Source organism: Castor canadensis, chromosome 1, assembly GCF_047511655.1.
Source record: "Castor canadensis chromosome 1, mCasCan1.hap1v2, whole genome shotgun sequence".
Taxonomy (NCBI): Eukaryota; Metazoa; Chordata; class Mammalia; order Rodentia; family Castoridae; genus Castor; species Castor canadensis.
Window position 1 is genome coordinate 51,139,413 of NC_133386.1, and position 72,089 is coordinate 51,211,501.

The 72,089-nt window shown below is 41.6% G+C and overlaps 1 protein-coding gene across 5 annotated transcripts; it reads left to right on the forward strand.

Moving 5' to 3' along the window:
• Positions 1–1,567: 1,567 nt before the first annotated feature.
• Positions 1,568–40,393, forward strand: Traf3ip2 (TRAF3 interacting protein 2). Of its 5 annotated transcripts, XM_074076616.1 has the most exons (11): positions 1,568–1,798; positions 3,934–4,077; positions 5,600–5,686; positions 13,997–14,825; positions 23,061–23,253; positions 26,593–26,771; positions 28,793–28,881; positions 32,418–32,486; positions 33,597–33,713; positions 37,165–37,239; positions 39,927–40,393. In XM_074076616.1, the coding sequence occupies exons 4-11, from the start codon at positions 14,006–14,008 to the stop codon at positions 40,071–40,073; spliced, it is 1,689 nt and encodes a 562-aa protein (XP_073932717.1). In that variant the 5' UTR covers positions 1,568–1,798; positions 3,934–4,077; positions 5,600–5,686; positions 13,997–14,005; the 3' UTR covers positions 40,074–40,393. The 5 variants fall into 5 exon arrangements, with proteins under 5 accessions (XP_073932717.1, XP_073932709.1, XP_073932699.1 ...); XM_074076608.1 differs by lacking the exon at positions 3,934–4,077; XM_074076598.1 differs by lacking the exons at positions 3,934–4,077; positions 5,600–5,686 and having other exon boundaries at positions 1,573–1,798.
• Positions 40,394–72,089: the final 31,696 nt, after the last annotated feature.

Here is a 72,089-nt window from a genome sequence, read left to right on the forward strand (position 1 = left end):
CTCATCTAACACCAAAAGCTTTTTCAAATTAACGTGTTGCCAACCACCTCCCAAAGAATGCTATTTCCCTTACCCCCCCCCAAAAAGATTATTCTAATAATAATTTTGAAGCAGAAAGTTCAAGACCAAGGTAATAAATACTTTTTTTTTAAACTTTTTTTTGAATGAAGAATTATCATGTTTGTGGAAAAATGTGAACAACCACTGTGCATAGGATAAATACTTCTGTTCTCACTTGTTTCCCCTAATCCCATTCCCCATAAGTGACCGTCACTAAACATTTTGGCATGCATCCTTCCAGACCTTTCTGACTTGATCACTTAAATAACAGCTGTCCAGTGGTTACTTACAATGCTCTGGCAGTGTGCTAGGTGCCAGGGACCAGTGGCAAATACACAGAACTCATTTGCATATACAATAACACGTGAGTGTGTTATTGTATATATGGGTAAAAGTAGGATACTGTTTTTCACTAAATATTATCTCAGAGTCGTTTTTCATGTTAGTTTGTAGAAATAATAATGTAAATGTTTATGGGTTTTTTTTTTTTTGGCAGTGCTAGGATTTGAACTCAGGGCTTATGTTTGCAAGACAGGCACTCTACCACTTGAGCCATAACTCCAGGCCTTTTTGGTTTTGTTATTTTTCAAATAGGGTCTCACGTTTATGTCCAGGTTGGCCCGGACAGTCTGGGATTACAGAAGTGTACCTTGTCCTAAATATTTATGATAAAAATACAGCTACATTGTATTCTGTTGTAAAGATACACCAAAATCTGTATTTCCTGTATTGTGGTTCTGAATAATATAAAACAAGCTCTTTGCTTATAGAATGTGGAAAAACCAGCTTCAAGTGTAGTACTTGAACAGAACTTGGCGGTCTGGATGGGGACACTCTAGGGCCTGTCCCCTGTGTGAGGATGGAGAGCCAACTGCATGGGCTGGTTTGGCCTTGCTCCTGCATTTCTTCAACAGGCAAACAAGTCCAGCACAGGAGCCTGGCCGGTGGCATAGCTGAGTTCACACCTTGTCCCCCTGACTCCAGAGCTCCTGCAGGCAGGATCCCGTCATCCTCTGCTGCCCTCAAAGTCCCCCGAATGTGGATTATGCATACACATTGCTGTGGCCTCGCCCTGCCTCCAACATCCACTCTGTGCAATAAATTCTGTAGGCTACTAACTAAACAATAGGGAGGGGAGGGAGGGGGAGAAAATGAATTTAGGTAATGAAATGGGAAACCAGAGGACTCTGTGTGTGTGTCTGTGTGTGTCTGTGTGTGTACATGTGCACAGGTGCAGGGAAGGGGCGGCAAACACTGGTGTTTTAAGCAGTTAGGGGAGATGAAGAAGCTCTTGCCTCATGTTCCTCCGATTATTTGCCCCTGTCTCCTCTTGTGAAGCTGCTAATGAATAAGCAGTGTCAGCTCCCTGAGACACCTTCCCGGGCTCTCGGTAACCCAGGGCTGGGGCAATTCCTTGCAGTGTCTTAGCTGAGTGGCGAACCCAGAAATGCAGCCTAATTGGTCCTGGCTCTTTCTAGTGAATGAAGGAGGTTTCTGTTTTAAGAAATAAGTGACTTCTCAGCTGTTGATTCACTGCCCACAGGGAGAGCGCAGGCTTCCTCGCCTCGGTGGAGATTTGCATACAACTTCCACTTCCTGCTTCAGAGCCTGTTCTACAACTTACCTGGGCCTGGAGAGGGCAAAGGAGGCCGAGAGCGACCCAAGGTGGAGAAAGGAGAACAGAGATTTCGACCACCTCCCTCAGGCCATCTGTCTGTCCGTAGAGGATCTCACTAAGGTAAGTGATCGTGGTGCCTGCCTCATCTGATTTCCTAACCATTGACCTATCTTCCAACATACTATTTTTCCCATGGCTGAAATGTTCTGCCCCTACTTTCCTCCATCCTCGTTCCCCATGTTTAACTTGTGTGTCTGGAGACCAGCTAGGGCTGAGAAAATGACAAAGTTTGCAGCAAGAATGTGTTGCTGGTTTAGTGTTTCACACAGGCGAGCACAGTTAACTCTTTGAGGAGAGCTGGCACACACACACACCGGTGTGTCTCTGAGCTGGATGGGCACCATTTGTTTGAGTATTTAGTGTCCCTACCGGTTTTGATCAAGAATCCCGGCCTCTTTTCTCCATCCAGAGCCCGGGATGGTGAGGATTACGGAATTGGCTTCCAGCCCCAGAACACGTCAGTGGCAGAGTGGGAAAGAATTCTCAATTTTCTCTTCTAGTTTCACAAAGGGAAAGAAAATCAACAGTGAATTCTTGAGCCTGGAAGTCCCCCTCAGCTCTTGGTGTGAACCTCACAGCCCCTTACCACAGCCCTCCACTTCTCCCAGCTGGATGGAGCCTTGGGGACACAAGGGGAGAAACACACTTGATCTTAGAAGCCGATCAAGTTTCTTGGACTTCCAGGTTCAAGGTGGTCTCTTAGAATAGGAAGTTTTTTTTTTTTTTTTTTAAGAAGTAGGAAGAAAGGGCTAGAGGAATGACTCAATAGGCAGGTGCTCTCACCTGCCTTGCAAGCATGAGGCCCTGAGTTCAAACTCCAGTAACACACACACACACACACACACACACACACAAGATAAAAAGAAAGAAAAGAAAAAGAAAAATAAGAGGAAAGAGACCAAGTAAATAATTTAAAAAGAGGACAGGAAACTTGGTTCCAAGTTCGCACTCCCCTTTGTGTGGTTCCATCTCTTAGGCAATTCACTTTGGCTACCCTAGGCCCGGATTTCTTCATCAATAAAGTGTGTGTGCTAGCCATGGTTATTTCTAAATTCCTTTCTAACAAAACAAGGCTAGGGTAGCCCCAGAGGGGCAGCTGTAATCTTCCAAGACTTGTTTTGTTTACTGATTGTTACACATACAAATTTTACCTCCGCTACTGGATGGTTAGCCCCCCTTGAGGAGAGAGACTTTTCCAGCCCCCAGGATACTCTCCAATGCCTGGTAGGCACTCAGGCTCCTTCCCCGTAAAGCTTCTTGATTTCTGTTTCCCTCATCTGTTCTCCAGGCCAAAGGTAAAGCAGCCAGAGCAAGAGGTTGGGGAAGGCTGGGCAGCCGCAGTTCTGCGGGAGAGCTGCCTAGAATTGAGGCATCATTTTTGGCTCTTCTCACCAGATAGGAAGAAACAGGGGATTTCTTGAATTAGTTCATATCCATTTGGGTTACCCAGGAAGCATCACCCAATGAGTCTGCTCACAGAGTCAAGGCAGGCCAGAGAATTGGCAGGCAAGGCCGGCTCCAGAAGCCAGTGGCTGACTTAGCTGGAGCTGGAAAGCTGTCTGTCCTGGCAGAAGCAGTCAGTGTGTGGGGCCTTTAATGGGAGGGGAAAGGAAACAGTGAAACACATCCTGCTAGGATGGTGCTACCATGTAAGGGTGCTGGCTCTGATTAGACTCATTAGATGGCAGTTGCACTGAGCCCTTAACCTTTTCCAAACCGCTGCTTAAAAAAAAATTGTTATTGTTTCTTTTGGGCAATGACTTGTTGGTCTAGTGCCAACAGGCACAGGCTGGCTGGGATGGGCTGACTCAGGGCTTTTGATACTGCTAAAGTTTCTGTGGGATATCAAGGCCCTCTTACAGTCTTGTGGTGTTTCTAGATGTTTCTCTGTATGTCTCTGGAATGAGAGAACAAGAAATTTCAACATGGTTCACCTATGTTTGTTCTCGATTGTATTTTCAAATCACGAATGCATCATTATCTGAATCAGGCAACTGTTGTTCAGTTGCCAGCCTCGCTTTGATCCAGAAAGGCCCCAGCGCAGCCATTCTTAATCTGGTGCTGCTGCTCCAAATCACTCCACAACGAGCAGTAGGAGATGGATGATGTGTGGGGTGGGCTAACGGAGTGAGGTCTGGCTAATGTGACAAGATGGTGGAGAAAAAGCTTCCTAACTCATGGATTCTCATTTTCAGAGGGTGCAAAGACAGAAAGTGTTAAAGCCTGCTTCTCCCAGGATTAGGGAGTGAGTGACTTTCAAATGCTTTGAAAATTACAAGAGGAGGAGAAAGTCGTATTTGCAGCCATCCTTTAACAAGCATTCAGCAAGATAGATTATGGTAAGGTAGTTTGTCTAAATTAAATCAATGTTTTACACATTGCAGAGTAGGAATCTCAGATAGTTCCTGAATTCAAGTCATTTTTCTGCCACAGGCAGTTTTAGATTTGCCTTTAAAAGCATTCATATTTGAATTGCAGGCAACTGCTACAGCCAAAAAGGACCCTGATGAGGCACATTAAACTTTAAATTCCTTTCAGATCCAACCAAATGACCCCTAATGTTTAATCACATTTCCTTATCAAAACAATCCAGCAGGCCTTCCGTGAGAAAGCATCTAAGGACTGGAATCAACCGCTGCCCCTCTGGGCCTCTCTTGTTTCTCCCCAATGCATTGTCTCCAAGATATTTTTAGTTCGTGAAACCCAGGCTATCCTTTCCCGCTCACTCAGACATTCCTTGTCTCGTGTCCAGCAGGCCTCCTAGAGCCCACAAGTGCTGGGGCTGACTGCTCCCCTCACTCTACGCATGTGTGTGACTCAGAGGTGGGCGCAGACCTTCCTGGAGACCCTAGGAAGGGTGGCCTTTATCCATGTGGTGGTCCTTAGAGCTGTGCCAGTTTGGCCTGGTTCCCTGATGAAGCAGCTACAATCTAGTTATCTGGGAGGGATGGAACTAACTGGAGCTCCCCCGCGTGCATACCCTTCTCTAACACCCCCAGACAGAGGCTGCCAAGACCCTGGCAGCCCCCCTCAGCTCTAGAGAAACTTGACTGTCCTCCATGCATTGTTCTGTGCCCGGGGGCCTGTGCTTTTCCCTCTTCTTCCAGAGTCAACAGGTCCCTGTCCCATCCCAGGACTCTCCTCCCACTCTGAGCTATCTGCACCTTTCCTGCTACTGGCTCAGCCTGTACCTCTCGCCTCTTCCCTCTCTTCGTTCTTTCCCTCTCCTTCCAGTTGACCACTCTCATACCTGTAATCCCCACAAATTACAAGTTAAATAGGTCTCTTTCCTATACCAATAATAGGCAGATAAATTTTCTCCAGGGCTAACCGATTTCCTTCCTTCTCTCTCTTTCCGTATTCATGTCCTTTTTCCATCCCTTCCTCTCCCTCACTCTGAGGCCTGGACTCAGTCAGGGATTACAAATGTGGCCTTAGAAAAACCATCTTATCTGGGAAAATGAGACCACAAATGTCCTGGGCCTCTTTGAGGCTGTTCTCTAAGAGTTTATTAGCAGCTTCAATGTGGGAGAGTCAGTCACTCAGAGGATCCCAGCGACAGCGTCACCAAGCCCCACGTGAGCCTTCCTTTGCAGGGTTATATCTAGGTCCAGGAAATGTCCCATGTCTCCAGGACACACACTAGTCCTCTGGCAGACCCAGTGGAAGAACTTCTGTCAGAGAAATTCTGCAAGTAAAGGTGGAAGCATTTGTTCACTGGGAGTTTAAACCTGAGCCAAACAATTCGCTTCGATCAACCTCCCACTGAGCAAACCAACATTAGGAAAGTTTGCATGGATCTGGGCAATGAAAAAAGAACACTCATGACTTTACAAATTTTTTTAAATCCATGTTTTTTAGATACATAAAAAATTACTATATGAGGACTGAAATAAATCTATAATTGGAAGTATCTGATTCAAATTGGATCTGAGGATCCTCCAAACTGTAAGTTTATGTATTAATTTCTTCACCCTGAAATATTCACGTGCCTGTCCCTAGAACTCTTCAATCCTATTGGCAACCAAAAAATGCTATGAAAGAAAGAGAAAGAAGAAAGAAAGAAAAAAGAAAAAAGGGGGAGGGAAAGAAGGAAGGGAGGGAGGGAGTGTGGGAGGGAGGGAAAAAAGAAGAAAGGAAGAGGAAAAAAATATCCAAGCAGCTGGTGCACACCCAGCCTTGATTACTTAGGAGCTGCTAACTCGGCTTATTAATTACTCAGGCTGCTCGCTTCCTGCCCTTCCTCTGTTCCTTGCTATGCTATTTGTCTTTTTCCAGGGACATAACACCTTCATTAAGTCCCATCCGTCCTTGCCTCAGAGGCATCCCCTGGAAGGTATCCCCTCTCTAGCTGCATTGCCATTTATCATCACCCTTTGTTTGTGCTCTGTCAACCAGTTTTCAATTTATTTTGAATTCAGCTTATGATTAAAATTTAATGAGATCCAATCAAGTGCTTTTCTCCAATCAAGATGCCTCTGCCGTCTCATCCGTAGATCTATTGTAATGGCATGGAGCAAGGCCACAAGGCTTCCAGCCTGGCGATACTTCACAGAACACAGGTGGCATGTGTCCATGCCCCTTACTGTCAAGGTGAATGAGTCTGAGCATATTTATTCCAGAAACTTCTAGGGGTTCTGTGGCTCTCTCACTCCTTTCTCCTATACCAGTCAGTGTAAGCAGTTCAATACACAGGCTCTGGGGCTGAAGTGCTTGGATTTGAATCCCAGCTCTGCTACTTACTGACTGTGTGACCTTTGAGAAAGTTCCTTAGCCACCCTGTGCCTCAGTTTCCCCATCTATAAAATGGGGAAAATAATAGTATCTGTCAACTAGGGTCACTGTGAGGGCTAAATCAGTAATATGTATACATTTGGAATTGTATTTCTCACACAGGAACTATTTAATAATTACTAATAAATATTGCTAACAAAGGATTAAGTTTCTTAAGTAGATCCATTTCATTAGGTTTGTATCTTGATATGTCAGCATAATCTTTATCAGCTGATGGTAAGCTATAGTCCTCAGGCCAAAGGTATCCCATGAGCTCTTTTTATTATTGTTGTTGTTGTACTAGAGTACATTATGACATTTACCAAAGTTCTTACAATATATCATAGCTGAATTCACCCCCTCCATCAGTCTCTTTTATCCCCCTTCCTCCTTCCTGGAACAGTTTCCACAGGTCTCTTTCCATTTTCATACATGAGTACATACATTTCTACCATATTCACCCATGAGTTCTTTTTGCTAAGAATAATTTTTATCTTTTAAAGGGTTGGGGCTTTTTGTTTTGTTTTGTTTTTTAAGGCAGAATGTGAGACAGCAACAGCACGTGGCCCATAATGCGTAAATATTTCCTATTTGGGCCTTTGTAGGAAAGTTTGCCAACCCCTAATCTCTAATGTCTTTGTGGAAAGAGTTTGGAGACCTACAGCCTACATTTGCATTCACCAATCACTTGTTTATGACTTTGGACAAACTACTTTATGTGTACCACTCAGCCTTTGGAAAATAGGAATGGCAAAATGGTACCTCTCATCCTATCTCTGGCCCAGGCTTGTTTAAAAGACTAAATAAGATGATGCAAATCAAAAGTGCCAGAGATGACTCCCTATACACATTTTGGTTAAACAGATGCAGTCTCCATACATTAGGTTCGTATGAGAATGTTAGCACCTGGCATAAGACCAGGGGACGAAGTCTAGAAAAAAAGCGTTCCAAAGCCAAATTGCTCATTGCAGGAAAAATGCTAATATCCGTTGTTTTTAGAGCTTGATATGGGACAAACTCTACAAGCCCTTTATATTTTTTTCCAGCCTCATAATGCCCCTATGGAAGAAGTGTTGCTAGTGCCTCAATTTTTGCAGATGAGAAAAATGATGCTCAGAGAAGTGAAGTAATTTAGTCAAGTTCATGCTTCTATGCCCGCAGCACAGAAAGAACTGAAATCTGGGGTGTCTGAATCCAGAGCGTATGCATTTAAGTACTATGAATATTCTCCCACCCTAGAAATAGGTGTTGGCTCAGAGTAAGATCATCTGGGGGGCAGAGCCACAGTTAACTGTGGGGATGGCGTCTGTTAACCAGTGTTCTAAGAGAGTCTTGCTTTCCACAACAGCCAGAGTAGGGTCTGATGGACCTGTAAAAGGAAGATAGGTATGATAGGGAGGAGGGACAGGGGAGGAAGATTTTGATAAACCATGAGAACAGAAAGGTGATGTTTGAAGACTTGCAGATTCTGCTTTGAGACACTAATAATTTAATGCAGAATGTGCTAGAACAGGAGAAAGATGCCGGGAATAGACCTGGGCAGAATTGGAGGCAGTTCAAGGAGGTTGACTGAGCTGTGTACAGAAATAGGTGTGTTGGGGGGGGAAGGGATGGGAATTTCCGTGAATGGGATGCCAGGGGTCCATTGTCACAGGATTGTCAAGGCTGCTGACATCTGGGTAAGATCTTATCTGCAAAGCCAGGCTGCTGGGGTGGGGTAGGGTGGAAGGAGCTAGGAGAAAGGTTTTAGGCCTGAAGAGGAAAAAAGGAAACTAAAGGTAAGGCTTGGGGAGAGATAGAGAAACTGACACAAAGATGAGAAGAAAGAAGTAGGAGATGGGAAAGGCATCAGAATCCAAGAGCTGGAGCCATAGCTCGCAGAGCAAAGAGTGAAGGGAACGCAGGAAAGAAGAGCTACCTCTGACTTTGGGGTCAGATGGGAAGGAGTGTGAGCGTGAACTGGACTCTGCACAACTGTGGCAGTTGGTTCAGTGTCCCTGCAACAAGCCTCTCTTGGTAGTTCCTGCCCAGCGGTGCTACCCTGGGCAAACATCCTCACCCTCTGTCCAGTAGTGTTTTGTGTCCTAAGGTCATGTTCACTCTCTCCTGGAGCCTCGTGCTCTTCAGTCACATTGGCTCTCAATGTATAAGCATCCAAAGTAATGATGGAGCTGTTCCTTTCCATTTCTAACAGCTAGACCTGTCCTAGGTATAAAACACAACAGGTATAAACTGTTCTGGAAAGGAAATCTTCCTCCTGCTCCCTTCACACTCAACCTGTTTCTTCCCAGAGATGGATTTCTTTCATCATACAAAGGGCCCCACGCTGTTCTGAACTTTATTATTATTATTTTTTAACTTAACAATAAATCTTGAGCTACTTCTACTACAGTTCATACAGCACTTCCTTGTTCTTATTTAAAAAGAGAGAGAATCCGTAGCTGGGCTCTGGTGGCTCATGCCTATAATCCTAGCTACTCAAGAGGCAGAGATCAGGAGAATCAGGGTTCAGCCTGGGCAAATAGTTGGCAAGATCCTATTTTGAAAAAAAAAACAATCCATCACAAAAAAGGGCTGGCAGAATGACTCAAGTATAGACCCTGAATTCAAGCCCCAGTACCAAATACACACAAAAAAAGAGAGACAGTCTTTATAATTCAGATACACGACAGTTTTAAAATTCAGAACTTTTTGGTCACATGGGTCATTTCTAGTCTTTGCTAGGCTACATCGCCTATCTTCATAGCCTATTCATTTCACACAATGTGCACCTGTGTCTATAGAGGAAGTTTTTAGCAGTAATTCAAGGGGCATATGTTTTTAAAATTCCAGTAATTATTGCTGAACTATAGAGATTTCACTCCCCTTGGGAAAGCAGGAATAAAGCCGATTGCCTAAGAGACTTCAACAAAAATCTATGGCCCTCCCTCCTGCTAAATGTGTGGCCTGGGCATCTGCACTGGGAACCTCAGAAGGGGACTCAGCTAGAAATGCTCTCCAGGGCCAAGGGCAATTGTCCTCTCTGCCTGACAGGCCTCTGCTTCTCACTGGCTTCCTGAGGCTGACTTGAGCCTAAGACTGTGCAGGTGCTGCGGGCACTGGGGCTCCCAGGTCCTGGCTGGTGTCTCTTCTGTCCACTCGGGGGTCAAGTGCTTTCTCCCAAGGCCTGGTGTAACCACACTAGGTTACAATCACATGGACAGCATATAGAGTTGGCCTGAAGGAAACAGAAAAAAAAAAATGGAGACGGTGAGCAAGTGGTGAGATGCTGAGTGATTTTTTTAAAGTATATTATTTTTAAAATATTTTATTAAAGACAAAACAGAAACTGAATCTCTGACAAAACCCACTAGTCTACACGTGGCTCTCTGGCATGCATTTCTGTATAAGTGTTCTCTGTGACTGCCGGGGAGGGTTGGCAGGGTTGACCATGCTCTGCCAGTTCTGGCAGGGGCCAGGGCTGTGTGGGACCCGTGTCCGCAGATGCACAAACAGACCAGCTTTTCCTGGCATGGACCCTTTATTCAGCAAGTGAGGGTTGGGGGTCAACCCTGTCCATAGGTGGGATCTTCTAGGTATGGCCAGGCCTAGACACCTGGTGGGCATTTAATAAATATTTGTGAGAGTGAGAAAGAGAGGAAGGGGGAGGGGTCACTCATATGGCATTGTTTTAAGAACCCTGAGGACTTGGCCCATCAGATACTCCCTGTTGGCGATCATGGAGCCTGACAGCTACACAGATCTGTTTCAGCTTTAATCTAGACACCAATCATTTGCTCATTCAGCAAATCTTTACCAAATACTTACTAGTGGCAAGAGAGTTTTAAGTACTGAGAACATAACTGCAAAAAGAATAGTCAACAACCATGTCCTCATGAAGTTCATATTCTGGAAAGAAGGAAGAGGCAGCAAACAAGGAATCTGTTAGATACTTGTATTTATAATACACATTTGGAGCCTAGCACCGTTGGCTTATGCTGTACTCCTAGCTACTCAGGAGGCAGAGATCAGGAGGACTGAGGTTTGAAGCCAACCCAGGGCAAATAGTTCATGAGACCCTCTCTCAAAAAAACCCATCACAAAAAGGGCTGGTGGACTGGCTCAAGGTGTAGGCCCTGAGCTCAAACTCCAGTATGGCAAAAAAAATAATAATATACTTTTGGGTAGTATATAAAATGGTGATAATTGCCAGAGAAGAAGGAGAAGCAGGGAAGGGGATGGGAGTGAGGAGAGAGTGTAAAAATTTTAGAGAGGGTACCAAGAGAAGCCTCACTGAGAAAGTGACAGCTGAGGAAAGACCTGAAAGAGAAGGGACGCATGCGTGCAGCTGTGTGGGGGAAGAATATTCTAAGAAGCTGAAGGAAAAAGTGCAAAGGCCCCGGAGTAGGGCCTGTCTTTCCCATGTTTGTTTTCTCTCTTGAGCTGTATCACAAACAACTTGGAGACAGCAATAATGTTGTATTTGTCTTTAGAAGTCACTATGATCACTTTTTACTGCATAGCCTCACTGTATAGCCTTTTGTATCATTTGTAGACATTTAAAAAGTAAAGCAATTTTAATTGAGCTTAGGACTCACAAGTGGGATACACTGCATGGAGCTGGACACATAGTAGGTTTCAGGAATTATTTGCTGTTTGCATAAATTCTTTTGGCAGTTCTGGTGTTTGAACTTGGCCTTTCACTTGCTAGGCAGGTTATCTACCACTTGAGCAATGCCCCCAGTCCTTTTCACTTTGGTTATTTTTGAAATAGGGTCCTGCTTTATGCTTGGTCCTGCCTGAGCTGTGATCCTCCTATTTATACTTCTCTCATAGCTGGGATGACAGGCATGCACCACAGCACCCAGTTTGTATTTGTTGAGATACGGTTTCAGGAATATTTTTGCCCAGGCTGACCACTAACCACAATCCTCCTCATCTCTGCCTCCCAAGTAACTAGGATTATAGGCTAGAGCCACCATGCCTGGCCTGACAGTGATATATTTAAAACACCAGGGCCCAGTTTGCTTTTGCAGTGATTATTAATCCTACAGTTTCACCAAGAAGATATTTACTGCCATGCCAGATTTATGTACTGTCATCTGTTCCTTTTCAGAACAGTTTTATGTACTCATAGAATGGACCTCATATTTCCAGTCATGTGAGAGGATCACACTTTTACCTTGCTTATTAGCTTTCCCAAAGTCCCTAGAAGGCCCCTCAGCTAGGAGAGTCAAGGTTGCAACTCATTTTTCAGTGGGAAGTATTGTGCAGGTATTCCCATTTGGAAACCCGGGGAGAACAGAAATGGCTGTATCTGAAGTGCCTGCAGTTGGAGCAATGGAAATGACTCACATGACAGGGACAAATTGATAGAATTTAGTCTTCTTGTCAGTTGGCTTCCATCCGCCCCTCCTTGCACTCTCATTCAGCTGTGGGCTTACAGATGCGTGCCGGGAACACACAATGCTCAGCCACCCTGAGAAAACACTTTTGTTTCCTGGCCAGCTAAAGAGCAATTTCATAGCTGTGGACAAATTGTAAGGAAGAAAGAAAACAATGGTGAGCATTTTTAAATAAGAAAAAGTCAAAATCTTTATATTTTTTGGTAGGTTTTTACTCACTTTTGAGTTCCAACCAATTTAGATGGTGAGGTCTCTTTTCTGCAGAGCCAAAGGGCAAGGGCCACACACAGCCTGGAAAGGAGACAGACAGGAAGGGAAAGACAGAAGGGAGAGGGAGGACCAGCCAGGAATTAGAAGCCGGGAAACGGGGCAAGGGTTGTTGGTCAGCAAATGGGTAAGTGTGATACCGAGTGGGATGAGAGAAGTGCCAAAGAACACTCACTTGCAGGGAGTGGCCAGGTAGCTTTCTATAGGCAGTGATTCCTTTTGTTCTGTTTGTGGCCCAGGCTGCTCTGGAACTTCTGAGTTCAAGTGAACCTTCCACCTTAGCCTCCCAAGTACCTGGGACTACAGCTCCACCATGCCTGGTTTTCTATAGGCAGTTAACAACATGGCTCAGGGGTTAGAGGTGTAGGTCAGTGGTAGAGTGTCCATCTTCTATGTGCAAGGCCTTGGATTCCATCTCTAGCACTGCAGGAAAAAGAAAAAAGATACATCTGGTAGCAAACAGCTGGCCCCACCTCTGCGGAGGGGGCATTTTAAAATGCATGCTGTCCTGTTCCTATTGGGTTGGGTACAGGGCATAAGAGAAAGTGAGTTCATGTTCTTCAAAAGCTGACTTAGAACAATAATTTATGTCCTCTGTGACTTCAGGCACAGTAAGCCCTCAGTAAACATTTGTGATTGAAATGCTGCATAGATCCAAAGCAGAATTAAAAATCCACACACATTCCTTTTTCTCTCCAGTATTTGAAATGTGCTATGTACAAAGGCCTTGCCTAGTCTAAACCTCGGGGGATTTTTTTTTTTTTTTTGCATTCTTGCTCTTTTGTGACACCTGCTCTGTAGCCTTCTGTAAATCTCCAACCCTAGCCCACCCGGCAGCCTTTCCCAGGCCTGCCCACCACATCCCTTAGAGCCAGGCTTCGCTTAGACCAATTAATGGTAAGTGGAGGGAAGTTTTCTTTCTCATTCTCTTAGGTTGATTAAGAGTTCTATTGTTACAGATAAAAGCAATATGGCGTAGAGTGTGGGCTCTGCTCTGTGGGGCCGAGGGCCACTTTAGCAAGCCTTTGGTTGTGGTTATGGCTACCTTCATTACAAGCTCAGTGCCCAGAGGGAATTAAGTCCTCCAAATGACCTAAAGTTGTTAAACGAAAAATGTCATTATGACCTCTTTTCAATGTGTTTAAACTTGTGCTTTCTTTTTCTGAAAAAAATTTTATTGATTTTTAATTAAGCAATAGTCAAACGGAGGAAAAATTTTCAAGTTCAAAAGGTAAAACTCTCCCTCCTCTTTCTCTCCCCCAGCCTGGTTCACCCTCAAAGGAAGCCAGTGTATCAGTGTCTGTGTATCTGCAGGCGTTTCACACGTAGACAGGCAGATAGGCACATGCAAGCATATGCGTACACATCCCCTCTCCTTAACACAAAACAGCGCATGGTGTACCTAGTGGTCTGCACCCTGCCTTTTCTTCTTGACACCTTAACAATGTGTCTTAGAGATCATTCTGTACAGTGACTGAGATTTATTTCATCGCGAATTCCAAAGCAGCCGACATTGTGATAATTTCTCTCTCCTTAATACTTGGCAGTTGCTTTTCATCCATGTTTTCCCCTTGCTGGTGAATGACTTCTACCACAGGGTGACTTCGAGTCACATTCTTTGAACTGCCTTCCACATAAAATATCTTAATAAGCACTAGTGCCTTTGCCTGGAGGATAAGTAAACAACTTTATGTGATTGGGGCCCTGCAAGCGAAGTGGTGTCACACCACTGTTAATTTAAACCACATCCTGAATGAGGTCCCTTAAGGTCAAAGTGAGGACTCCAAGCATTGATCTGTCTTCTGAGGCCATGGCATGTTTTCTCTTGTTCCAGCACACTAGAATGAACCGAAGCATTCCTGTGGAGGTTGATGAATCAGAACCATACCCAAGTCAGTTGCTGAAATCTATTACAGAATATTCCCTGGAAGAGGAATCAGAACCACCTGCTCCAAATACAAGGAACATGGCACCCAACAGCTTGTCTGCACCCCAAGCCCTTTCCTATACCTCAGGAGACTTTTCTCAGGTCCACCCTTCCCTGAAACTTGCAAATCACCAGTGGCCTGTGTCCCAGCAGGTCACCTGCCTGCGTGCCAAAGTTCTGGAGGAAAGTGAAGACAGTTTCTTCAGGAGGCACCCAGACCAGGGCAAAGATCTACCCTCGGGCTCCTCTGCAGCCAGCAGGCCTGAGTCTGAGTCTGTGGTTGGAGCCCTTCCTCCAGAGCATCAGTTCTCATTTATGGATGAACGTAATCGGTGGCTGGGATCTCAGCTTTCAGCAGCTTCACCTGACACTGGCCAAGACTCAGACAAATCAGATCAAAGTTTACCTGCCTTAGCAGACTCCTCGGACAGTGGCCAACAGATGGTGCCCCAGCCCCAACCCCACAGGAACCGAGCAGATCTGCCGACAACAGACACTGGGTACGATTCCCAGCCCCAAGATGTCCTGGGCATCAGGCAGTTGGAAAGACCCCTGCCCCTCACCTCTGTGTGTTACCCCCCGGACCTCCCCAGACCTCTGAGGTCTAGGGAGTTCCCTCAGTTTGAATTTCAGAGGTACCCAGTGTGTGCACAGGTGCTGCCACCCAACCCTTCCCCACAGGCTCCGTGGAACTATCAGTACCATTATCCTGGAGGGCCCGATCACCAGGTGCCATGTAAGTGAACTTTGCCACCTCTGGACAATCTGGGCTGGGTGACTGAGGAAGCAAGGGCTTACATCAGTGCCCTGCAGCATGAGATCAGCAGTCAGGTCAGAAGACAGGGAGGATGTTGGTTTTTACAGGGCTTTTCCATGTGTGGTTGGATTTGCAAGGGACCTTAAGAAAATGCTTTTCCTTTGTCCAAAGCCTGTCTCACTTGGAACCTCTTTCTCTAGGAAACTTCTCTGTCAGTCTGGGTTATTTTACCTAAAACCTGCCAAGATGCAGGGAGATGACCCAAATGATTTTTAGAAAACTTATTTGTTATTCTAATTCTTGGGCTCTGGCTTCTTCCTTATCTTCGTGCTTCTTCCCTATCTTAGACTTGGCAACAAAAGTGGGTGGGGATGTGGACTCCACTGCCTGCTCTAAGTGCCCAGTCCCAGGACGGGTGTGGTGGTGAATTCCCATAAGTATGACTCACTGAGAACCGAACCTTGCTGAGCCCAGAGTTGGGTTTGTTTCTCAGTGATTTCCAGGTTCAAAGTGAGTAATTTGTGAGTGTAATACCATCAAGTACTTTTAACATTTTACTATCTGCACTAGCTTTCTGTCTTAACAGTAATATTTGGTCACATCCTCCCAGTTGGAATATGCCCACAAATTCAAAAAAGAAAAGTATTTGTATTTCCATCACCCAAATATAATTCTTTATTAGGGTTTTGATATATATACTTCTAGTGTTTTTTCTGTTGCATATATACATTTAATATAAAATTAAAGTAATTTTCAGTGACATTAAATGTACTTCTTCCAGCATCATTTCAAAATGCTGCATTTATATTTCATTATATAGATTTACTAAATTGTATAAACCTACTCTGTATTGTCGGGCATTTAAATAATGTCCAGTTTTCTGATTCAATAAGCAATGCTATAGCAAACACCATGTCCATAAGTTTTTATCTGCATCTCTGATTAACTCCTTAGATAAGTGTGCAGAAAGGTGAATACTAAGTCAAAGGCTTCGTGACACTAAGTCTCAAGCAGTTGCCATTATGTAATGAACAGGAGAAAGCCTCATCATGATAGCATTGACTCAGTACAATAAAGAGGATCCCAGGAAAGTCTTCCACTGGAAAGTATTTTTCCTGTTGAAGACTGAAGTGGCACCATCAGCAATCCAGTCTTTGGAAGTAATCATTGTCTTTTTAAAGGCAGACAGGCCCAACTGGGAATACTTCCATTCCTCATACCTCAAGACCTGCTTCCTTTCAGCAGTTCACCTTCCCCTTGTTCTCTGTATTATTTCCTTTATGACAGGGCTGGAAGGGGGATGTTTAGGATCCTAGGAGCAGAGAGAGGTGATGAAAGGCAGACAGGAGAGAACTTGGCAGGAGATGGGAATAATTCTCAGAAGATACATGCACAGTCAACATGCATATGAAACCAAGCTCAACATCACTAGTTTAAGAAATGCAAAAACTTTAAATAACTTTTCCATAATTAAGGGTGCAAAAATAAAAAATTTCAGACAACACCTGGTGTTGGTGGCATTATAGGACACTGAATACTCGTACACTCTTGGTAGTAGTGTATGTTGGTATAATTCTGGAAGGCAGTTTGAAAACTTTATCAAGACTTTATCAAAACTTTACATGTGCTCCCTTTGGCCAGCCATCTTACTTGTAGCAATCTAATCTATAGAAGCATTAGCAAACATAAAAATACACAAATAAGGATATTTATTAAAACATTGTGGTATTAAAGCAAAAATGAAAACAATTGCAGTGCCTATCAATAAGGGGCCAAGTAAGTATAGATGGTCCCTGACTTAAGATTTTTTGACTGAAGGATGGTGTGAAATCAATAGGCATTCAGTAGAAACAGAAGTGACCACAGCTCATCGACGGAATCACAAGGGTAAACAAGCTATCTCTCCAGTGTACTGTGTTGGGAAGATGGTGGTGTTGTGCAGGCTTGATGAGTTGCATTTTTTACTTGGGATTTTCAATTTATAATAGGAATATTGGGACATAGCCCCCATCATAAGTTGAGAAATACCTATAATTTATGATTTAGTTATGCAATGGTGTACTTGGCCCCTGTTGCATAGCATAAAATAGTGTACACATTCTGATGTAAAAAGGATTAACTTGAAAAGCAAGATGCAGTGTTGATCCCATGCATGTTTACTTTTTGAAAACTATGTTTATATATACATTTAAAAGTCCAGAAGGATCGCACCAACTGTTAACAGTGATGAGAGCTGGGAGAGCGCAGGGAATTAAAAGGAGACAAGGATATTTTCCTTCTAACTTTATATATGTTTGTTAAATTTTTATAGCAAACATTACTTCTATAATTAAAAAAATAAGAAAAAGCTGAGAAGAGGAAAGTAAGAGTGCATAAAAGGTGAGCTTGCCCTTGTTCACCCTGAAAATAGGTTGACTTTGGCTCCCAAGGGCATTTAATCACAGGAAAGATGTCAGGGTGGCCCAACACTTATGGTTTTTCTGTAGGGAACTGCACAGAATATTAATGAGGCACCTAGCAGCAAGGACTCCCAGGAAGGTTTGCTGTAAGGAATAAATGAGGTAATACGTTAAAGGCACTAGAAAAGTGGCTGGCTGCTAGTAAGACCTCAATACTAGCAGTTTTTAGTTATTGTTATTTTTAAATGGATCCTGCAGCCCAGCCCTTCAGATTGTGCTTCTGCTTCCAGCTCCCTCTCACTGGCACAGATTTTAAGCATTCAGGGCAGGTATATAAATGCTGAGTTTCATGTCAGGGCTATAACTGCACTTAATTGCCAACAAAACCACTTCAAAAGAGCTATTCACCTGAGGGATGCTTGTGCAGTTGGAAACCATGGCTACGTGGTTCTACTCGGCTTTAGAAGAGCATTACTTCCTTGCCTGTTAATGAATATATAAATAAATAATGATCACCATGCAAATGGCATATCTTTAGCTTTTTGTAAGTTAAAGCAAAATTGGTTACTGGTCACCCTTTTCATGCTAAAAAAAAAAAAAAGTTTTCAAAGCAGATGAAATAAAAAACAGAATAGCCTACATTTTCTCCTCTCCCCCACTCCTGGGAAGAAGTCAGCCTCTTCTTCCTCAGAACCTTGCCACTGAAGGTCACCAGAATGGAGTCCATAGCTGTGTAATCAAATAAAGTCCATGATGCAGATATTCTGGGGGCAGGGGACAGGAATTAAGTCTAAGTCTAGTAAGCAGTTATTTTATTATAAAATTCTTGCTTTCTCTACCAAGGAGACAGAATAAAATAAAGCTGTGGGTACATGCCTACAATTGCTCTCATGACCCCCCTTCCCCAAAAAATCAAGTGATTATTTGTGTGCCAGAATGCATGTACAATTAAAGTAAGGAGAAAATAAACCAGATGGAAGAAATGATAATGAAAGGAGTTGCCTTACTAGAGCCACAGCTGCTTACAGCTGTGAAAGTTCCTGTAACAGTTTATGTTGGCCATTTTGTTTCCTGGCATTTTATTATGATGTTTTTTGACAACTTGAAAATCAAATTTTATTTTCTCTCACATAAGCTTTTTTTAATACCATTCTTAATAAGGAAGAAAAATGTTGAATGTTTTCACTGATAGATGGAAAAACCTCGTTTAGGATTTGGTTTGCAAATTCCCAGTGGTAAAAGCCTAGTAATATGAAGACTGTGTACTCAGGCCAAGAGGATCACAAGATTGACAAATAACATGCAGTACTGGGTGCCCACATGTGATGATTGTGCAAGATTTCCATCTTTGTGGGATGATCAAGACCGCCCCACAACTGAGGAGTTACCATGTTAAGGAATCATCTGTCTATCACATCACCCACCTTCCATCTCCTACAGAGTAAACTCTCTTGCTGGAATTTTAGGCACTGGGAACAAATCTGTAGGAAACTGTTTTTGAGCACTGATTCTCAAGTAGGTCGTGGCTGCTGACTTGTGAGCTTCCCTTTCTCACACACTAACTAGTGTAGGTTTGTGTTTTAAAACAGACACCCACAGACACACAGATTTTTCTCTCTTCCTCTCTCCATTTATTATGAGCTGTTCAAGAGAACTGTATCCTATTTATCTTTGTTCATCAAGTGCCTAGGAGTACAGGGACTATAAATATTTGTTGAATGAATAAAAAGAAATCTGTTCCTTACTTCCTGGGGAAAGGAGTGACCTCTAACCATGACAGAGTCTTTGTGATGTCAAGTCTTGGAAAGGCCATCTTTAATTGTCTGGTAGGGAAGAAAAGGAAGGAGAAAAATGAACTTGGAAACAGAACCTGTCCATTCATTTATAAATTTATTCAACCAATATATGTGAGATCATCGGCTAGGCACTGCATATATACTGGTGACTACAACACACACAGCCCTTGTCTTTGAGGAGTTTACAATCTACTGGGAGATAGAAAAGAAGTAGATATCTACACACAAAATTATTTATGCTATAAAGGAAATATTGGATATTGGAACAAATATTAATAGGCAGGCTGGCCAGAGAATGTCTCTTTGAAGAGATGAGCTGAAAACTAAGGATGAGAAGGTCAAGGAAGCAAGGAGCTTGGTGTCGATGAGGTACCAAAAGCAAGGCAGTGGGGCTGGAGGATGGTGGCAGGGACAGAATTGTATGCTAGAGGATGGAAGATGCAAGGGCCACAGTGAACAATTTGTATTCTACTTTGAGTTCAACTACTTTAGGAAAAATTGAACTCTATAACCTGAATGAGGAACCTAGACAGAACTCGGCAGGTAGCAAGCAATCTATAAATGTTAACCATTATTATAACATCCAACTAAACTACCAAAGGCTTGGCCATGATAATGCCACAGAAGAATTAAAACTTGTGCAATGAAAAAGATACTCATTTACCCAATAAAATATTTTTTATTTAGCAACTTTTCCACACAACTAGCCAAATTTCCAGATAAAACTAGTCAAGTTTCTTATAAAGGAAAACTTATTTTTCATTGACTCTGATATCCAATATTTCTTTGTTTAAAACAATAAGAGGGCAGCACAGAGAACTATGTGGTCAGTACCCTAATTTTAAAAATCAATGAGGTGAATCATTTTCATCTGTGCACATAAATTGGTGTAACTTTTTACCACAGGTAGCCATTTCAGAAATGAAAGTTACAGCTAATCAAACACTTAGCACACATGCCTTAGTGATTTTAATGACACGATTTGTTGCTATGAGACAAAAACATGTTGTGCGGGAAATAATCTGTTAGAAATCATATGACCTTGATTCAAAAGCTTTTGATTAACAGCACTAACATCCGCTTTCTGGAAAAGAAACAAACCCTATGATTAGACCTTGGTAGTCCTTTTAAAGCAAATAAAATGTTATTAGCCACTCATTAATGGATATGGAAAGCAAAAATGGCTCCAAACATTAAAAACTCCACTTGAGTTTATTTTCAGCCCCTACCTTGGAAAAGCTTTCAAGGCCACTGGCAGTTTCTCCTCTTTGACATTGTCCTTCTTGGAGGGAGACACTGATGAAAGAAAGAAAGAGAGAGGGAAGGGGAGGGAAAGAAAGAAAGAAAGAAAGAGAGAAAGAGAGCAAGAGAAAGAAAGAAAGAAAGAAAAAGAAAGAAAGAAAGAAAGAAAAAAAAGAAAGAAAGAAAGAAAGAAAGAAAGAAAGAAAGAAAGAAAGAAAGAAAGAAAGAAAGAAAGAAAGAAAGGAAGGAAGGGACAAGGACAGCAGATGAGAAGAAGGCAGTCTAGGACACCTGAGACCTAGCAAGCAGACCATGCAATCTGAAATGGCTTCTTTTCTGTGTTTAGGCTAGCTCTGTAATCATTCAGGCTGTTCTTTTGTTAAACATCGCCTGTGTGGCCATACCATGCTTGGTGACATCATGGCAAACAGCTATAGTCCCAGCTTTCAAAGAACTTACATTCTAGTAGGCAAGGCAGGCAACAATCTGACAAGTCACACTTTTACAAATTCCTGGTAAGGTGATGAGGAAATAAAACAGGGATGGAGAAGGTAACTGGGTGATATCTGAGCTGAGCCCTGAATGACAGGAATTAGGCTGTGGTGAGCTAATGCAAAAACATTCTGGGCAGAACAAGTGGCAACCTTGGGTCCCAGAGGTGGAGACCAGCTTGGGGTATTCAAGATGCAGCTGGGGCTTGGTGAGCTACTGAGTGGGTCATAGAGATGAGATCCAAAAGAGCAGAGTGATCGATCATAAGTGCAGTAGCTCTCCAGAGGGCTGGAGCTACAGCATGGCCCACTCACAGAAGTTTAAACTAAAAGCAGGGCTGGTCTCTGGCTGGTGACCTAATCGCAGTGGCATGTTTTATCCTTTCCTAGCTGGACCTACCCTGTTTTCCTGATACTCCCGCTGACAATCTGGACACCTTGGAATATATTCAGCCTGTCCTAAGAAGGCTGTAAAAGCAAAGCTTGTGTGGTAGATACTGTCTTGGACCCTTGTGGTCTCATGGTCCTGTCTCCCCGATCTTAGAGCTGCCCTCCAAGTCCTGGTCTCCTTAATCACCCAGGGGCTGGCATAGGCCCAGGCAGATACCTTTCTCCTCCTCCCCTTCTGTAAACTTCTATTAATTGCTGTGACCAGGCCTCAGTTAATAGCATGGCATGGATCATGGGTTAGAGCCGAGAGACAACTCATATTGGAGGGGCACAGTCACTTTTGCCAGAGAAAGTATGACAGGAAGGACCTAGCTGATGTCAGGGTCAAATAAGAGAAGAGACAAACTCCAGGAAGTCTGATCATACATGAGAAACTGGCTTGGGAACATGCCAGGGTCACCCAACCAAGTTTCCTGAGTCCAGACAGTGGGGACCTGAGGCAGTCACACTGGTGAACATGTGTATTATTTGTCCTCTGTTCTATACTTGAGGCCATCATTCCCCTGAATTTTCCCTTAAAAGTGTCAATGGCTCTTGACTGCTTATCAAACTAAGAATAAATTCTCAGCCACATTCTTACCCTCCCCATTCTGGTTCCGACCTACCTCACCTGTTGTTTTCTTGCTTACTTGCCAGTTTTATTTCAAGGCGTATCCCTGCGTGTATCCTACTACATGGCAGGCAAATCCGATCATTACTTTTACAATCAGAAAGAGAATTAAGACCTTTTTTTTAAAAAAAAAAAAAAAAAAAGAAGGTTCTTCTTGTCCTCATTAGTTACGCCCCCTGGATCACCATACTTCTTATGTGGACAGAGGTGGCAGTGCTTGGATCACAAGGAGGTGCCTGTGGTTCTTTTTGGCTCTCTCCAGTCCACATGTACCTTTTAGATCGCCAACAATTTCACCCCTTTGGACCTTGGCAAGTCCCTCTGGGCCTGGGCAAGACCCTTCAGCCTTCCTCTCAGCCTTACTGGGTTCCCTGCATGCTTCCCCTGCACCTCTTTTCATTTCTCTTACCCGGATAGCCAAGCTGCCCTTTTTCCCTTGTGACATGGCATCTCCTGGGCCTGGCAGGGGCCAACTTTCTCCCAGGTTACATATGCATATCAGTTCCTGCCAGCCTTGGCTTTGCTTCTATCCCTGTCCTCTTCAAATTGCTGTGGCATCAAGCGCACATGGACTTTAGCAAGAAAAATCAGGGAAGTTGGAGGATGTTGACAACTGGTTGGCTACTTCCTAGAGGGGTAAGCCAAGATTTCTTATTCATTTACTTCTTCATAAGAGGGACTGGTGTATGTGCGTGCGTGCATGCATGTCTCCACTTGGGGGTGGAAATGAGAGAAAAGTGAGTTGATATCTATCTCTTAGCCTTGTGTTCAGCACACTTGAGGTATTATGGCAGGAATGGTAGCATGAGAGAGGTTGTTCATGGTGTAAATTATCCTAAGTATCTTGTTAAAATAGGAGCCTGTGTAGAATTTTTTAAAAGTTCTTTCAGCTTTCTAACTAGAATATCAAATTTGTGATTTCACGAATGATTTTATTCAAAAAAAAAAAGTTAATCAATTTCATGAAAACTATCAAGAAGTAGTACAGAAGTATGACAAATATCATGGAGGTATTAACTGATATCTGAACCACTCAGTTGGCCTCAAGACAAAGCTTTCATGGGCTGGCAGAGTGGCTCAAGTGGTAGAACGCTTGCCTAGGCCCTGAGTTCAAATTCCATACCACCAAAAAAAAAAAAAAAGACAGTTTTCACTGAGCTTACTCTCCTTTCACATGAAGGAGCTAGAATCGATTGTCCATGTTTTCTGGTTGTCTTCACCTACAGATGGCCATGACTACCCTCGAGCAGCCTACCAGCAGGTGATCTGGCCATCTCTGCCTGGGCAGCCCCTACCTGGTGCAACTGTGAGAGGCCCACACCCTGTGCAGAAGGTCGTTCTGAATTATCCCAGCGTCCAGGACCAAGAAGAGAGGCATGCACAAAGAGACTGCTTCTTTCCAAGACTCCCACAGTATCCGTAAGTATGACAGGGACAACCTTCACACACTTCTGAGAAAGAATTATGCCAATGCAACCAAGATGTATCAAAATTCTCGTAGGTCTGCTACCCAGGTTAGTGACAGTCACGTAGTGGAATATCCAATATAAACTTTCCAGGTCAGAATGAAATGGAAGCTAGCTGACAAGGGTCTCTTCACCAGACATACAAAGCCACTATTAACTAGTCAAAATTCTCTTTAAGGAAAAGATCTTAAGATGCTCTCCAAATTAAACTTCCTTCTTTTACTTTCAGATAACCTGAACTTTTAGTCCATGAAATGAATTTTTATTTTTGCTATGACCAAATTCCACTTTTAGCAAGTTGTTTATATTCCTAATTTTTCTACCTGATTAATCCTATCTCACAAGTTTTAAATTCAATTAATTCTCATAAAAATTAAATAACTTTTTTTTTCTTTTGTAACAAAAACATTTATACATGGTGATCACTATTACTGAGTCTCTCCTATACTTCTTCCAGAAAAATAATTCTGGTTTTTCATGACTTCAGTTGTTTAACCTTATGTCTGTTTTCCATGGCTACAACAAAGTAAGTGAAGCTGGGTGCCACATAAAGGAAAGATGTTTCTTTAGCCCACATTTGGAGGCTTGAAAGTCTAAGATCAAGGGACCCCCATCTATTCCACCTCTGGTGAGCCCCCTTGGCTGTGTTACATCGTGGTGGGAGTATATGAGGGATAAGGAGAGATCCCATGGTGAGACAGGAAGCCAGAGAAAATGAGGAAGGGCTAGGCTTGCTCTGATTGACTGATTGAGTGAGTGATTGTGGAACAGGGTCTTGCTAGTGGCTCAGGCTAGTCTCAAACTCACAGCCTTCCTGATTCAGCCTCCTGAGTAGGTGGGATTTGCCCAGTTTTTTAGACTTACTTTTTTATAACAACTCTCTCACCAGAATTACCAGGGTCCCATAAGAACTATATTAATCTCTTCCAAGGGCAGCACCCTCAAAGACCTAATTACTTCTTACTACATGCCACCTCAGAGGTTCCACAGGACCTCCCAACACCAGCCTACCGAGGACCAACCTCCCAACAAATAACCTTTGAGGAACATGCTCAAACAATAACCAAGCTACAACACCCTTTATTATTTTCCCTACTGCTCTCGTCTGACTCTTCAAATTTTTCTTTTCTCATAATTTATATATCTAAAACGCATAGGACACATGTAAATGGAACTTTCTAATTAATGAAAAAATTGGAAAGAAATTGGATGAAATGTTTGCTCTTGCTGAAGTATAACTTTCATATGCCACTCAAAATAAAATTATATTTTCCTCTTATAGAACAGAATGAGAAATGAAGATCCTACAATTAAAGAGGATTTTTCAGAAATACAGAAATTGGTGATTAGCTCAAAAGTTTTTTATTGAAAGAAAAAAAAAGCCCATCCTATTAACAATGGCAAACAAGGCACATTCTGGCTTTCCCCATTAGAGCAAGTCCACAGCACTCATATTTTCTTTCCAGACAGAGACTTCATTTTTTTCTAAAACAAAAACACATAGAGTCTAAGTAGTGGAATTAAGTAATGTGATTTTATATCAGGAAAATCACTTTTGCAGAAGAAATATCTAAAACTCCAAGGAAACAAACAAAATGTAAGCATCTTTATGAAATAAATTTGGTTCTGAATAGGGGAAGCAATCATAATTTTTAAAATGAGCTTTTATTTTGAAATGATTTTAGATTTACAGGCCAGTTACAAAGGTAGTTCAGAGTAATTGGTTTTATACCATCAATTTAAGCCTTCTGTGGTCTCCTTGGTTTATTTTGTCATTTTAGGATAATGAAAAATGAGTCCAGGTGAAAAAGCTAACTCTCCTCTTACTGATAATATGAAAAAGAACATTAATAAGGAAAGTTTACTCTATCATCAATCTCTATGATACTGTTTTTAAATGGAAAATTTTGAATATTATCAAAATTTCTTAATCAAAGAACTATCATCTTTTATAACAACTAAGCAATTTTGGGTATAAAAGGATTTAATGCAAAGATTCAGAAACTGGATCTCCATTAGATGAAAGCATATTTTATAGGAGTCATTTTCTCTTTATTAATAAAAATTTTAAATAAAAATAATGTCCTCAAGCATTCAAATTTTAGAAATATAGTATAGTTGAGATTTTGTATAATTTTTAAAAATCCTGTAACATAGGACTCTAAGGATTTTTTAATTGCTCAGGTAAAAATACGAGAGCACTAACAATATTCTACACAAATTGGGCATATACACTTAGATTTGTAATCAAAACATTAAAAATTTTTATAATACAAAGCCATTTCAAGCATACAAGTGACAAACATCCATGTTGTAGCTATTTTAAGCAGAAAGGGGATTTAAAGTAGAGAATTTGGTGCTTACAGAACCTTACATGGAGGAGTGAGCTTTCGGCTGGACTTTGGGGAATGATCCCAGAACAACCCCATAGGATGCGACCCCAGAAGATCTTGTCTCCTCTGGCAATCTCAGAAAGCTGACACCACTGCTACCCAAAGATGCAGCCGGCGGGTCTATTCTGTGCCTGCTAGATCTGTTGACAAAAGATGGATCCCATACCTGCCCTTGACATTTGGGAATTTGGTCCTGGGATACTGAGATGCTTCTGAGGAAAACTCATGACCACTTACTAACAGAAATCACAAAAGTGGCAGAAGCACGGTCTCCCTCTGCCTTCCACATCTCACATGAAGGCATCTGATTAGTCACCCAAGCAGAACGCTCATGAGAATGCCGGCAAAAAGATACTAAAACAGATGCCATGTCACAGTGAAGCAGAAACTTCTTTAATGGTTCTCCAAAATCAGACCTTTCTTTCATATATTAACAATATAAGTACTTTTAAACCTACATGGCCTTTTTTTCTTTTTCCAGTTCTGGGGATTGGACCCACTGCTCTACCACTTGAACTATATACCCCATCAATCCTACAACCCCATTTTTTTTTTCAAGCTTCTGGTGCATAATTAAATGTTATCTATCGTAAGCTAAAAGTCATGTCTTTTTAGTCCAAATGACTTTAACATCAGTTTATGTCACCCATCATACTACTTTGTTTTTGAGAAATCAAATCCTGCTTCCCTCTTTTGACCCCTAGCACAGCTCTTACACGTGGCAGCCAGCTGAACTGCCTATTGACAGAAACTCCATGAGCTCTGCTCTTCTATGTCTCACGTAAGAAATGGCGGCAGAGGAGAAAGAGTGCATCGTTCTCTTCCCACAGGTCTTAAAGGCTTTCTGCCTCCTTTCAGGTTTGCCTTTGTAAAGAAAATGGAAATGTGTTCCCTTCCAGGGACCAGCTGTATCACCTGCCACCTAGTGGAGCTGGAGCTCCTGAGGAGTCCTTGGAATGTCCTGCAGAGCTGAGACCACACGGTCCCCAGGCTCCATCCCCAGTTGCTGTGCCTAGACCCCCAAGTAACCCTCCAGCCAGAGGAACTCTGAAAACAAGCAATTTGCCAGAAGAATTACGTAAGTTGTTTGCAATGTGGTTTACTTCTCTCAGGTCTGTAGGTTGAGAGAACTTCTTGGTCATTCATCCATGATCTAAGCTATTTTTAATATCCACAGAGAAATGAAACTTACTTTTTGCTTAAAAAATAATCCACATTTGTATGAATGTTTTTAGCGATTCTGACACCATGAGTAATACTCACAAACTGCTTACCACTAGATTTTCTTCAACAACTAATAACCCCTGTGGTTTTTCCTCTTCTAAATGATGCTCTTGAGTGGACTTGTGCCTGGGTAAATTGATTGGGTGTCCACATGGCATTGGACAGAAACCTGGTGTCTCACTTAAATTAAGCAGCACCCATCAACAACGAGGTCATTTCCTGTAGGAAGGAGCAATCTTATTTGAAAAAAAGTGGTCTGACATTCTCCATACTGCTTCACAACCAAATGCAAACTAAACCTTTTATTTAAAGAAACATTCGACCAAGTGTCAGGCGATGATTCTTCTTCCACATTTTGCTGCCAGAACCAGAAATGTTGAACTATCACTACAATATTCTCAGAGCTCTAACATCAGGTGGGATAGTTCCAGAAATCTTAAGAAAACAGCCACTGCTTGTGAAATTGTCATCTATTGCTTGCTAGAGAAGCTCAGGTAATTCTAATATGTTCTTTCCAAATCTGAGACTCTGAACTTGAGGGTTTTTTACATTTGCTAATTCCTTTTTGGGAATCTGTGCTCTTCAGCCATTGACAACTCTGGAAGATTTCTATGCCAATGGCTCATCATTGTTTTCATTCAAAAATTTTATTTCTGAACATCTTAAAGTCTTACACACTTTAATTCTGAGTATTTCTGGGGGAAGAGATGCTGCCTGCTATAATCCCATAGAACTACAGTGAGTTCCCATGTCCATCTGTAGATAATATCTATTTCCTAATCTAGACAGTGAGTCCTAAAATTACTTTCATAGGAACTGGGTGAATAGTAGGTAGTGAGAAGAAAATGAACTAAGTGCCACCAATAAATGCCTGGCTCCTTAAATAAGTTAACATGACCCCTATACACACTTCCACCTGAGAGGTGTGTTTCAATTAAAACAAGAAGTATGGATGAAACACACACAGACTCATATTTTCTCTTTAGCTCCTCTTTCTTTTCTACTCTTTGCCCTCAGGGATTCTTGAGATTTAACTGGTTCATTTCAGACTAAAAGCCAACGCGGAGGTTATTCATCTCTTATATTGAAATGCTAGTCAGATAATTTCCCCAAGACTTTAGTCTGAGAACACACTAGTACTCATCCTGGCTTGGGTCAGTTTGTCTGCTGCTCTAAGCTGGCCTAGGAATGAAAGAAGGAGTCTGTGATGTTGGACTGCCCTGAGGCTGTGTCTTTCCTTCAAGCTGCTGAGGTTTTACTAACATTTCTGAGCTGTCTGTTCCAACTTCCTGGCCTTTCTCCAAAAATGTGTCGTTAAGGGAGGCAGGGAGGAGACATATTTTCTCACTCCCCCACCACCACCGCTTGCTCTTGTCCAGCAACAGTTCAGGGCAGCAGAGAATATCACGAGATCAAAAGAGGACACTGTTGGGTGGCCTCTTAGCAAGCCTTAGCTTCTTGGCCTGCTGAGAGAGTATTTTTCTGGGGCATAGTGCCAAGTGTCTCTAAGAAACCAGGCAGTGGCTTGAGCTTAAAGACCTGCAGGCTCTGGGTGGTGGATTTTTGTTACTGCCTCATGTGAGCTTTCAGAAGACCTCTGAGCTTGTCTCAGCCTGCCATTGCTCTCCTCTGTCCTTTGGATTTTCCTTTACCCTGGGCACTAGGCACCCTCTTGGACAGGCCCCTGCCCTCGAGGAGCTATGCCCTGAGGACAGCAATCCACACCACTGCAGGCAGAAGCCCTTAGACTACCCTCATCCCAGGGTTCCCCTTATTATTCTAGAAGGACAAAAGACACTGCATACAATTTGGAAGTTTTTCATAGAGTACAATCATTTGACTAGTTTCTAATTAATGTGAAAATTTTTCTCTTAGGAAAAGTCTTTATCACTTATTCTATGGACACAGCCATGGAGGTGGTGAAATTCGTGAACTTTTTGTTGGTAAATGGCTTCCAAACTGCAGTAAGTATTTTACCTAGAAAACTGTGTACAATAAGGAAAACGAAGAAGAAAAAGTATAAATACTTGTGTTTTAAACAATGTTATTTATGTTATTTTGAAATAAATGATTACTGATTTATTTTCTAGATTTTACACTATCCAAAATCTACAGCCTTTTTCCTCATATGCTTTCTGAGTGCTCCTGAGTACTTCCAAATAGCAAGGATTGTACTAATGTCCCCTATGTATGCAGCTGGCCCTGTATGCTTTGTCCCTTCTTGCCAATCATGCACACTTTGGTTGTGCTTCCTGTGGTGCAGGCTTCACCAGTCACACATTTACTTAACAAGGTCATTTTGTTCTTCACTGGGTTGAGGTCTGAAGTAGAATCCTAGCAACCTGGTTCCCTACTACACACGCCTGCCCTTCCTGACCCAACACACCAGCAAAGTTTCTGGACAGGGAAAACATGATTGGGTTTTCAACTAGCCTAGCCCAGTTCTAGGGGAGCAGACCTAACCCAATTCTGCCTGCCCACTGTGATTTTGGCCAGACAAAGCTCAGGCTCTTCTTCCCCATCCCATCATCTGAAGCAGTGCAGCTTAAAGCCATACACATTTTTCCTTAGGATAAATAATGGAGAACTGGCTTTCCTCACACATCGAATCACTTCTTTTCCCTCCCAGGGGCCTCTCGTAGGTATTTAGTGACAATGCATTCTAGAGAGAGATAAAAAATTAGTGTTGGAGGAATGGTAGTGTTGAAGGAGAAAGGGGATACTTAGAAATTAAAGGATAAAGAGGCTCCTTAGCACTGTTGAACAATTTTTATTTGATGTCTTCTTTATTCTGTAATATGGTTTTTTAAAACTTAGGAGGACTTTAAAGTTAAAAAAAAAATGCCCAAACTTTATACAATCCAACTTTACATCTTTGTAGACACCAATATTTCACTTTCTCATTCTTGGAATAAGAAAGTACTGTGGCAACAGTGACATGAAAATCAAATTACAAGACATAAGGTCAACACTTCAGAAGAGATCTTACTTTCCATCTTTTCCAAATACACATGTACTGATTGCCTTGTAGAACAGCCAGGCTTTTTGACCTCAACAAACAAACAACAGCAAAAAAGTCCTAAACACAGTCTGTTTAGGGAGAATTTCAATTTATTCTAGACCCTCGTCCTACAAAGACTTACGGTAGAATCAGAGCCCGGTCCTGGAAAGCTAGGTCACTATTCACACATTAAATTCCCTATAGTGGAACGAAAAGCTTTCATTTAGGGAGGGTTTGGTGAAAGACAATTTCAAAGTTTTGGGTAGGTTTTAGGGACCCCAGAGGGAATAGTGCAATACCCTGGCACTAGCAAAAGCAGGGAGTAGTTGCTAACATCTAAAGAGGCAAGGGAGTAACAGTGCCTGGAACCTGAAGAGGGTAGCTGTGTGAGTTTGCTAGGGCTTCCATGAATGACAGAAATTCATTTTCTCATAGTTCTGGAGGCTGGAAGTCCAAGATCAGCAGGGTTTTGTTCTGAGGCTTCTCTTCTTGGCTTGTAGATGGCCACCCGCTCTCTGGGTGTACTCACGTCGTCCCTCCTCTGGGTGCACACATGTTTGTGTCCTTATCTCCCTTTTCTTCCATGGACACCTGTCTTGTTGGAGGAGGCTCACCAGCATGACCTCATTTCACCTCAGTCACCTCCATAAAGGCCCTATTTCCAAATACACTCAACATACCAACCTTAAGGGACACAATTTAGCTTATAATAGTGGCTGTGTGGAGAAATTGTCATGGCAATTGCTGTGGACTTTGGGAGCCCTGGAGAGGCAAATGGAAGATACCTAGCACATTGTGACTCCCAGAATGCTCGTCTCAATAGCAGGGAATAATGTGGGTGCTGGGATAATAATAATTGCCATTTACTGAGTGCTCACTTCATGCCTGGCACAGTGATAGGCCTTTTCTATGTTACTCATTTTAATCTTCACAACCACAGGAAGTAGGTTTATGAACCACATATGACAAATGAAGATCATAAGATTTGGGATTTCAGTGACATTTCTAAAGTGGTGCAGATGGAAAGTGGCAGAGCTAAAAGTTGAACCCCAGCTGCCCATCTCTTCTCAACCTGACATACCATTGCTTCTCTCTCCCATAATGGAGATGGTTTACTGATACACTCTCAGAGAGCTCAAAGTTTTCTCCAGATGATCTAATGTAGTCATTATATTTATTTATTTATTTACTTTTATATTTTTTAAAGTACTAGAGTTTGAAGTCAGGGCTTCAAGCTTTCTAGGCAGGCACTCTACCACTTGAGCCATGTCCCCAGCCATGTTTTGTTTGTTTGGGTTTGGTTTGGTTTGGTTTGGTTTTGGGAGACTGGAGTTTGAACTCAGGGCTTCATGCTTGGAAAGCAGGTGCTCTATCACTTGAGCAATACCTCCAATTCATTTTGCGCTGGTTATTTTGGGTATGGGGTCCCACAAACTATTTGCCCATGCTAGCTTTGAACCTCATTTCTCCTAATCTCAGCCTCCCAAGTGTCTAGGATTACAGCCATGAGCCACTGGCACCCACGTGTTTTAGTTTTTTGGGACAGGGGTTTTCTATGTAGCCAGGCAGAGTATTTCAGGAAAAGAGAGGTAAAGAGGGAACATAGATGGCACAGGGAGCTTGGTGGCTGGTACTTCACTTGATCATTCCAAAACAGCACAGTGACATTTAGGACAATTACTCTGGGAGAAGTGGGGCTGAGTCAAATAACCCGTCCAAGGACACTCTTCCCAAGTCACCTCTTCCAGTCAGGAGCACTGTATGCACCCACAGACACACACACACAAGGCACTGCAGCACAAGTCTGAGCCCTCTTATTTGGTCTTCCATAAAATAGAAAATAACTGATTTTTCTTTTCTTTGAACACCTCTTCAAAGACTTGAAGACTGATTAACTATCAGTCTCAACAGGGCCCTCGTTCTACTTCTTGCCTTTTACCTTAAACTTCTCCCTGCCATCTCAGTAATTGTTTTGTGACCATTCCTTGGATGTCCTTCAAGTGTCATACAATTCTTTTGAAAATGTGTAGATCAAAACTGGACATAATTCTGTAATAATGACCTGACTAATGCAAGTTAAGCACCATAGGTGTAGCTCGGTACTTGCACACCACACACCCACTAAAGTTCCAGAATTATGTTTGCCTTTCATATTTCCAAATTATATATATAATGGATGTGCATTACTGGCTTACGTCCAACTTAGTGGTACAGTGCATCTCCCTCACATTAAAAAAAATTATTATGTAGCCACAGATACACTGCAATGTGAACCACTAAATCCTACTTATGGATATTAAATACTTAAACGCCTACAAATGTTGAAGTAGGGCATATTTTATGAAAATTATATTTTGTTTTTCAGACTTACGTACTTCTCCTTGCAAAAATCATTATTAAGTTTTTGAGTTATAAAAGCATATGGTCTTGTGTTTTCTTGGGCTTTTCATCCAGAGAAAGCTTCTCGTAAGAGCCAGCTCCCACATTCTTTTCTTGTAGATTGACATATTTGAGGATCGAATCCGAGGCATTGATATCATTAAGTGGATGGAGCGCTACCTTCGGGATGTAAGTATGTCACGTGGTTCTGAGAACTCAGGTTTGTAGGTAAGAAAAAGACAACCAGCTTGAAGTTATTTTGTGAAAGAGGCACTGGCATATCCACCCAAGTCTGAAGCTGAGAAAGTCAGACAAAGCCTCCCTTGTTGAAAGCTGTGCAGAGTTTTGGAAAGGAAGGATGGGGTCACCCTCCTGGACATGCACAGGCAGGAAATAATGGTCAAAGCAGACACAGGTGGTTGATAACAATCAGAGCAAACAATTTCTAGACCAGAATAGGAAAGGAGGAAATGAAGGCGGGGAGTGAGGAGGGAGCGTCAGAATTCACTTGAATCTGAGGCCACCCCGAGTGTCTTGTAGGACTGGGCTGAAGAGGTTTCTAGGCAGCCTGACAGGCTGCATAGTGTGCCACCCCCGGCGCCCCTCACAGCCCTGTGATTTGTTTTCCACTGACAGAATCTATACCAGCCACTGGGACACTTTGTGCTTTAACAAGATAGAAATTGATTGCTGCCAGCGTGTCCGTGTCAGGGCGTTCTTTGGGTAGCAGCCGGTGGAGGAAAGGAGTCTGAGCAAGCTGGGGGTATTTTGGCTTTTCCTTTTGTCTGCAGCCTGATGTTTGCTTTGTATGGAAGGGTCTGTTCCTACTGACTGCGATGCACCGGAAAGCAGGGCAGGGCAGGAGTGCAGTAACTGACAGCTACATCCAGCTGTAGGGAGGGGGAATGCTTTTTATCCCTGGGCTTGCAGAGATAAAATGAATCACTCAGTGATTCATTAGACTCCGGCTTTCATTAGATGTTTAGAGAGATGGGTTGTGGAAAATGGTGGGCAAAAGCACATCTTCTCAGGAGTGCTCCTATCTGAGCCATTTGCTCTGTGTGTTTGAGGGGTGATGGGCAGGGAGGCAGTGGGGAGGTGGGAAGTAGAGATGAGAATGTGCCCAAGTGGGGGCCAGTGCCTTTTGCTTTCTACAGAGAATGGGAGGGAGACTGGCCCTCCATTGCCAGCAGGTCAGGGAACGCTTACAGGCCTGCTGGCCAGTTTCCAGCCAGCCTTCAGCAAGTAGACCACACTTCCCACTTCTATAAGCACGCCTTTTCTCCCTCTCATTAACAGAAGACAGTGATGATAATCGTAGCAATCAGTCCCAAATACAAACAGGATGTGGAAGGCGCTGAGTCACAGCTGGACGAGGATGAGCATGGCTTACATACCAAGTACATTCATCGAATGGTGAGTGGTGAGGGACCTCACCACCCCTCTGGGCCAGGCATTCTCTCCAGAGAAGCTGGTGCTTCACTAGGGACCAAATGAAGACAGCATGATGCTGGGTGAAGAATTCCAGGCCTCCCATGTCAGTCTTGGCTCTGTCCTTTGAGACCATTGGCAAGTCACCACACTTCTGGTAGGACTCAGTGTTCCTGTCAGTAATAAGGGGAGATTCATCTGTGATCTCTGAGAGCCCACATTCTGAAAAGCAGTTCTCTGATGGGTTGGCTATTTACCAGCAAATGTGAAGGAGGCTGGGCTCCTGCAGCTGTGTCATCTTCTGTCTGCCTTTTCAAACAGGCAGAGGAGGGCAGTGGGAAGGGTGCATGTTCTTGCATCAGACAGGCTTGGTTCAGATTTGCCTCCTCACGTAGAGGCTGTGTGATCATGGCTTAACTGCTTCGACCTTGTGTCTCATGTCCCTAGTCCTAAAATGGGTCACTAATGCAGTGTTGTAAAGACTAAATGAAGTAATTTTTGTGAAGTCTCTGGCACATATCAGATACTTAATCAGGGAGACTGTTCTGAGTTCATGGTAAGTCGGGAAAATTCTGCCGCCAGATCTGCCCTATGGGGTCTGTTCAAATTGAAACCATGGGAGAAATGTAGAGGAAATTAGACTTCTCTTAGTACCTGAGAGAACATTCTAAGTAAAAATATCAGCCAGCTTTGGAACTGGCTGTCTTGTGGCCCAGCAGTCTTCTTGCTCTTCGTGACTGCAGAGATGCTGTGGGGATTGTTTCTGCTTGACTAGGGAACCGAACAGATTTGTAACTTTCATACTGACCTGTAGAGTCTCTAATGAGTGTCCATATGTCCTGGGGGTGGGGCTGGCTCTGGGCCTCCCACCTCCACCTCAGGCAAAGCTGATTGTTTTTCTCAGGCTTGTTTGTTTACCAATGGTTCTGAGATTTTAGAAGGATTGAAAACTCACTGGAGGAGAACTCAGAAACTCCATTTCAGTTCTTACTCTGGACAAGGCGGAGGCATCTGAAGTGGGCACAGGGCATCCCAAATAAGACAGGCAGAAGAGGCAGCAAGCAGAATTGGCCAGATGGAACAAGTGAGCGGCCAAGTGCAGGAAGCAGGCAGGGAGTCTCGGGGCATGCAGCTGTACTTCAGGGGAAGTGAAGATGAATCCCACCTGTCCTGTGGGTCGGGCGCATAGGAAAAGGGCAGGGTGGGAGGGTATTCCCCATCATGTAAGGTTTCAGGATCTTTGTCTCCTCTTCCACCATGGACCACTCATGTGAGCTCTCAACCAGCCCAAAGCAAAAGCTGAAGCAGATGCTGGGGCTCAAAAGTAAGGTCAACAGTCAGGAGTTAAATCTCCCTCCTACTCCAGTCTTACCTAGTCTCACAGCCCATAGACAGGGCTCAGAAAAGGCACCATTTCTGGAAGTAAACTGACCTAGAAGACTATGGCTGGCTTTGGATGTTTCTATCCCTTGGCTGTCTGCATCACATCTGTGTGTTCCCAGAACACCCAATGTCCTGTCTGGATCTTTAAGAACCTGCCAGTCCCCAGAACTGACAGCTGGTACGTGGGAAGGGATCCAGGTCTCTGCCAGTTCCTGGGGAAACCTGTCTAGCTCTGTTGGTGTGTGGTAAAGCCAGGCAGTTTTACCACAGCTCAACCTCAGAGCTCAGCTATAACCACATTGTTTACAAACTTTGTTCCTTGGGCTCCAATGTCTTGGGCCATTCCTCATCACAGAAGAGGCTGAATAGGCCAGATACAGAAGTGCCTTCCTGCCCACCTGGCTGACTTCCTGGTCCCCTTTAGGTAACAGAAAACCTGGGACAATAAGAACTTGACCATGACAGAAGGGGTGAAAAGGCACCTGTGAGTAATTATATCTCAGATGAAACAACTTCACAGAAAATCAACATCTGCAAGTATGAGAGAAAACAAAAATTAACTGTTGCTAGTTAGTCCCTCATTAGACTGGGTAGACTAGTAGATAAGCCAGACTTCATAGTATACAGTGTGGTAGTCAAAAATGAAATCCCAGTTCTTCACTTTCAGCTTACAGACCCTACACCCTTCCTGTCCAGAATTTACTCTGTGCTCATGTGCTTGGTATTTTTAGTAGCACAGTGCTGTTGTTTTCTGGGTTTTGAAGGGAGGTGCTTCTAAGAAAACACTTGTGGCAGGTTTGTATTGTGTGACTGTGTGTGTGTGTGTGTGTTGTGAGTCTTTGAAAGTGGGTGTTTATCAGGGGTTTCTATGGTGATTTCAATAACCAGTTGTCACCACTATCACTTTCTTCTCTTCTCCTTTTATTCCCATGCACAATGAAGACTTCTCAGTTATAAAAATCAGTTGGAAGGTGAGACAGTTAGGAACATACAATTCCTCATTTCCTTGTCCTCAGATGACTGAAAACTTTGAGCTGCTCTCAGGATTTGGAAGACTCTTAATTCCCTGATAATGAAAATTCTGATCTTTTTTGCGGTTCTAGGGCTTGAACTCAGGGCCTTCACCTTAAGCCACTCACCAGCCTTATTTTTGTGAAGAGTTTTTCAAGATATGGTCTCTCAGAACTATTTACCCAGGCTGGCTTCGAACCACAATCCTCCTGATCTCTGCCTCCTGAGTAGCTTGGATTACAGGCATGAGCCACTGGCTGCCAGCTTGAAAATTCTGTTTTTGATAGAGTTCTTGGCAGCTACATCTGCTTGGGCCACCACAGTGTGAGAATAACTGAAGTGGCATGGGAACCTCAGGCCTGGTTGACGGGGCTCTTTACCATTGACCTCTGAGCTCATCTCCTGCTGTCTGTCTGCTGAGAATGTCCTTCCCTCTTCCCCAGTTTACCTACCTGGTCAAAATCTTTTCTTTACATATCCAAATGACCCCTCCCTTGTAACTGTCTTTCAAAACCCCTGATGCAGAACAGAAGCCCCCATTCTGGGCTCTCACAGCCATCATTCATACTTTTCATACTGTATTCTGGTTCGTAGTTTACCTGCTCACTAGGCTGCTGGCTTTGGGAGGATAGGGATTGTATCAGTGGTGTTCTGCTAGACAGGTTAAAAAAAAAATCCTGATTTTGTAGCACTTACTCATTTCCATGGTATAAATCCTCTGACCATGGGCAATTTCAAAATCACTGAACGTAGAATCAAGAAGAAATATACACACGCAGCTCTCATGAACTGATGTGAGCTAGCCCCAGAACACCTCAGAGTATTTCCTAATGCTTCAAAGCCGAAGTCTAGCCCAGAACATGACTGCTAATAGGCCTTCGATAAGTGAGTGAATAACATAGTGTAGGATGGGGAGGGCTTAAAATTATAAATATGTGGCACTCAAACAAGCAACTGAGAATAAAATTACCATGTAAGCCTGTATCACTGTGGGGACCATCCTCATTCTTAAAATTAAACCTTCATATTTGTTTGGTTTCAGATGCAGATCGAGTTCATAAAACAAGGAAGCATGAATTTCAGATTCATCCCTGTGCTCTTCCCAAATGCCAAGAAGGTAAACAAACAAAGAAAAAGCTTCCTAACTCAACCATTGGTTTGCTTACTGTCTGGGATTTTAAGTGGAAAACCTTGTCAACTCTTTGTCAATCCTTAGAGATAATAGTGTTACTAGAAAGATCAAGAAATTGTACTACTCAGTTCAGCAACATGAATCAGAAAGGTTTTAAGGATTATGTTATCCAGTAGGATTGTGGCTATCCTAATTGTTCAAACAGTCACTACACACAAAGTAGTTTGTGTTTTACCTCATGAGCAAAAGAGACTGTTCATCAGATACATCTCGCTCTCCTTCTCTCTCTCTCTCTGGGTGGGACTAGGGTTTGAACTTAGGGCTTTGTGCTCGAAAAGTGGGCGCTTTTCCACTTGAGCCATGCCCCCCAGTTCATTTTGCTCTGGTTATTTTGAAGATAGGTCTTGTGAACCATTTGCCTAGGCTCATCTCAACCCATCATCCTCCTGATCTCAGCCTCCCAATATTAGGATTATAGGTGTGAGTCACCAGTGCCTAGCTACTTCTTATCTTTTATACATAAGAGATGTGGACATTTTTTGCTGCCTGTTCTACATAAGTATTTTGTTGCATGTAGTTCAGTTCTCAAAGCTATAGACTATAGAAACTAAGTTTACATAGTTCCCTAAGTGAACTCTGCCTTGGGTCACCTGAGAGATTTTGCACCAGGAGGGCAAAACAGGCTTCGAGAATGTGGGCAAAACCATCAGAGGGTATGTCCCAGGCATGCCAAAGGGAAGGCAGTGGTGAGGCAGACATCTTGAGAATCAGACCACAGGACCCTGCGCCCAGACCTGGCTTCACCCTGGATGATCCCTCGATGTCAGGACTGCACTGAGAGCTCTTCACCCAATGGAACACCTAGGGGTGGTTGTACAATGCACGGACTATGTAACAGTGTACCTTCTCATTCTCCCTGCCCTTCTCTTGCCAGGCACTTGATGCTCTCATTTACTGGTGGGTGGCCTTACTCACTCATCTCCACTTTGACCCTATACTAGCCATCCTGTGTTCTGACATCAAAGAGGAACATCCAAAAATGTAGGTCTTATCTGTCTCCAGTTTAAAATTTTGTGGTGTTTCCCACTGACTAGAAGATATAGCCATCTTTCTTATGGTGCCACATGAGGCTGCACAGAAAAGGACCATACTCTCCTGCTCAGTCTTCTTTCTCATCACCCTGTGTTCTATGCTCTCGGTCATAACGGGCCATTTGAGCATGCCCTCACACACGCCATGCTTTCCCTATCACTGTGCCTTTGCCCATTCTGTTCCTGCTGTTGGTAATACCCTTTCCTAACTTGTCAGCCTAGTGAACTCCTGCTTATCCTTATATCACCCCATCTCTCTAGCCTCCCCCTGAGACCTGTCCTCCTCCACGCCAATGTATTTCATTGTCTCTTCTCTTGAGAGCACTTAATTACAGTACTTCGAGTCAATGGTTTGTGGTTGGGGGTGCTGGGAATAATTGTTTAGAATTACTGGAGCATGGAGGTATAAAAAGCAGACCAATTTCTAGTTGGTTTTATTATTGTTTTTAAATTGCCTTCAGACAATCCTCTTATTGCCTAAGCTCAAGACAGACTGCTCCCACCACTGGCCCCCTTGCTGTGCCACTGCCTAGAAAACAGTTTGCACATATTGCCTCCATATGAGATTTGGAACTCGTCAACAGTACTGTGTCTTTTTCACTGGGTGTCAATTCTCAGCATGACGCCTGACCTATCCCAGGTGCTGGTTCTGAACTCATCCTCCAGTCCCCAAAGGAGTTCATCTCAAAGTAAAAACCAAAGACTTAAAAGGCCCGATCTGATACATTCCCCTCTACTTCCAGACCGCCTCACCTCTCACTCTCACTCACGCTGCTCTAGTCACACTGACCTTGTTGTTTGTGACCAGGCCTGCCACCACAAGGCCTTTGCACTGGCTCTTCTACCTGTCTGGACAACCATAAAGCTCTCTTGTCGTGCTCCTTTAGGTCTTTTGTTCATTTTCTCAGCAAGACCTTTCCTAAGCACCATATTTAAAACTGCAGATCTTTCCCCCTGCCCCAGCACTCCCTAGCCCCTTTCTATTTTATTTTACTCCATAGCACCTATTACTTTTGAACACACTACCAGTTTTACCTACTTATTTTCTGCCTCTCCCTACCAGGAGGTCCGCTCCAATGAGGGCGGTCAGAAACTGTGCCCCCAGAATCTCAGGCTTCCCAAGTCTACCTCTGCTTGAAACCGAGATCTGATCAGCTACTTGACTGCAGGCCAGACCTGGGGCTGGAGTGAAAGGATAATGAATTAGATTAAGCCCACAGCCTTGGCATCCTTCTCCCAAAGTCACGGGGGAATTCACATCAGTCTGCGTGACCTCTGTCCTACCCCTTTTATGTGAGGGTGGTGAAAAGCACGTTGAAATGCAAAGGGCAGGTAGCCTGGGAGACTGACAGAAAATGCTATGCACATGTGCTGTCTGTAATGAGATCTACAGCTTGCACCCGAGGCCGAGAGCACTTCACATGCTAAACCCTTCCAAAAGCAAAACAGCCCAGCTCCCAGGATAGCTTGGTAGGAAACGCCCATGAGGGGGAAAGCCAGAGAGTTTGAGAACTGAGCCTGGAATCTGGAATGCAGGTTTTTCTTCAATGACCTATGCTCTTGTCATTCTGTCTCCCACAGGAGCACGTGCCCACCTGGCTTCAGAACACTCATGTTTACAGCTGGCCCAAGAATAAAAAAAACATCCTGCTACGGCTGCTCAGAGAGGAAGAGTATGTGGCTCCTCCCCGGGGGCCTCTGCCAACTCTTCAGGTGGTACCCCTGTGAACACCAGCCATCCCCAGGTCACTGGGGTCATGTTCTCTTCTGGCAGCATTTTTCTAGCTGGGGCTGGTGGGTGGCACTCATGGCTGTTTTGTTTCTCAGTCGCTCCCTGAGGAGCCTGAGGGGCCCAGATAACCTGTTGTGCAGAGTACTCTGCATCCTGGGACTCTGGCTGCTGTGTGTTTCCTGCTTTTAAGAACCCACAAGGTGCCAGTATCCTGCATGTTCCATTTGACAGTCTGATGTGTCCATTCTGGGCCTCTCGGTGTCTAGCAGTAGATAATAAAATTGATGTGGCAACAAACATAAATGATCACAAACACTCTATTGCTTCAGGCTTCTTTTATGAGTTGGCCAGATGGTCCTCGGACCAAACTGATTCATGTTCAAATAATAAAATGTTTGCTCCTTTGTAAGAGTGCATTTCCCTTGTCTCAAATGCTCATTAATAATGCTATGGGCAGTTGCTTCTTGGGACATCAACAAAGCTGCTTATGTCTATTAGATAAATGTAAGACTTCTTTGTATGAAAGGATTAAAACAAGATAGTTACACTCCTTTTTTTAACATAATTGTGAAAGTTTTATTCTTGAGTTTTTTAACAAAACAACTCTGTACAGCATATGACCACGATTCCAAACACCATGATTGGGCTAAGTGCTTGCCTAGCATTTGGGAGGCCCTGGGTTCAATCCCCAGCACTGTAAGAAAAACAGAAACACCAGTGTCATGATGGTTCTTAAGAGTCTCACTATGTATGCAAAAATATTTGAGTATGTGTGTGAAGTGACAGGGATGTATAATGCGGGCTGGAGTCGTGGTTTAGAAGACCTGTTTTCTAGTCTTGGTTCCATGGCTAACTTCCTATTTGACCTTAAGCAAGTCTTTTTATTTTTCTGAGACTCTGGAAACTTGCATGTAAAATAACACGGATAGGTTGTTTCTAATGACCCTAAAAGTTTTTGAGGTCTGGAACCTAAATTCTAAATATTCTTTTAAGAAGTAACTGAGTTTTTAATTTTATAATCCTATCTTCCAAGGGATAAATTTATACTTTTTCTTTCTTTCTTTCTTTTTTTTTTCTTTTTTGGTGGTACTACAGTTTGAACTCAGGACTTGCAAAGCAAGCGCTCTACTGCTTGAGTCACTCTCCAGTCCATTTTGCTCTGGTTATTTTGGAGATAGGGTCTTGGGAACTGTTTGCCCAGACTGGCTTCAAACCATGATCTTCTTGATCTCAGTCTCCCAATTAGCTAGGATTAGGGGTGTGAGCCACCAGCACCTGGCATGTTTTCTTTTTTAAAATTAAATTTTATTTTTTAACTGATACATAAGAAACATAAAAACTGTATATCTTAATGGGGACATTTTCTTCTTTTTTCAAGTATCTTCAACAATATCCTCAAGTCAATAATTTTGGCTTATCTGATCTCAAAAAAAAAAGAATACATACATATACCCATACCTAAAATATGTATACATCTCTATAAAATGTAAATAAACTATAGTGGAAGGTAGGATGACTTTATAGATGAATATAATAGGACAACATGAATACTTTTGGGAGTAAGAGTAGTTGTTTCCCCTTGTCTGTCTACTTCTTAAGTCTCTTCAAGTTCAACCCTGCATGTCACCACAGGAAAAGGACAAATATGTGTCAACTATAAGTAAGAAATGTTGATAATGAATTGCAAACTTTCATTCAGTTTATAATTTCGATGTCTGTTGGATAAAGTAAATGTTTTTGTTTTTTAAAAAATAGGGAAAGAAAAGAAAAAAAGTAGCACAACTTAATTAAGGACTCATTTGTAATATTTTATGACAAGAACCTTTATTTCTGTAGCATTTGAGATCTGGTAGAACTCTAGTTTGGTCAACTCAAAATTTCTGGAAAACATCCCAAACACAAACTTCAAATCTTCTTTCTCTCATTATTTTTTTGTTCTGAGGTGATGCCATTATTAGGGAGTCTACACACCTACGGAAATAAGATGACACCAGTGATTATTATTCTGAAATGTTTCTAACTTTGCAAAGATTCTGTCATGTGATGTTCTTATTCCCCCCTCCCTTCATAGACCTGCCTGTTGCTGTACTAGTTCTTTCTACTCTCCCTATCCCCAGGTGGTTAAGAGAAAGGCCCCTGGTGTTCCACAAATAGTCATTAAAGTATTAGAACTTGTAGCATTGGTAGCAAAAATCAAAACAAAACACACACACACACACACACACACACACACACTTAACCAAGTGATAATAGCCTGTCTACTAAAGTTTCAATGAAATCAGATGACCACCAACATCAAAAGAATTTTAACAACTATTTTAGAACACTGACACTCAGATTAACAGTTGATTTATTTAGACTTTATTCTGGTCCTCATGTGTTCATCTGTAGATATTTTGGGGGCAGAGTAGGGAAGGCTGACTTAGTAAAAATAACCTTACAGCCTCAAGGCTTTATTGAGACTTCAACTGATTTCTGGGGTTGGGGTGTGTGGAATGTAAAGTTATTTTGAGGCTGATTTAGGATTTTGAACATAGTTTTAGCTGCTGGTTTCAAAATACCTGTCTGTCTAGTTTAATTTAACTACTGTATTGTTGAAAGTCATTTTGGTACATGGCTACATTCAAAGTATTATTAGACTGGTTATTTCTCAGCTGAGTACTCAGAAAAATTATTGCAGTTATACCCTTTTCTGTTTCCTATTAAGGAAACCACCTCTTTAAAGACTGAGTTTTTTCTCACAGCCATCTCAGTGAGGGAGGCAAGTTCCTCATTTAAACATTCCATCCTGTTTCATGATGTTTTGCCAAAAGTATCTTCTTTCCTTCCAAATTTGTGATCCTCCTGCCTCAGCATCTTGAGTGCTGAGATTACAGATGGGTACTACTGTGCCTAGCCCAAGAACATTTTTTCTTTTTTTGGCAGTACTGGGGTTTGAACTCAGGACATCAAGCTTTCTAGGCAGGCACTCTATCACTTGAGGCACTCCACCAGACCTTTTGTATGTTGGGTATTTTCAAGATAGGGTCTAGTGAACTATTTCCCTGGGTTGGCCTTGAACTGTGATCCTCCTGATCGCTGCCTCATGAGTAGCTAGGATTACATGTGTGAGCCACCAGCACCTGGCTAAGAACATTTTTCTTAATACCAGCTACTTTATCAACCACCTCAATGCCCCATTGTCACCATCACTTTTGCCAAATTGACTGCAAATCTTATTTATGATCATTGGGAAACAATCCAGAAAGTCTCCCAAAACACAGAATCTTTCTGTTTATTCTTAACCAAGAATAATCAGTGAGACCCACCTCCTAGAAGCAAATGAAAAGAGAATACTCTAGGAAAGAAAATCACAAAGAAGCAATGCCTCCTATCCCAGAGAATTATGTACTATTTTTCAAGATAAATAGCTCTACATGAGAACATCTACCAAACAACAACAAAAACAAGGAAGAAAGAAAGCACCAAAACAATTAAGTTCTCAGATAATTTATTTCTGTCATGGAATTTTCAGTCTAGAAATCACACCTGCAACGTTGTTTTTATGCAGGAGGAAAGCAGGACCCAGAGAAACTGTGCTTGTCAAAGTTCACTCCAGGGTTTGAACCCAGGTAATCTGGCTTCTCGACTGCAGACCCTGGTAAACCCAATTGACAAATGACCCAGCACCTCCCTGAGGTAAACGAGAGCTGGTGAGCATGGGAGGCCTGAGGGAAGATGTACCTCAGTCCTCTGGTGGCTCGAGGATTAAATGATTGTGTTGCAACTTGTTCTGTGAGGAATTCTTCTGGGAATTAATTATTGCTGTGATTATATGGAGTATGGTTCTTCTTGAAGTGGTTTGGTATATTTATTTTGTACTGGTATTATGTGAAACCACAGCACAACCTAAAAGGTCTTGACACCTTCCTGAAGCTTATAGACAAAACCTGCTACTAGTCGGATCAATTTCTTTTAGTTTTAGCTGGCCAGTCTCCAAAACATCAACAGTGAAAAAGCTTTTTATTTTAAAATGCTGTGGTAGTCATCTTTTCTTTTACACTTCTGAGTCTACGAAGACAGCACTTGTTGGAATGATTCAAAGCTGTTTGGAACATCTGTATTAGCATTCAGATGGAGAAATGAGAAATGTAGGCTCATGCTTTGGGTGGGAGGAGGCAGCAGGAAGGGTACCCTTCCTCAGGAGGCATAGCAACACCATAAAGGAACCAGTACAGTTGGCATTCTGGGAGGCCTTGTGCCCAGGCAGGATAGCATTTCTACCTTCACACTGACTCGTTCCATTTTCTACTGGAAAATGCTTTCAGACAGAATTACTGGATATTTGGTGGGAGTTGGTGCCTTTCACAGACTCACCCATGTGTGACTCCACAGCCCCTCCATCTGTGACTGTGTATTTGCTTTCAAGTTCTTAGCCTCAAGTCAATCAGGTGGGACCTGTAAGAGGTTTAGACAATATAGTTGACTTTTCTATTTAATTTTTCAGGGAACCTAGGACTGATGGGTCAGGTGATTAAGAAATACTGTTTGAGCCTTTGCTAGCCAATGACAGTTTTGGGCCAAAGTGTACCTGGGCAAAGGTGTCTGTGTGCTGGGCCTGCCTGCTCTTTTCTAGAAACTCTCCTAAGGAAGGAGTAATTGCAACCCCCAGATCGCTCAGGGCTTGTAAACTAAAACCATGAGGGCACACATTTCTTGTTCTGTGCTTGACCTCCCTCTGCTCCCTTCACCAGGAAGATGCTGATGGTAGAAGGCAGCTGGGGGGAGGGGACAGGGAGAGAGAAAGTGAGCTCCAGAGGACTCCTGTCTGATGGATCCCATTAGGCTTAGTGTGCAAAGCAAGTTGAGATGAAGTAGCTGCTCTGGTATGCGTCCAAAACTGCTGTTCTATTTTTAGTCTCTCCTGAGTGCTTCTTAGCCCTGAGTTGTATGCCTGGGCACCTGGATCGGCAGCAAAACATGGAATTGAGCCACTCATTTGTAAAACTGGAAGGAAGGAGGCCATTGATGTGGGGCTTGTTTATTGCTGACAGGGAAGAGGGACCTGGAATGTTAATGAGGGTGGTTCTCTGAAGCATGCCTTCATGGTTAGCAAGGAGTTCAAAGGAGAAGGCAGACTTAGTCCTGTGCCGAGCAAATGTGACCCACTGATAGAAAGAAGGAGAAATCAATTATGCTGTCGGAGGCTTCCACGTCATTGTGTTGGAGTTGTTAGAAGAGGTAGGACAAGGACCGGATCTCAAAAGGAAACAAAGCCACATGGCCTTGAAGTATAACGAGTTTGCCATGGCAACTGATGGAAATGAGCCTCCCGGGCACCGAGCAGGTGTGTTATCTTACAGAATAAACATACTTCTCTCACTCCCTGGTTTTTATAATAAAACCTGTGTTTGGATTACTTTCCCCTCCTCTTTGTTACCCAGAGAAGTTGGCTGTTGCTCAATCAGCTCCAGGCTCTAGTGAGGGAAATGTAATCAGTGTTATCAAAGGAGCTGGTTTTGAAAAGGCTGGTGCTAGGCTTGGCTGCTGGCCTCATCACTGAGCAGCAGCTGGGCCGCAGGTACCTGCCTGGCCTTTGCCACCTTCCAGTCAATGCCCTCCACAGACTGTTCCTAAATTCATCAAGGCACCACAGTGGGGCGTGGCTCTCACACTGCCAGTGGTCAAGGCTGCATTGTTCTGAGCAGAAGAGAAATGCGTTTAGGTCAGATTGGGGCCTGATGAGTTTTTAACATCTTGTATCATCTAGGCTATGGGCCAATGGCTCCTTGAGTTCAGGGATTAACTGACTCTATCTTCCAATCTGTTATTATCTGCAAAATTCAGCTACTCAGAAACTGGAGGGATGGCTGGTGGAGTGGCAGACGTGGTAGCATGCTTGCCTAGCAAGCATGAGGCCCTGAGTTCAAACTCCAATACCACAATAAAAAAAAAAAAAAAAGAAAGAAAGAAACTTAAGGGAACTGCAGTTTCCCTGAGTTTGAAATCCCTCCCTAATAGGTTCGTAGATTCTCATATCAGAAATGCACATGAAATGTGGAGATTTTATAAAACTCTCCCAAACAAACAAAGAAAAACAAAAGTTTACTTTTTTTATGAGGCCTAAGTTAAGATAAAATAATCACATCTCATTGCTCTCATCTGTGACTGAAAGGAAACTTCTCTCTTGCTCATTGTCAAGGGTCTCCTGGAACACAGTTTCTAAACACAGTTATGGAGGAGCTACTGATCTGAGGAGAGCTCAGCGCAGAACTGTCAAGCAGCAATTTCTGATCAGCAGCACCGGCCCCTCCCTGCTTCCGCTGGGTTCTTACTTTCCTCCAACAAGATGCCAGCACCCCCAACCCTTGCCCCACCCATCCAGTCCTCTCCTCCCCTTAGCTACTCCTTCACACATCACCTGACCTTTGACCCTAATAAGAAAGCCCAGCTGCCAGAAGAACTGATTGCAGTTACGGTGTTGGTGATGGAAAGAGTTTCATGTGCTAATCCTCCCAGATAAAACAGTACCACAAGTTTCAGGCACTGAACCTCCCCTGCTCTTATTCTTAACACAACCATCAGCCCTTCACTCACTTTATTCAGAGATCAAACAAGTGCCGGTATCTGTTTCCTTTTGGAGGTCAGAAGTTACAAATTTAAGAAGACAACGGGGAAGAAGGGTTAGAGGTTAACAGCCCATTTTGATAAGGTAGATTTGTCACGAAAAAGTTTTGAAGCACACTGAAAAACAAATCATTAAATATTCAACTTTTAAAGTTACTATGTAATATTTGTAAAAAGCAACCTTATGTCTGCTTTTCACCCAGGACAAATTAAAACAGACACGACTTCAAGGTTCACATTCATATATATTATAGCAATAAACAGACCTCAAACGTTCCTGATAATGTCAGTTCTCACAGCAAATTGTTGGGCAAAGCCTTTCCACATTCAGGTTTTTAAAATTCTGAAGTGGGTCTCTGGATGCTCGTTTGTCATTATTCTTTGAAAATTTGAAAGTTTTGTCATTGTTCTTCCTATGCTCAGTATGCACATAGGAAGTTTGGTTCCATCATGGTACCATTTCTAATGACACACTCAAAAGGGAATTCAGGCTTTCTCAAAAGGAGAAATTCAAATGGCCAAAAAACACATGAAAAAATGCTCACCATCTCTAGCCACAAAGGAAATGCAAATTAAAACCACACTAAGATTCCACCTCACCCCTGTTAGAATAGCCATCATTAGCAACACCACCAACAACAGGTGTTGGTGAGGATGCGGGGGAAAAAGGAACCCTCTTACACTGTTGGTGGGAATGTAAACTAGTACAACCACTCTGGAAAAAAATTTGGAGGCTACTTAAAAAGCTAAACATTGATCTACCATTTGATCCAGCAATACCACTCTTGGGGATATACCCAAAAGACTGTGACACAGGTTACTCCAGAGGCACCTGCACACCCATGTTTATTGTGGCACTATTCACAATAGCCAAGTTATGGAAACAGCCAAGATGCCCCACCACTGACGAATGGATGAAGAAAATGTGGTATCTATACACAATGGAATTCTATGCAGCCATGAAGAAGAACGAAATGTTATCATTTGCTGGTAAATGGATGGAATTGGAGAGCATCATTCTGAGTGAGGTTAGCCTGGCCCAAAAGACCAAAAATCGTATGTTCTCCTTCATATGCGGACATTAGATCAAGGGCAAACAAAACAAGGGGATTGAACTTTGATCACAAGATAAAAGCGAGAGCACACAAGGGAGGGGTGAGGATAGGTAAGACACCTAAAAAATTAGTTAGCATTTTTGCCCTCAACGCAGAGAAACTAAAGCAGATACATTAAAAGCAACTGAGGCCAATAGGAGAAGGAGACCAGGAACTAGAGAAAAAGTTAAATCAAGAAGAATTAACCTAGAAGGTAACACACATGCACAGGAAATTAATGTGAGTTAAACCCTGTTCCTTCCTATTATTGCTTATACTCTCTCTTCAACAAAATTAGAGATAAGGGCAAAATAGTTTCTGCCGGGTATTGAGGGGTGGGGGGAAGAGGATGGGGGCGGTGTGGGTAGTAAGGGAGGGGGTGTGGGCAGGGGGGAGAAATGACCCAAGCATTGTATGCACATATGAATAATAATAATTTTAAAAAAAGATAATAAATTGATTTAAAAAAAAAACAACAAAAAAACCCAAAAGGGAGTTCAGGGCTGGTGGAGTGGCTTAAGTGGTAGAGTGCCTGCTTAGCAAGTGTGAAGTCCTGAGTTCAACCTCAGTACCACCCCCCAAAAAAAAACCTTGGCGGGGGGGGGGGGAGTTCAGCACACCCACAGCAACTAACAAATCAGCACTGTCTCCAACTACTCATGAACTGCCTACTGTGTGCAAAGAAGAGTGACACACTTTTACTCTGCAATTATTTGAAATCTGGCTGGGGGCATATGACATCAACATGGGAAAAGACCATTAAGCTAAAGAAGCGAGACAGCTGGCCTCTTTTCTCTGCCTCTCACTGTAACCCAGGACTGATACCAATTTAAAGGCCAGAGCATCAAAGAAGCAGGTGACTGAAGATTTTTCCTAATAAACAGAAGATCTACTCATTCCCATATGTACTTTTTAGATTATTATATTCAAAGTTCCTATAAATTACCAAGCAAATGAAGTCAGAGGATTAAGGGACAATGTAAAAATGGGAAAAGTATGTAAAAGCACTGCACAATGTGCATATTAAACAAAAAAATGACAATGTGACCCACAAGGCATCTATCTCACCTCTTTGAAAAGCAGCCATGACCCACCCCGCAGGCGGGCCAGGCAACATCATTACAGCACGTAGGAAGGTGAGGATGTACTCACACTTCAACCTTCACAGTGGGTTTGATTTTTGGTTTCGGTGGTACTGGGGGTTGAACTCAGGGCCTCACACTTGCTAGGTAAGCATCCTACCTGACACACCTCCAGCCCAGCCTTCACAGTTGGGAAGTCCATCCTGGCTGGGACAGAGCAAATGGATTTTTGCACCTGGCTTAGTCTTGTGTGGGAAATGTTTGATGTTGAGCCCGTTAGCTAAATATACAAATAACAGAGCAAGAAAGCAGAAAAAAAAATAATTTACTAGATGGGCAAAAAAACTCTATAAGTGAATAATGAATGGCATTGGTCAAGTTCCCCAGTCAAAATCTGGGGCAGAGTCTGGCATGTTGGCTCAAACCTATAATCCCAACTACTTGGGAGGCAGAGATCAAGAGAATCAGAGTTTGAGGCCAGCCCAGGCAAAGATGTTAACAGAAGCCTCATCTCAACTAACAAGCTGATTGCAGTGGTATGTGCCTGTCATCCTTGCTAAGTGGGAGTCCATAAATAGGTAAGAGGATCATGGTCTGAGGCCACCATGGCAAAAATGTGAGATCCTACCTGAAAAATAACTAAAGCAAAAAAGAGCTGGGGACACAGCTCAAGTGATATGGCACTGCCTAGCAAGTTTGAGGCCCTCAGTTCAAACCCCAGAGACATCCAAAAAAAAAAAAAAAAACAACAAATCTGGGGTAGAAAACACTAACCAAGCTGAGTCGTGATATGCTTGCATACGTTTCTCACATGGTGCAACTTTTAATCAGACAAACTTCAATTTGAACCTCAGGTTCAGCTCTTGGGTTGTGTGACTTTAATCAAATTACTTTACTCTCAGCGTCTCAGACAATAAAATTGGGACAACAGAGCTGATTCCCCAAGAGGTGATCAGAATAAGGCAAGATGATGAGTAGTAGATCTTACACTAGTACACAACATACAGTAAAGTCAAAAACTGAAAATGTTCCTTTCTTGCCCCTTGGCCTCACTTTCTAGTCCATAGTTAAGGAATATTTATGGGGACTTTGAATATTCTTTTCCAAAAAAGTCAAATGGCAAATTCAACAAAAAATACTTTTCATTTAAAAACACAAAGTCTTAGGAGAGGTCAATAATATGAACTTTTAAGCTTAAAACTTCCATGTAGTTTTTTGGAGGAGATAATAAGTACAGTTTGCTTTAACAAGGACCAAGAGGACATAGCAGATTCACAGAACAATCACAGCCTCTGGAGACATCCTTCTTTCCTCTAATATCTCACCAAGGAGCAAGGCTCCAGGCAGCACTGGCTAGAATGATTAAAGGTATAAAATACAGAACTTGGTGATGATGCTTGACTTTAAAGGAAACTGACTTTTGAGATTGACAATGGGGCCTCAAAAATAGGATAATGGATTTAAAAGTATTTTGAAAAGTAATTTAAAAGGCAGTATTGTGTTTGCATTATACCTATTATAATAAAAGAAAAGTTTGAATTCAAGTTGGGAACCCTGCTATAGTCTCCTCTGGTTCTGCTTTTCCGAGAAGTGAGGTCTCTGTCATCTCCAACATAGCCCACCAGGTGGGCTAACCACCAGGAACAGATAGGAGGGCTGGTTGAATAAACATTTAAACTAAAAGAGAGTCACCGTATTGGTCAAATCTCTTTTTATTTTCTTAAGTAAGGAAGAAAGTTCTCTTGAAAGCCCTCCCTCATACCAACTTAGGTAAATTTAATTAGGTTGCTTCTTAAATATATATAAACATATAATTAAGTATAAATGCTTTATGGTTGTAGCTCATTGAAAAGTATATAAACGCAAAGGGAAAAAGTTCTGGAGTTCTGTTGCACAACCATGCAAATGTATTTAACACTACTGAATTGTATAATTTTTAAAAACAGCAGCTGGCTTTGATGGCACATGCTTGTAATCCCAGATCTCAGGAGGTGGGCGCAGGAGGATTGCTAGCCTGGGCTACACAGCAAGTTCAAGGCCAGCCTCAGTTACAGAGAGAGCCTGTCTCAAGAAATCAAGGGCTGGGGATACAGCTCTGTGGTGAATTTCTTGCTTATCATGCACAAGGTCCTAGTTTCAATCCCTAGCATTGCAAAAATAGAAAAATTAAGGAGCGAGAGAAAGAAAAAGATCAATATGCTACATTGTAAGCATATATGGAAATATCTCAATGAAACCCCTTGTATAACTAATATATGCTAATAAAAAGATTAAAAAATAACAAAAAAGTCAAAATGCAAATTTTACATTTTTAAACCATAGTTTAAAAAACTAAGAAAAAAATCAAATTTTCAGATTAAATAAAAACAAAATGACCAGATAAATTCAAATAAGAGACATTAGTTTAAGGTAAAGGTGTAATATTTTGTTGAAACTAAATGGCTAGTGCTGGTGTAATTACAATACACACATGCAATTACAAAAGCATAATATGATGATCGAATGCATTTTATGTGTCAATTGCTGACTTACATATTTCTTCTGAGCATGATGGGTAGTCACGTGACTCATAGTCATCATTACTATAGTTTTTCCTCCCATCAGGTTACTCATTTGAAATGATCAGTTCATTATTTTGATTAGCCTGATTGATTCTAAAATGGTGTTTTCCAAACTATAATATTGATAAATATTTTTAAAAATCTTTTAAGAAAAAGTTCAGTTTGGTATGTCAGATAAGCAGAATCAAACCGGTACATCTATTTATAACTTGAATAAAGAAACTGCTTTGCCTGGCTTCTTCTAAGTTCATCCCTGAAGTCTGTAATGACTCAATTTCCTCAGCATGTTCCTCATTTGAGCTACTGTGAAATTTCACTTACACTGGGCACCATGATTCCTTTGACCTTTACTTACATGAATGCACCAATTGTGCATTAAATCAGCCTTGTTCCATTCTCATTAGTAGCATGGTTATTTTTATGGTAGAAATAAAAATCAATCTATTAAGTAAATTAAGAGTCTAAAGTTAATTGCATTTTACCACTTATGTGATCACTGGTCATAAGTGATCATGTAGTGTCAACACAATTTGGACACAAAGTAACAACTGGAAAGGTATGTGATTATGCAATGAACACCTCAGGTGAGTCAGATACATCCATATTTTATTATACAAGTTATTTTAGATCATTGTTAAAATGAAAACACATCATTGTTACTGATGGACCATCAATAATATATCCACAACTCTTCAAATTTGAGAGAAAATTGGTGCTATGTAGATATACAAATCTTTAAAGAATTAGAACACCAGAAAAGGGGGATGAGGAGAGCATTCAGATGGAAGGAGGCCTGGTGCAGGGTGTAGGGTCAAAGCAATATGAGGTCACCCCTGCAAATGGACTCAGAATGTCAGTTGCAAAGAGGATTTAGAGTTGGCTCAGTGCAGGGTATTGGGTTCTCAGGGGGGCTGAGGATGAAGGTGCAGCCTGACATGGGATTGCAGTGCTCACATGGGATGTGGAAGTGTTCTTGCAAAGAGATAACCTAGCATGGAGTGTTGGAGTACAGACAGGATAAAGAAGGTTCCCATAGAGAGGTGACTTGACATGGGATGTGAGAGCCTTGGTGGGGTGAGGGAAGTGTCTGCAAAGGAAAATGGCCTATCATGGTTATAAAAGCCAAAGCAGATGTGCTACATCATAGGAACAATATGATGAATATATAGTGTCACTTCTGTGATATTCCTGACGGAAACATAGCTTCATCATGAGAATATATCAGGCAAACACAAATTGATGGATATTCTACAAAGAAACTGGTCTTAAAAAAAGTCTTTGGGATTTGAAAGTCAAGGAAAGACTAAGGAACTATTCCAGACTAAAAGGTTAAGCAGACATGACACATAATTACAACATGTGTGGTTCTGAACCAGAATCCTTTTCTGTAAATTCTAGTAAGTTATTGAGCAATGGAAAAACTTGACTGGTGTCTGGGGATTAGACCCCAGTATATCAATGCTAATTTCCCAATTTTACTTCTTGTTACTGGAGTTATGTAGGGAAATGTCTCTGTTGAAAAAACTGTGCACCAAGATATTGGGGAGCAATGGGGGAATCAAATTGGCAACTTCCTTTCAAATGGCTCAGAAGAAAAGAGAGTGTATTTTTGCGGTTTTTCTGAGAAATTGAGATTGTCTCAAAATTTATAAATTAAGCAACAACAGAAAGTCCAACAAAAGGGGATATAAAGAGAAATGTAGTTCATTCATATGAAAAATGTTATGTAGCCATTAAAAATGGCTTGGGAAGGCTGGGCGTGGTGGCTCAGGAGCTGGAGATTGGGAAGATCACAGTTTAAGGCCAGTCTGGGCAAATTTGCAAGACTCCATCTCAACCAATGGCTGGGCATGGTGGCCCAGGGCACGTCGCTCCTAGCTACAGTTGGCCTGGCATAACCGACACAAAAAGGGCTGTCTGAATGGCTCAAGTGGTAGAGTACCTGCCTAGCAAGCGCCAAAGCTCTGAGTTCAACCTCTAGTATTCCCCCCAAAAAAGGTTTGGGAAAATACTAATGACACAATATTAAGTCTTTAAAAAAAAAGAGGAAACAAATTCATATATAAAGTATGATCAACCATGTAGAAATATGCAAAATACTGAGAGCTCCCATATTGAGTACTTATTATGTGTTAGATAACAGACTAAGAAATTTACATACTTTATCTCACTTAAACTTCACATCAGTCTTCCAAAGTAGGTATTAGTAGTTTCATTTGACTGATGAGGAATCTGAAGTTTGCCCAGATAACTTTCCCAGGTTCTTAACGAGCCCTGCACATAGAAGAGAACAGGGGGTTGGGGGGTCGGGGGGGTTGGGGGGGAGCCTGAAATGTTAATAGCACTGGTCTCTAGAGAGTAGGACTATGAATGACTTTTAAATTTCCTTTTGTAGTTTTCAATATTTTCCAAAACATTCATAACGAATGCTGCATTTGTAGTTAGAAAAAAAGAGAAAGCTGTCATTGGAGAAGAAAATCATTTATTGTGGAACGGATATTATAAAAATATATGGACTATTCAAAAACCACACAGCACAACTTAAACTACTAACTGATATCTCTTAGTAGTGTATTGCTAGTGACTTTCACTTAAAATGTTTTGCCCCTCTGTAATTTATTTTCTATAGTTAATTCTTTCAATCATGTGCTATGATTTATTTTTGTGAGGAAAACGTTCAAAAGAAAAATGTGTAAGTCCAAACTTGTTAATTTTATTTAAAAAAGCAGGAAGGTAGGAATATATGCTTAGAAAAAAATGGGCACTAAAATGTTTAGCAGTTGTGTGTCAGTAGTGAGGTAGTAGAAATCTTTTCTTTATACTTTTCCATGATTTCTCAGTCTTTAGTAATATGTATTACTTAAATACTCTATTATTGGCTGTGTCTCCAGTGCCTTAAAGAGTTACCTGGCATATCATAGGAGCTCAAGAATACTTGTTGAATCAATGAGTGCTTTTGAGTACAAATACTCCCCCAAAATACAGTTTTTTTAAAAAGCATGATCTTTTTTTTTATTTCCTTATGACAGTTGGCAAACTACTTTCAACCTATGCCCTGTTAAGCTTGAAAAGACATAGAGAAGGCCCAGATGTATTGATTGACCTACTTGCCATTTACTGGGTGAGATCAAGAGAGCCATGGTATCAGAAGGTAGGGTGGGCTGAAAGAAGGGACACATTACTCAGAGGAACACTACAATGTCATTTTATTATATTTATTAAGATTTCTTTTTAACCTACTTCCAAGAGAACTGGAGGCAGCAAACACTATACTATATACCTCCATTGAGGATAGACTCATATCAGAAGAGCTAGGTTTCTTGATAGTGGTATCAGGTTCAGAGGGGAACAGAAGGTTGGGATGAGGCCGGAATAATCTAGTAATAGGCTCCTACTGTGCTTGTAATTAGGATGATCATAATTAACTTGGATCATAAACTCTACGACAGACCAGATATGAAGTAAATGTGGGGAAAGAATCCCTTAGCTGGTGAATAACTCAAGCCAACTACCCAGCATCCATGTCTCCATTTAGCTGTCCAAATTCTCTAATCACTTATGGGGAAGACTCTATATTATAGTGATATTGCCAATATGAAGATTCTCAAAGTCCACACAAGGACTTTGAGGTAGTTCTTAGGTATATTCAAGGATTACTAACTAGCCAGGTGTGGTGGTACATGCCTATAATCCCAAACCTGGGGAGGATCTTTAATTCAAGGCCAGTTTAGGCTATACAGCTAGGCTCTGTTTCCAAAAAAAAGGGGAGGGGGATTATTAGAAGAAACAGACATTTAAGGTCATCTTTGAATCCTCTCTTTCACTTATACTATTCTATTCATTATATTGGCAAATTCTGTTGCACTACCTTTGAACTACAGTATATATATATATATATATATATATATATATATATATATATATATAAAATGTATATATATATATATATATATACCGTATAAAAACCTAACTAAAAAACCTAACTCAGACCATCTCTTTACATAAAAATCTACAATGGCCACAGGGGACTTACAATAAGTCCCCTCCTTGTGTCCCATGACTCTGTTATCTCTTGGACTTAATTTTCTACAGCTTTCCTCTTGCTCACTTCACTCTAGTCACCTTGCCTTCCTGCTCTTCCTCAAATATGCCGGGGTATACTTTGGTCTTACAGTTTCCTTTCCAGGAAGTCACCCAGCCCCATCCAGATGGCCTCTTCCTTCTCCCTGAGGATCTCTCCTCAAATACCACCTTCTCAGAGAGACTTTTTCTGACCATCTATGTCAAACAGAAAACATTTACCCAGACACCATATCCTTGACCTTGCCTTATTTCTTCACAGCAGTCATCGATCCGACATTCCTGAACACATGGTATGATTGTATTTTCTCACCTTTTGAAGTTGGGTATGACTGTGTGACTTACTTTACTCAGTCAAATGTGGGTAGAAGTGCCATGTGTCACTTTCAGGTGTAAGCTTGAAGAGCCAGTATGTAATTTACTTCTCTCTCTTTCTTCTCTCTCTCCCGTGAACACCAACCACACTCCATGGTCAGTCTAGGTCTGACTGAAGTGGCACAGAGCAGAGATGCCAGGTGACCTTCAATGAACATGCAGTGCTAGTGAGAAACAAACTGTTGTTTTAAGCTACAGAGATACTCCGTTATTTATTGCCATGTAACAATCTTGCCTATCTTGATTGATACTCTAACACATTATTTATTATTTCATATTTGTACATATTTATTTCCTGTGTCCTCCTATCCATCTCTAAATTATCTCTATAACAACAGGACTCTATTCACTACTGCATCTCCACTGCCTGGAACAGTGCCTGACCCATGGTAGATATTCAGTATTTGTTGGTTAACTGAATGAATAATAAACTAATCATACCAACTGAAATAGAAGATTTAATAATGGCAGGTGAATCTAATTCTGGACTCATCTACAAAAACATTCCCTCTACCTGATCTGAATGTGAACACAATGGTTCCTGATTCAAGATCACAAGACCTAATTTGAAAGCACAAATCGCCTAGGGGTGAAAGCACAAAAAGTAGCCAAAGTTACAACACAAATGGAGATCTGGCATGCTGCTGAGGGGACTCAGTGACAATCACAAAGAAAAAGCATTAGCAGTGTTTGTGTCCACACTGAATGCTGATGTGGTTTCCTTTCCCGTGTCTGTGTGGACATTAGCATTTGAAATGAACTGAGCTTCAGAGGCCTAGGGTTTTATCTGCTGTTATCATAAATTGGTGTGTGAGCCCCTCTAAGGGCTTTTGCAAAAGCTGTGTGTGCTTTTGTGTGCTGCTTTCTTTTCACATGCTTCCTCCTGGTATGCCTGAATTTGGATGGGGATAACGCATTTCCTGTGTCATGTGGTACAGTACAAGGAAACTCATTGTGTCCCTACAGAGCAAGAGTACATCTGTAAGTAGTTTTTAAGAGTGTACTGAAGGATCTTGTTAGGGTGACTTATTCTCCCAGTTCCATTTGGTTGATGAAGAGGATCACGTGACACGTGTGCATAATAAACTGCTTCAGTTGCTGCCAGTGGGAAGCACAACCTATAAAATGCAAAATCTCATGGAATCATTGAGGGCATGATCACATAAGAGAGACGCTGGCCTCATTTTGAGTTGTCATTTCTCACTGCCGCAAACAATGCACCAGTGTTACCCAGCTTTTGCGTTTACTACTTTCACCCCATAGCAACTGCCCTTCCAGTTTGTTCTTAATTCAAACTGGAGAGGCAGTTGTATCTGCACACAGTTCTCAGAGAGAAAACACTATTAAGATGTGCAAATAATCTTCCACTAAACGCACTTGTAAGGAGTCTTTATGTTTTGTCATTAAAAAAAGGGAACCTATATTACATTGGAGTACAGGAGTGTTTTTGTTTTGCTTTGTTTTTTGCCTCTTTCCCATTTCTTTTCATCTCACTCCCTCCTATATTTCTTTTTTCCTCTTGTCCATTACCTTCCCTCCCCCCCATTTATACTCATGAGCAATTCCCTAGTGAATGCAATCAGAAGAGATATAATTCATCTCCTATTTTTTGTGGGTGGTACAGTACAGTGATGTCCAAGCCAAAAAACAAAGAGTTGACAAACCTATTCCAGGAATGGTCCAACTTACAACTCACTCTGGATGCTTCTGGGTCACTAAGGGACAGACAATGAATGGAGAAATAATGCAACCTATTACAGGTTTGAACATAAAATATCCCCCACAGGCTCATGTGCTAAACACTCAGTTGCCAGCTGGTGTGGAGTATTTTGGGAGGTCTGGAAACTTTAGGCCCTAGTTGGAGGAGTATGTCACTGGGGGTGTACCTTTGGAGGTTATAGCTGGTCTCCAGTAACTTCCTCACTCTCTATTGACTGTTGCCATGAGGTGACTGATCTTCTCCTTCATAAGCTCCCACATGGTATTCTACCTCACCAGAGCCAAGGACTATGCACTGAGATTTCTGAAAGCATAAGCTAAAATGAATCTTTTCTTCCTTAGTTGTTCTCTCAGGTATTTTGTTCATAGAAAAAGAACAGTCTAACTATATACAACCCTAGTCCTACATACGATAATTGGGGTAATGAAAAGACCACAAGTTCATTCAGTTCATTTCTACCATGGAGCTTCCATATGTGCTCAATGCTATGTTAGGCACCTTGGGAGGAACTGAAGAGACAGTACGCATGGCCCCTGACAAGAAAAGTCAGTGAATAAATGATATGTGTGATGATATATTCCAATGTCATTACTGCTCCACAGACAGTAGGGCTTTTGGTGGTCCCAGAGGAAAGATCTCCCTTAGACCTTACATTTTTGGGAAAAGCTTTGGGCAGGAGGCAGGAACTGAGCTAGACTTGGAGGTATGGGTAGGTTTTAGATGATGGCAAAAGAGCAAAATACTCTATTAAAGAGGTCAAGAGTACATGGCATCTTGATTGAATTCAACTGTTTGGGGCAACTCATTTAATAGCCCCAGTTTCCCAACTAACCACACGTGTCATCCACACAAGTCATCTAAGGAACATTTAAAAAATATTCATGAGATGTTGGTAAATGGCAATTAATCACAACATAAAGCACCAAGACATCACAGCTGTATGCTTGAAATTGATTAAGAAGACAGCAGAATTATTTCTCTTGTATACCAATAGGTGACATGGATTAAGTGCTGCTGAATTTAAGGAAAATAGAAAAAATACTCTGAGCAGCGAGAGTTTTATCTAATAGCAATGAAATAGTTTCTGAGACTTCTTTTGGGTACTTTAAAAATGTCAATTTGGCATTGGTGAGGTGAGAGAATTTTCCTTAGTAGACAGAAACTTGGCACTGGAGCTCTATAGAAAGCCCGGGCTCCTTGGCTACCTCCTCCTGACTCTGATTCTGGCTGGCATCCCTGGCTCTTTTTTGTGCAGGAATGGGAAGACCTGGCAGCAATTTTCAAGTTCATGCAGAGAGGGATGACTTGTTCTCAGGATCGGCAGGAGTGGAAAGGAGAGGCAGCTCAAGGCCAAGTGTTTGTCTTCTTGACCCTTCCAGGAAAGTGGAACACTCTCTAATTTATTCCTAATTGGATACTTTGCGATGGTGTTCCTGGCCACAAGACTTGCACTTTTAACCATTTTCTCTCAAAAGAGCTTTGTTAGATTTGATGGTTATTTCAATACCAGAATAGCTTCCACCTAAAACTACCAAAAATGTCTCCAATTTTTACTTCACATACCCTAATAGCATGGTTTTTGAGGTCTTGAGCGTGGATCATTAGTCCCTTTTGTTATGAAGCGTTGGAAGAAAAAAAATTAAAGAGAGTTTAAGCCAAATAGAAACCCTTTGGACCATCCTCCTTATTCTAAATTCCATGAATACTTGATCGTGAAAGCACAAACACGTGGTTTGCATGTGTAATCATACACATTTCTACACATCATCTATTTTACTGAAAAACATTATGATAGACATATATTTTATTATTTTTGTTTAAGTTCTGGTTGTAGTCCTTTAAAGACAAGCACCTGAGAAGCATATGTTTGCAGGCAGCTGAAGGTACAGCAAAATGGTCTGCCAGAAACCTAAAATTAGATTAAGTTGATGACTCTTTTAGGAGAGGTTTTTCCCTCAATGGTTTGATTCCCAAACTCTGTTACCCCAACTTCCTGCAGGGACTGAAGTCATGGCACAGACTATTCAAAAGTAAGAACTCTGGAGGGACCTTTTCAGGAAAATCAGCATGGAAAAGGCAGTTGGCCCCAGAAACCAGGGGCTCTGGACTATATTAGTAGTATGTTAAAGTCACAGGATAGAAAAAGGAATCTGGGCTTTCTATATTTTAAAATGCCTATTGTTTCAGTCATAGCATTAGTGAAATCCAAAGAAATGAATAAACAAATTTTGCTTTTAGAGTCTTTATATAAGTGAGGTATTTATAAGTGTTGGTGTTCCTTTAAAAATGATGAAAATCAGGTGCTGAAGTCTAGATGCCCTCTGAAAATGACTTGGAATAATTATATTTGTTAAACTGGGCAGCCCTGATACTGCATGCTATATGAATCAACTTTCATTATTCTTTAATGATTCTTTGCAATTATATTTTCTGAAATATTGAAAACTTGACTTGTACTCACCATGCTATGGAATGCTTCTCAGGACATTTCATTTAATAACAGAGGGAAATGATAAATTATACATGCCAAGTCATACAGTAGTGATTTTGGTAGCACTAGGGTAAGAGTGTAAGTAATAAAATACAAATTTTCCCTATCAACCTTTACATTAGGAGCAAAAAAGAAATAGCTGTCTGCATAATTAAACAGAGAGACATCAACATGCTTATTAATATGCTAAATTGAGGGCCTTAAAAAAACATGAAATTCTAAAACAAAATATTGGGAATTTTTTATTAGTTTAAGTGAAGAAGTTCCATATTTATGAATGAGAATGAAGTAATTTTATTTTAAGTGTGCTTTGGAAATGTAGACACCAAAAGAAAGAAAGGAAAAAAAAAAAAAGCAACACTTGCTCTCAATCCTTTAAGCATTGAGGAAACAGGGCAATGAGGTGGTTCAAAGTTTTCCTGGGTCTAAGTTCTGATTATGTTTTTCCTAGCTGTGTGACGTTGGACAAGTTACTTAACCTCACTGGGGCTCTGTTTCCTCCATTGTAAAATGGGGATTATAGTAGTTCCTACCTTACAAAGTTATTGTAAAGACTACAAATAAAGCACTTGAAATAGAACCTAGCAGACTCAGTGTCATTGGGTCATATGATATCTTATCATTACTCTGCCCAAAACTCTCTGGTGGGTTATTTTCTTACTCTAAGCCCCAGACCTTATCATGTCCTATAAGGCTCTATACAACTAGCCTTTGTTTCCTCTCTGACCTGATCTCTGGCCTGATTTTCCTTCCTTCATCTGCTCTGGCACTCTGGTCTCTTTCTTGACTGATCCTCAGATGTACTGGGTACTTCCTACCTCAGGACATGTGCAGTAAAGTAAATCTGCCTTCCTCCTCAAACCCTTATCAAGGCCTTCAGGTCTTACTTCAGAAGCACCTTGTCAATAAGACTTTCTCTAACACAACAACACCTCATTTCCACTGATTTTTATTATTATTATTATGTTTTTGGCAGTACTGGGGTTTGACCTCAGAGCTTCATGCTTGCTAGGCAGGCATTCTACCACTTGAGCCACTCCGCCAGTCCTTTTTTGTTTGGGTATTTTTGAGATGGGGTGTCTAAACTATTTTTCCAGGCTAGCTTTGAACCTTGATCCTCCTGCTCTCTGCCTCCCAGGTAGCTATGATAACAGGCATGGGCCACATAACCCTTCACCCCCTCTCGGCCCTCACTGATATTTTTTGGTCCTCCTTTCCTGTCTTATTCTTTGCTTTGGTTGTAACTGCTTCCTAATATACTATGCATTTTACTAATTTACCTTGGCTATTTTCTACATCTCTCACTAGAATATGGTTTTTGTTGTATCTCCTGTGCCTACAACTATGTTTGTTACCATAGCAGCTGTCAACGAATATTTAATGGCTGAAAAAATGGATGGATTTTCCTTAATTTCTAAAAAATAATCATTATGTCGCACATGTATATTCTCTAATTCTAAAGTTTAATGAAATGTGAATTGTTTTTTGACACAAAAATTTCTCTTGGTTGCTCTGATGATTACCAACTATAGCTATAGCAACAAGCATTCCTTAAAGGCCTGATGCTTACATACTCAAAAGGAAAGGCCAAGATTAGGCCATTCGGGCTATGATGTAGCTGCTTCTTCTAAGTCTTCATCAGTTCATTTGGAGGAAGAAATAATGATGCTTGCTGATCCCGAGGTCCTGCATCAGCCACAGATAAGCTAGGAACACTTTCTGATTTTCCTTTTCTATCTTTTTAATAGTTATAAAGGGGTGGGGAAAGCTTCTTAACTGCCAGGATTTGAATGTATTCAAGGGCAGAGGATATAAAATACTGTGAGTTATCACTGTTACTCCCCGCCCCCCCCCACCCATATATTTCTTCAAGGGTTTTTAAAAGTTTTTGTAAACATGGATATGTTTAGAAAGCCAGGACATAAGATGAAAAATAAAATTTCCTCAATGTCTACTGTGCTACGGGCACTATGCTAGGGCTTTTACATTCTCCACGTAATTTATTCCTCACAATGGTCTTGCAGGGTGGATATTACCCATCATCCCCAATGTCTAGATGAAGAACGGAGAGGTAAAACCAAGGCTCTGAGAGGATAAGTTTCCTGCCCAAGGCCACTTAACTAGTAAGTGGCAGAGCAAGACATAGAGTATTTATCAAAGTATGATAACCAGTCTCATTTTTCTCTTTTCTCTTTGCCCCTGTAAGCAGTTTCCCAAACATTACACTAATATATGTGTCTTGAGCTGGCAACTTCTGAATTAGAGTTAGTGATCATGATGGATTTCTCTAACAGCCAACCTGGCTTAAAACTAGTGGAATCTCAGCAGCTTTGGGATCTCAGATTCTTATCCGTGAAAGAATCTGCACACAAGGGATCAGCTGACATCAAAGGAAGAGCATCATCTGTGCTCTGTCCATAACCCCACTAATAAGCATATGTAATCTCTCCTTCTCCCAATAACCATAATTCTTTTACTTCTTTGTTTTTTCTTTCTTTGCAGTGCTAAGGATTGAACCCAGGGTATTGCACATGCTAGACAAGTGTTCTACCACCCGGCTATACCTCTAACCCTTGGTTTTTTGAGACAGGGTCTCACTATATAGCTCAGGCTGGCCTTGAACTGGAAAACTTCCTGCCTCAGCCCCATAAGTGCTGTGATTATAGGTGTATGCCACCATGCCAGGCATGCTCTGCTTTGATTAAAATGTATCATTCATCTTATTCTAAATCTCTTGGAGGCACATCTCCCCTCCTATCTGACTTTGTTAACAGGGTGCCTAAAGGCCCTGCATCTACCCACCAGACAACATTAGGCCAGGAAGAAATCACCAGTCCAACTTTCTAAGGTTATAAATGGGAAAACTGAAGTCTAGGAAGGACACATGACTTGTCCAATGTCACAGAACCAGGGCCAGAAACCTGATTTTCTTCATTCCATAGGTGTTTGTTATTCTACACTACCTCCCTGTCTTGGTGCAGAGGTATATGTATTGAATGTGCTTTAAAGGAAAAAAAAAAGCCATCTGGTAAGAGTTGTGTAGGGAACACAGGGGCTAGTAAAGAGTGTGGATGGGGAAAGGATAGCAATCATTTTTAATGAGATTAGTAGCAGCAGAAATGGGAAAAAAGGGTCAGAGGCACAAAATATGAAATGGACTTGATAGGACTCAATTGATTTGGGAAATGAGTTTGATTTGGGGTGGTGATAGGAAAGGATATGGTATACTGGTTAAGATGGGCATGATTTAAAATTCCAGATACTACATTTTTGTTTTATGACCTTTCTTTCATCCAGGCACTTTTCTAGGTACTTTGGCTATATCAGAGAATAAAATAGACAACAATTCCTTTTTTCTAGAGTATTACTGTTGCTACATCTTAACCTTGTTAAACCTCAATTTTTTTCATTCATAAAATGGACAGAATAATATCCATTCTTATGGCTGAAGATTAAGCACTCAACAAAAACTAGAGAACATTATGCCTATATTTAGAGTTGGGATAATGAGGATAATAGTGATAGTATCAGAAACAGTGAAGTTTTGAAGTTGAAAATATAAGATAGTCAGTCTTGAGGAAAGATTCAGTGCAAATATATTGCATTATTAGCCCTTTATCACTCCAAATTCTAACATATGTGACCCAAGATTGTTATAGAGTTTGGTTTGCTTGTTTGGGAAATGGTGGACTAGAATCACCTATGTTTCCTGATGTCCTTTAAAATATACAAGTTGAGATTAGCCAAATATTGCAGATTCTTGAGCATGACCTGAGTCAGATAGCTAGGGATGAGAGGCCTCTGTGCAAGGGCACTCATTTTGTGCTATTGGACCTGGGCTTTGTGTCAATATGTAAGAACCTTGGGGGAATTGGGAATGAGGTTCTGTGTGGCTGATCAGTAAGCAAAGATGAATGCCTGACATTCTGTAAAATGAAATTCTACTGTTGGGATCTTAAAACTGTTCAGCAAACAACCTTCGAGGAGCTGCAGAAAGCTAGGCTCTAGACTTAGATCATCTGGAGAGAGATAGGTATAGGAACAGAAGGGAAAGCAACCTAAACAGCCAACAAGGTCTAAGATCGCTCAGATCACCAAGAGCTACATGTCTTGCTACCATGATTTTTCAAAGTGTGGTCCCTGAAACAGTAGCACCAGCACTATCTGGGGACTTGTTAGAATATGCAAATTCTTAGGCCCTATCCCATACTTACTCCCAGGATATCCAGGGGAGGGACCCAATGATGTTTGTTTTACCAGGCATCCAGATGGTTTTCTGATGTGTGCTGTTGAGGCAGGCTAGAGTTAGGGAAAGTTAGGAACTCATAGAAAATATACGACTTAATATTGCATTTCAGATTGACCATGCCCTGGCTCAGGGATGGCTTAGACCACCCTCTCTTGGCCCAGGGACCATTCATGCCCCTCCCCACTCATTGATTATTGGTTAGAAATCACTTGGTTCTTCCCATAGGTAGGCATAAATTTTAAAAGCACCTGGAAAAGAGAAGCACACTCTCTGCTTCCAACTTCCACCTGGGCCCACCATGCTCCCTTTTATATTTCACTTCCCTAACTTTTAATAAACTCCAATTATAGCCATGCGTCCTGCTATAGCTTCTTCCACGCAGGACACAAAGAAGTCTGCTGATCACAGACTACACTGTTGCCAAAACTACTGCAACTGACTGTTGAACTAAGAACTAAGAAATATCTTCCTAGCTAGGGGCCTCCATCCTCAATTGCCCTCTTACTGACAGGTATGTACCTCCAACAGGCAGGTACACTCTACCTTTACATATTTTCAGCTTTTGTTTTGTCGTTGCTTATCCTATTAATGAGGCTCTTTAAGGTGGAGAAATAATTAGTAAGGTCCAGAAGGGACCTCAGCTTGTGAAACTGCATTCAAATCTGCGTGGATCCAGACTGGAGGTGTGGCTCAAGAGCTAGAGTGCCTGCTTCACAAGTGTGAAGCCCTGAGTTCAAACCCCAGTTCCAAAAAAAAAAAAAAAAAAAAAAACTGCATGGGTCCAAAGTTTGGTTCAGTCATCACCATTTCCATTCCTTGACCACTACTTCCACCATTTCTACTCTAATCCTACCTTCATGTGAAGATTTACACATGGCATGTTCAAAGACAGAAAAATAGAGATTCTCCAGCCAGTGTATCTTATGAAAACTGTATGCTAAAGATATATTTTCTGGTGATGGGAGGAATGAAGGAGAATGTTGGAGGGATGAATTCAAGTATGATATATTTGATGTATTGTAAGAAATTTTGCAAATGTCACCTTATACCCCCACTCAGCACAACAATAAAAAAAAAAAAGGAAAGAAATATTTTCATGACTTTTTTTTTGTTTTTAAGGTACTGGGGATTAAGCCCATGGCCTCTCATATAGTAGGCAAGTGCTCTACCACTTGACCCATGCCCCCACCCTTTTGTTTGTATTTTGTTTTTCAGACAGGGTCATGCTAACTTTGACCAGACTGGCCTCAAACTCTCGATCCTTCTACCCCTCCTCCTGAATAGCTGGGATTACAGGTGTGTACCACCACACCCAACCTCATGGCTTCTTAAGTCATCTGATGTCTTCCTTTTTTTATGGTTTGGTCACTAAAAGGTATTCAAAGTATAAAGGCAAAGTATCTACTTTACCTATGAGCTTATAAATTGAAGTGGTTCTTAGGACAAACAAAAATTCTTTTCATCTAAAATTTTAATTGAGACCAATTTCAGTACTTTGGGAATTAGTTCCAAAGGTTTGGCTCAGGTTTTGTGGCACTTAGCACTGGTCCCTGGCCTTAGGCCTGTACTGAGTCACCTTACAGCTGCACCTCAGGGTTATTTGCCAAGAAGCTGGTCTCATGGCAGAAGTATCCCATGGCTTAACACCAGAACACTGAGCCTTGATACCCAATCTGGCTAACTGCAATTCATATGACTGTAACAGAATCTAGCAAACAACTTGGAGGAGTCATCTTATGTAGCATCATAGCACATCTGCCATTTCTGGGAGAAAAATAGGACTAACTTTCCCTATTTTGGTGTAAACACTTGAAACTCATCCTCTTTTTAGAGAAATCTGAATTTCTAGAAATCCAAGATTGCTTAAGAATCTCAGAACTTGGGCTGGCAGAATGGCTCAAGTGGTACAGCATCTGTCTAGCAAGAGTGAGGCCCTGAGTTCAAGCCCCAGTACTGCAAAAACAAAAACAAAACAAAGCCTCAAAACTTAAAGACAAAGAATTATAGTTTAGCTGTAAGAGGCCATTTAGATGAGTTTGTCTAACTTCTTCGTTTTATCTTCTTTCCTCTTCCTCTTTGTTTTTTTTTTTTTTTCCTTTTTTCAACAAATATTTCTTGAGTTCTGGGGATATGCAAGAATTGAGTTAAGTACTAGAGCCCAAGACTGTGTCTCTAGCTCTAAAGAACTTCTAGTATAGGAGAGACAAATAAACAGGTGATTAAAATACAATGAAGTAATTGCTACAATAGAGGTAAGCATAGGTTACAATAGAAGATAGAAGGGAGAGGGAACTGGGGTTCACAGAAGGGAGGTGAGGGGGAAGGAAGGTATCTTTTTAGGTAGAAAAGCAGCATGTGACTTTGTATATCACAGAGGGACATCTGGGTCAGTGAGGAGGATTGCCCAAAAACATGCTACTGGCCAGTGGCAGAACTGGCAGAAAAGTGGGGTTCAATGCCCAAAGCCAAAAAGCACAGGCTCAGTTGAATGTCATGACATGAAACAAAAGCTTTGGTTTTTGTTTTTTTGCAGCAGGTGAAGCATCATAGTCCCTACTCTTGCTGCAACCAACTTTAATTAAGACTTAAGATTCCTCCCTGGGCTTAGGTCCTCCATTCTTTTCCTGAATGCAAAAGACACTGAATGCAAAAGACACTGAATGCAAAAGACATTCAGTGTCTTTTGTAGTAACTCAACACCATAGCTCTACTGTATCACAGACCTGACCTGACATCTGAGAAGCACCACCTCCAATCTATTTTAGGAATGAAGGTCTTTCAGTTGCTGAGCATCCTGGGTGGGTAAAGATCCTGGCTCTGATTGGCTTGGAAGACAAGTCTTGGTTGGTGATGGCTCAGTTATCAGACAATTGTCTTCAAATATTTGAAGAATTGTTGGAGAGATCAGATTTATTGTGTGTATGTTGGAGGAGAAAAATGAGAACCAAAGGAATATATAGGTCACAGGTAAGTATGAATTCCCTAGATAAGAACTTGAGGTAAATTGTGTTGTTAAGAATTGACTGTCCCTACACATAAGTATTTAAAACAATGGCAGAATGACAACCTCACTGGTATTTGCAAAGGGGACTTGTATCTCTAGTAAGATTTGGATTGTACAGCTTGTCTGAGTCTATTTTCACAGTTGGCCAGGCCAACTGAGGCCTAATTGGTCTAGTTTCTTGTCTATTCCTCGTAAAGTATGTGTTCTCACTTCTACTTATTAACATTTCAAGCACATTACTTTTACATTTCTAACCAAAGATACACTTACTGTATATTGTGATGTTTCAGAAGGTAATTTTGTGGGCTTTTTGTCATGTAATACCTTGGTTATATTGACTGCTAGGTAGTGAAACTGCAGTACTTTTGTGAGAAGATGAATAGTTAAGCATGGGCACACATCACACCCACATGTCCAGTCTGGCTCATGCATATTGTTTATTTCAGGTAATTTTGCCTTATATGGCAACATTTATCCTCTCACACATTCTTAAGAAATTCAATACATTCTTCCTTTCCTTTCTTTCACCTTTGTCTTTTATTGTGCAAACTGCTGCTGAAATATCAGTTCTATTTGTCTAACGATATGGACGAAGTGAAGGGAGTGTATAGTCAGTGAAAACTGAAGAGATTACTGGCAGTTCTGGCAGATGCAATTTAGATTTTATAAACCCCAAATTATTTTTGGAGCGTGGTGGTAAGAGATGATTTATATTGTTTTGTATGGCAGACTACTCTGTTGCCAACAGTAAAATAAAATGATTTGTTTTTACCTGTTTTCTATGTTTGATACAGGCAGTATGTTATAAATCAAATATATTAAATAATATTTGGTTTTAAATTAGTATTTGGATAATATATTACCTAGAGCCTAAAACAAGTATGTTTTAAAGCAACATAATAGCTTTTTCAAAAAGAGAAAGAGAATGCAACCCTATTTTCTAAGTGTACAAAATCAAACAACAGTAAAAGGAATAGTCAAAATAAGCTGGCTCTTCCATAAAAGCCATGGAACATAAATTCCTTTAATCTCTTGTGCAAATGAACTTATTTTTCACTATCTGCTATGTTCTGCCTTAGAGGCAAGTACATACTTGACTATACATTAAAAAGATTCTATAGTTACTGGCTCTGACAGTTTATTGTGCCCTGACAGGAATGTTGGGAGTGGCTGGGCTAGTTCCTAAGCATTCTGGAAGGTTACAGGAACTGCCTTGGATAGTTGTATACTGTGCATAGGATGAATAAATATTTCTTTCAAGGTAATCCTGTGGAGGGCCTCCCCTCAAAAAGCCATTATCATCTGGCCTCTGCATATAAATGTAAAATTATAGCTTTGAGTTGTACAACCATTGTACTACCATCTTCTCTACCATTAGAGTACTACCAAAAACAACAAGCAAACTTTGGTGAGGCAGTAGCAAGCCACTAAATATTAGCTGACAGACTTTTTTTCGTCCATACAGCTTTTTTTTTTTCACAGATACAAATGTTTTCACTAATGACCTTTTTTTTTTTTTAACCAGACAGAATGGTAAAAGCAAGGGATGCCAGGCAACATCTCCTGAAATCACTGTCAGCACAACACAGAAACCCAGCCATGGCACCGGGCAGAAGAGAAGAGAGTAGAGGGCCATTCTGAAAGGAAGAACAGGACAACTGGGAGCAGAAGATGGGGACAGAGTCTGCAAAGCAGGGAGCAGATAACACGGATGATGCTTCAGCTGCTTGCTGCAGCTGCTCTAGTCTCTGCTTCAGATACAGGCAAATGTGTTTAGAGATGAAAGGCCAAGGGCGATAAGAACGGTACCTTCCATTCTAACCAACTGGAATCTAATCTTTCACAAAGCTCACCCTGTTCTCATGAGGTGGTTATTTTTAGGATTCAAAAATAGGCAAAATACTAACCAGGATGAGAAGGGCAGGGACAGTCCAACTCATCCACCCTCACATTATCAGCTCCTTGAGAGCAGAGAGCATTTATGATCAGAAAAATTTTTTTTTTTTTAATCATCAGGGACTGAGGAGAGTTGCAAAAGGGAAAGAATAAAGTTAAAAGTGACTGCATGGTTTCTGAGTTGTTTTACAGGTTAAAATGCTAGGACAGGCTCAGAAAGATTTAGGACTGTTCCTAAAGTCACACAGGAGGGTCAGAACTTAAATAAAGATCTGTGAGGGTCGAAAGCTGCTTTCTACTACCACTACACAGCATGGGAGTCTCAGACTTCTATACAGCTCTTTTTTCTTAAGGTTTATAAAATGCAGACAAAGAATGAATATTTCATTTATTCCAAAAAGTTGAAGCCATTTCTCAGGCAGTATGCTTTCACAGGCACTCTCCAGCTGACTCTAGTAAGCCACTTAGAAACACTTAAACTTGCTCCATGGCCTCAGCATCCTGAGTAAAGGACTGGGGCTAAAATGTTGCTTGATCTCCCAACTCAATTAGGCAGGCCACAATTCTGAATGGGGAATCAGGAAGGGCCAGGGGTCCACAGAATACCCCTGTGGGTATTGTTGTAGTCTGAGTAGCCTTAAGGATATCAAGCATACTATTAAATGCAAAACACGTCATTTTGTTGAGATGTGTTTCTAGGCAAGTGATCTACCACTTGAGCCATGCCTGCAGCTCAAGACATGCTTCTTACAAACATGTCTAGAGAACTGAACAATTCACTGAGCAATTCAACTAACAGAATAATAATGCTGGCCTTCAGCATGAAGCTATACTTGGATTCATAATCCGATTACATTCTATTCATAATGTACATCCCATTACTTCTCCAAATCTGTCTCTTCTAGAAGTGACGTCTCTTCACTGTTCTTACACTCTTCCTTCATTGCTGTCCTCATGCCCAAGCTGTTGTTGAATCCTCTTTCTAAAATGCCTTCACTTCTCTCCACCTACCAAACCCTACATCAGTCTTCATGGCCATCTCAAAACAAAGGCAGATTAGAATAGTAATTCCCCTTTTGGATTAAATAGGTATTTATACAGTGTTTTCAGTGGTATATTACACATAGTGCTGGTTACTCTTTTTTACTTCTCATCACATGCTTCATACATACTGAGTTGTATCCTCCCAAGTTCACATGTAGAAGCTCTAACTTCTGAGTATTCTGGAGGCAATGTCTTTAAGGAATTAATGAAGTTAAAAATGGAGTCATTAGGTGGGCCCTCAGCCAAACAGGTCTGTGCCTACATAAGAAAAGATTAGGACACTGAGAACATAGAAGAATGACAATCACGTCAGCACAAAGGCAACTGTCAATTTGGTGTGGTGGTGCTCATCTGTGGTGGTGCTCACCTGTAATCTCAGCACTTGGGAGGCAGTGGTAGAAGGATCACAAGTTTGAGGCTAACCTTGGTTACACAGTGAGATCTTGACTCAAAAAAGCCAGAAAGAAAAATCAGGCAGCTGTCTTAGTTCAGACTGCTATAACAAAGTACCAAGAACTGTGTGGCTTACAAACAATAAACATCTATTTCACAAAGTTCTGGAGAGTCTAAGATCAAGACAGTGGCAGATTTTGGTGTCTACTGAAGACCTGTTTCCTTTTGGATGATACCTTCTTGCTGTGTGGCCTTATGGGGCAGAAAGGATGAGGAGACTGTCTGAGGTCTCTTTTATGAAGGAAATAACCCCATTCATGGGGGCTTCTCCCCATGGTTTACCACCTCTCCTAACAATGTCACCTTAGCATTAGGATATTGGCTTAGGAATTTTGTGGGGCCATAATCATTTAGATTATAGCAGTGGCTATTTGTAAGTCAAGAAGAGAGGCCTTGTGAGAAACCAAAACTATCAGCACCTTAATCTTGAATTTCTAGGCTCCAGAATTGTGAGAAGATAATCTTTTGTTGTTTAAGATACCCCATTCATGGTACTTGTTAATGGTTACATTTTCTGACAGTATTAAATTGGTAAGATATCTCCAAGAGGTTTTAATTCTCAGGAAGCTAAAGTTATAGTGGTTAAGAATGCTGTGCTCTAGTTTGGTTCTGCAACTTCCTAGCTATTTAATTTTAGGCAAGCAAAACGTAAAGATGGAATTTATTTCTTGTTTGTTTTTTGGTGTTACAATTGCCTGGTTTATATTTCAAGTTCTTAAGAATTAGATATAAAGGTGAAACAACTTTTTTCTTTCTTTTCCTTCCCTCCTTCCTTGGCAGTACTAGGGTTTGAACTCAGAGCCTTGCACTTACTAGGCAAGTGCTCTACCCCTTGAGCCATGCCTTCAGCCCCAATGTAAAGATGTATGCAAGGATTATATAAGCTCTGGTACTTCATGTGTGTGTTAGAACTAAATGAGGTAATGTGCAGTGCAATGCCTGGCAACACAACAAACATTCAGTTAATAAAATCTGCCTGTCTAGCCATGTATCTAAATGTCTTCTGAAAGCGGGGAGTAGAGTAACATTTTCTCATCACCTAACATTTTCTGCTTTAAAAAAAATTCAAGAAGGAAGCTGAAACTCCAAAAATTAAAAGTGATTTGGCCAAGGTTATGCAGAAAGTATATTGAAGATTATACAGTGGTGCTGGGATTCATGGGAAGGTAGGTGTGTCAGACTTCAACACTCATTCTCTCTACACTACACTATACCACATTACTTTTCCTATAAATTGTCTAAAACCTCTGGGTTTTAGTATGTCATTCCTAGTACTCATCCAATACTTGCTTCTAATATATATGTCTATTTTATGGATGAAGAGTAATAGGGACTAGGGCATTGGAAAATTAAATAC

Excerpts from the sequence above, each read along its gene's own strand:
- Traf3ip2 (XM_020177813.2), top strand. The coding sequence starts at position 6,245 with ATGGCATGGAGCAAGGCCACAAGGCTTCCAGCCTGGCGATACTTCACA. Across the intron at positions 28,882-32,417 it reads TAAATGGCTTCCAAACTGCA|ATTGACATATTTGAGGATCG; the intron begins GTAAGTATTTTA and ends CTTTTCTTGTAG. Across the intron at positions 33,714-37,164 it reads CCAAGTACATTCATCGAATG|ATGCAGATCGAGTTCATAAA; the intron begins GTGAGTGGTGAG and ends GTTTGGTTTCAG.